The following is a 72089-nucleotide window of genomic DNA, read 5'->3' as shown; positions in this document are numbered from 1 at the left end:
TCTCTCAGGAGAGATCTACATCCAGCTCCTGTCTACCTGCACTTCTTTGCTTCATCCATCTTGTCTAATTGGGTGGCTGTATCTGTATAGGCCACATGTGGGGCAGGCTCTGAATGGGTGTTCCTGCTGTGTCTTTTTTAATCTTTGCCTCTCTATTCCCTGCCAAGGGTATTCTTGTTCCCCTTTTAAAGAAGGAGTGAAGCATTCACATTTTGGTCATCCTTCTTGAGTTTCATGTGTTCTATGCATCTAGGGTAATTCAATAAATTGGGCTAATATCCACTTATCAATGAGTGCATACCATGTTTGTCTTTCTGTGATTGGGTAGCTCACTCAGGATGATATTTTCCAGTTCCAACCATTTGCCTACGAATTTCATAAACTCGTTGTTTTTGATAGCTGAGTAATATTCCATTGTGTAGATGTACTACTTTTTCTGTATCCATTCCTCTGTTGAAGGGCATCTGGGTTCTTTCCAGCTTCTGGCTATTATAAATAAGGCTGCGATGAACATAGTGGAGCATGTGTCTTTTTTATATGTTGGGGCATCTTTTGGGTATATGCCCAAGAGAGGTATAGCTGGATCTTCAGGCAGTTCAATGTCCAATTTTCTGAGGAACCTCCAGAATGATTTCCAGAATGGTTGTACCAGTCTGCAATCCCACCAACAATGGAGGAGTGTTCCTCTTTCTCCACATCCTTGCCAGCATTTGCTGTCACCTGAGTTTTTGATATTAGCCATTCTCACTGGTGTGAGGTGAAATCTCAGGATTGTTTTGATTTGCATTTCCCTTATGACTAAAGATGTTGAACATTTCTTTAGGTGTTTCTCAGCCATTCGGCATTCCTAGCTGTGAATTCTTTGTTTAGCTCTGAACCCCATTTTTAAATAGGGTTATTTGTCTCCCTGCGGCCTAACTTCTTAAGTTCTTTGTATATTTAATCATCATCATTTTAAAACTGCCAATATAAATTAAAACTTTACTGTTTTTGTAAGTTTTGATTGACTATTCTGTACTATTTAAAAAGGCCAGTTTGGGTGATACAAATTTTGAACCAATATCAGATAATTATATAGTTTTAAAAACATTGAAAATATTTGAAATTTTATTCAATGTCATAAAAATATTCAAGTAGTAATTAAATATATTTCAACATCATAATAATTTTATTTTCAAGGATTTTTTTGTTGCTGTTGCATAGATAGTTGATTTAGATTGTTATTTTGGTTTATTTTTAATGTTTGCTTCTTTTTTAATAATTTTATTTTTCTTGGATATTTTTGTATTTACGTTTCAAGTGTTATCCCCTTTCCCTCTCTCCCTTATGCCACCCCTGTCTCCCTGGTTCAGTGAGGATACTCCCATTCCCACCCACCCACTCCCACCTCAAAGCCCTGGCATTATCCTACATTGGGGAAACAAGCCTTCACGGGTCCAAGGGCTTCTTCTCCCATTGATGCTGAACAATGCCATCCTCTGCCACACATGTGGCTGGAGCCATGGGTCCCTGCATGTGTACATTTGTTAGTGGTTTAGTCCCTGGGAACTCTGGTGGGGTCTGGTTGGTTGATATTGTTGTCTTCCTATGGTGTTACAAACCACTTTAGCTCCTTCAGTCTTTTCCCTAACTCCTCCATTGGGGTGCTCTTGTTCAGTCCAATGGTTAAGTGCAACCATCCTCATCTGTATTAGTAGGGAGGCTCTAAGGAGACACCAATATCTGTCTCCTGTCATCAAGCACTTTTTGGCATCAGCAATAGTGACTGGAGTTGGTGGCTGCATATGGGATCCCCAGGTGGGGCAGTCTCTGGATGACATTTTCTTCAGTTGAAGGCGCTTTGACCTCCTTTTGTTGTCTAATTACTCTGGCTAGGACTTCAAGTACCATATAGAATAACTAACAAGAGAGTGGGCAGCCATGTCTAGTCCCTGATTTTAGTGGGATTTCTTCAAGTTTCTCTCCATTTAGTTTAATGTTAGCTACTGGTTTGCTGGATATGGCTTTTACTATGTATAGGTATGGACCTTGAGTTCCTGATCTTTCCAAGACTTTTAACATGAAGGGCTATCGAATTTTGTTAAATGCCTTCTCATTATCTAATGAGATGATCATGGGGGTTTTATTTGAATTTGTTTATATAGTGGATTTTGTTGTTGAATTTCTGTATATTCAACCCTCCCTGCATGCCTCAAAACATGCCTACTTGAACATGATGAATGATCATTTTGATGTGTTCTTGGGTTAGATTTGCAAGGATTTTATTGAGTATTTTTGCATTGATGTTCATAAGGGAGATTGATCTGAAGTACTCTTTCCTTGTTGGGTCTTTGTGTGATTTAAGTATAAGAGTAATTGTGCCATCTTAGAACAAATTGGGTAATGTTCCTTCTGTTTCTATTTTTGTGGAATACTTTGGACAGTATTAGTATAAGGACTTCTTTGAAAGTCTGATAGAATTGTGCACTAATCCCATCTGGTCCTGGGCTCTTTTTGGTTGGGAGACTTTAATAACTGATTCTATTTCTTTAGGGGTTATGGGACTGTTTAGATGGTTTGATCCTGATTAAACTTGGTACCTAGTATCTCTCTAGAAAATTGTCTATTTCCTCCAGATTTTCTCGTTTTGTTGGGTATACATTTTTGTAGTAAGATATGATAATTTTTTTAATTTTCCCAGTTTCTGTTGTTATGCCTCCCTTTTCATTTCTGATTTTTTTAAATTTGGATACTGTGTCTCTGTGCTCACTGGTTTGTCTAGCTAAGGATTTATCTATCTTTTTGATTTTCTCAAAGAACCAGCTCCTGGTTTTGTTGATTTTTTGTATACTTATTTTGTTTCTGCCTGGATGATTTCAGTTGTGAGTTTGATAATTTCCTGCTGTCTATTCCTCTTAGGTGTATTTCCTTCTTTTTGTTTTAGAGCTCTCAGGTGTGCTGTCAAGCTGCTAGAGTATGCTCTATCCAGTTTCTTTTTGAAGGCACTCAGAGCTATGAGTTTTCCTCTTACCACTGCTTTCATTGTGACTCATACATTTGAGTATGTTGTGCATTCATTTACATTAAATTCTAAAAGTCTTTAATTTCTTAATTTATTTTTCCCTTGATCAAGTTATTAAGTAGAGCATTGTTCAGCTTCCATGTATATGTGGCCTTTCTGTTGTTATTGTTGTTATTGAAGCCCAGCCATAGTCCGTGGTGATCTGATGAATGCATGGGATTATTTCAGTCTTCTGGCGTCTGTTGAGGCCTGTTTTGTGACCGATAATATGGTCAATTTTGGAGAAGATACCATGAATTGCTGAGAAGCTATATTCTTTAGTTTTAGGATGAAATGCCCTATAAATTCTGTCAAATTCATTTGGTTCATAACTTCTGTTAGTTTCACACTCTGCTTCCATGATCTGTCCATTGATGAGAGTGGGGTGGTGAAGTCTCCCACTATTATTTTGTGTGGGGCAATGTATACTTTGAACTTTAGTAAGGTTTCTTTTATGAATGTAGGTGCCCTTGTATTTGGAGCATAGATATTCAGAATTGACAGTTCATCTTGGTAGAATTTTATTTTTGATGAGTATGAAGTGCCCTTCCTTATCCTTTTTGATATCTCTTGGTTGAAAGTCAATTTTATTCTATATTAGAATGGTTACTCATGTTTGGTTTTTTGAGCCATTTGCTTGGAAAATTTATACCAGCCTTTTACTCTGAGGTAGTGTCTGTCTTTGTCGCTGAGATGCATTTCCTGTAATAAGCAAAATGCTGGTTCTTATTTATGTATTCATTCTGTTAATCTATGTATTTTTATTGGGCAATTGAGTCCAATGATGTTAAGAGATATTAAATAGTAGTGCTTGTTGTTTCCTGCTATTTTTGTTGTTAGAGGCAGAATTATGGTTGTGTGGCTATCTTCTTCTGGGTTTGTTGCAAGAAGGTTGCTTTCTTGCTTTTTCTGGGGTGTAGTTTCTCTCCTTGTGTTGGGGATTTCCATCTGTTATCCTTCGTAGAGCTGGATTTGTGGAAAGATATATTTGTTTTTGTCATGGAATATTTTGGTTTCTCCATCTATGGTAATTGAGAGTTTTGCTGGATATAGTAGCCTGGGATGGCATTTGTGTTCTCTTAGGGTCTGAATGGCATCTTCCATCTATAGGAATTTGATTTCACAAAGGTTTATAGAGAGATGCTGGTTTCAATGGAAACACTATGTGTGAGAGAAGAATGTGGAAAGTTTTCTGAACAAAGCTACAATGAATTCAAGCATGAGTTCAATGAAGTATTTTATATTATAAAATATCTACGCAATATAATTATACTTTCACCATAAAATATGGTAAATGATCTAGGTGTGAGATATATTGACCTCGGTTTGAACTTACACCAATGCTCATATAAATCATTGTACCCCTCATTATATATACTATGATGAAATATAGTAAAAACATAAAAGAAATCTCCAATTAAATTTAATTTCATGCTATAAAAGATCCTTAACACAATGATACACCCAGATAGATGCTGTAAATACACATGGGGATTGAACAATTTTCTTTTAAATGATTACAAAAAATCAAACAATGTATAAAACTGAAAGTTCTCAGAATTGAACCTATCAGAACACAGGATTTAAAACAAAGGCAGTTATAAAAAAATTATAGGAATGAATGCCTACAACATCCAATCTGGGATTAATATCAAAGATAACCAAAAACTCCAGAGAGTGAGAAAGACAGACAGACAGACACACACACACACACACACACACACACACACACACACACACACACAGAGAGAGAGAGAGAGAGAGAGAGAGAGAGAGAGCCTGCCTGTACCTCCATCTCCAGACCATCTGATACCCTCTTCTGGGACATCAAGCATTGCCTAACCCACTCACAGACACATATAGATACACATAATTGATGGAATAAAGTGGAGATGGCTCCAGTGGGAGAAGTGGTAGGGAGGACAATACAGAAACAAGAGAGACAAAAGACAAATAATAATAAGGTGATTTGAAAACACCCCAAAGAATCATATTACTTTGTATTTATATAAGATTTACTGAATTTAATTTATCCTACACTAAGGACACAGGACTCACATAATCCAGCTGGTATTTCACTGAACATCTGTTCCTTGCAGTCTACCTTTCATGGCTACAGAAAATATTATATAATATGCCAATAGAGGGAATCAGTTAAACAGTTCCATATACCTATATATCCTAGGAACCACAAAAATCACAGGCATGGTAATATTCTATGTGGAATTCATATGTTGGGGACAATTGATGACTGTCCAATTTGATGTAGTTTTCACTCAAGAGAAATGGATACATAGCTGATGTTAAAAATTAGCCAGCATCTGGGGCTTATGGGGTAATTTTTAAAAGGAAAACAGATTATGGGGAGGCCAGGCACAGTGATATAAACACACTCCAACTCCTGCATCTGTAACTCAGAAAATGTTCTTGACAAGAACAAGAATATTGGGGAGGGGATGTAAAACTGTCTCTCATGGAAATGGATGCATACACAAGCCCTGAACAACAGCAGCATCAAAGGCATATTGCAGAAGCAAGTTGGAAAATCACATAGAGTTCGTCTTTTAGAAAAGTATGGGAAAGTAATGACTCTACCAAAAGGACATTGACCTCACCCATAGATGAGCTGGCTGTCTTGTTGGTTGTTCAGTATAACATGGTCAGCCTTAAAACCAAAGGACTCAGGAAGTTGCATATGTATGTGTATATTGTATATATGTATGTGTATTATATTTGTACACACACATGTGTGTGCACACAACAATTAGCAATAAGAAAGGGAGATTAGTAATTTGAATGTGTAGAACACATGGGAAGTATACAAGCGAACTTAGGTAGAAGGGCCTAGAAGGAATAAAGATGGAGCTAAAGTTATGTGTTTGTTTCAATTAAAAACATAATTTAAAATTTAAAATATAATTTAAAAATTAAAATTAAAGCTGAGAAGTGGCTACATACACATTTGTTAATTGGGAAACTTTATTTTATAAAATGAACACTTTATAATATAAATTTAATAAGCCAATGAAAAACATGGCACCATGTAGTTTGTGAATGAATTATAACAGGTTAATTCACTTAAGAAATCTTTTTAAAGACCTTTTTAATTTATTTTTTATTATGTGTATTATTAGCTTGGCTTTCTGGTTTTTGTTATTGTCTTGGTTTGTTTGCTTTCCTGCGAGTAGTTCATCTGTAATTTTTCTATTAATTAGTGTATTTATTCACTTTACATCCTAATTGCTGCCTCCCCTCCTCACAATGCACCCCTGACACAATTCATCCCCTATACCCCTTCTCCTCTGAAAACGTAGAGGCTACCTGGTTCTCCTCCCATCCTGGAACATCAAGTTTCTGCAATGGTAGGGTTAGCATTGAAAGGAAGAAAGAAAGAAAGAAAGAAAGAAAGAAAGAAAGAAAGAAAGAAAGAAAGAGAGGAAGGAAGGAAGAAAGAAAGAAAGAAAGAGAGGAAGGAAGGAAGGAAGAAAGAAAGAAAGAAAGAAAGAAAGAAAGAAAGAAATAAAGAAGCAAGGAAAGAAGCAAAGAAACAAGGCTGAACAAGTTATCAATAAAAAAAAACAACCCAAACAAAAATAGAAGCTACAAACATGAAACAAAAATTTCCAAGGGAAAAAATATTATTGCCTGAGGAGGGTTTCTAACAATGTTTAACATTGTTACTCACAGAGGAAATGCAAATCTAAATTTGAATTCCATCTCACTTTAATGAGAACAGGTACCATGAAGAAATCAAATGACTCTATCCAGCAGCTGTCTAAAACAGATGCAGACACCCACAGCCAAACATTGGACAGAGGTTAGGGACTCTAAGGGAAGATTGGGGAAAGGATATAAGGCTCCAAATAGGATACAAACTCCACAGGAAGAAGAACAGAGTCAACTAACCTAGACCTCTGGGAGGTTTCAGAAACTGAACCGCCAATCAAAGAATACACAGGGTTGGAAGGAGGCCCCCAGCACTTATGTAGCACTTATGTAGCATATGTGCAGGTCAATCTCCATGTGGGACCCCTAATAACTAAAGCAGAGGCTTTCTTTAAAGCTGTAGCCTGACTATGGTATCCTTTTCCCAGCACAGCTGCCACGTCTGGCCTCAGTGGGAGAGGATATGTCTAATCTTGTAAAGACATGATGCACCAGGGTTAGGGGGATAGCCAGGGGATGTCCCACTTTCTCAGAGAAGGGGGAGAGTCTCAGTGAGGGGGAACTGGGAAGGCACAGCTCTTGGGATGTAAATCAATTAACTAAGTTAAAAATAAATAAAATGGCAAGTGCTAGTAAAGAAGATGAGAAAATAACAAACTCTTACTCATTATTGATAGGAGTGAAAAGTGGTGAAGTCACGATGAATATCGATGTTGACACCTCAAAAAGCTAGAAATAGAATTATTCTGATGTAGCCATTCCACTCCAGAGCATAGGCCCAAAGCCATATTCTCCCAGATATTTGACAGTTCTGTTCACAATTACTATACTATAGAATCAACCTGTTTCCCATCATCTAATAAATTCCACAATAGAATTTTTATTCAGCGTAAGCAAAATGTAACTATGAAATTAGCAGGTAAATGGATGAAACTAAAAACACAACAAAAACAAAAACAAAACAACAAACAAAGAAAAAACTAAAACAATAAAAAGCAAAACCCAAATTGTAGTAAGAAAGCTGGGCATAAAGAAGCAACTGCCCAAAGTTTTCTTTTATACATGTGCCTTGGCCTCTAATAATTAATTGTATTCATTTAGTTTAGAATTCCTGGAAAGGTCAGAAGTCTGAAAAGTGACTATTGGGAAGTGGTTGCATGAAGAGGAGGAGAGGTAAATAGTAGAACACAGAAAATATGAAATGAGATATATGGAATAACTGGGATGATATGTTTGAATAGAGGAAGACATCTTGCATATTGGTTGCTTAATATAAGAAATCAGGATAGAGATGTGTTAGAAGCCTCCTCCATATCAATTAACTTTCATAGTGCTAGAAGATGCTACTTATGCTGAGTGAAAAGGCATCAATGCTCTTACCTAACTGTACCCCAGAAATTTTGGTATCACCCTACCAGTCAAGATAAACCCACTTCAGCAACAGTACCACGACTGCTGTGACACTAAACCAATCACTTTATGATTAGCCTAGAAACCCTTTCCATCATATATACACTCACTTGGTATTGTAAAGACACTCAAAAGTTCATGGGACGAGAAGACATATGATTGAGAGGAACTTAAGTTCTTAATTCTCCTGTTAGTGAATTAAAATAATATGAAGACAACTTCTGAATATACATTCTATTAGTTGTTATTCGGATTATATGATAAAAAACAACTTTGAGGAGGACATGATAATTTTGTCTTTCGGTTTGAGAAGGGATGTGGTCCAGCCTGGTGGGGAAGATATTGTAAAAAGATGGTGACTAGACTAGCATAAGAGGCCAAGAAATGATATTTCATTAATACAGGACGATAGGAAGTTGGGACAGGTTAAAAATCTCAAAATTTCATATTTGAATACACTATGTTTTTTAATGACATGTGCAGTCATTGCCTGGAAAGTGTTTTCTTTGCTTGTTTGTTTGTTTGTTTGTTTTTTCCTTCTTTATTAACTTGAGTATTTATTTACATTTCAATTGTTATTCCCCTTCCTGGTTTCCAGGCCAATATCCCCCTAACCCCCCCTCCCCTTCTCTATGGGTGTTCCCTTCTCCATCCTCCCTGAATTACCGCCCTCCCCGCAACAATCACATTTACTGGGGGTTCAGTCTTGGCAGTACCAAGGACTTCCCCTTCCACTGGTGCTCTTACTAGGATATTCATTGCTACCTATGAGGTTGGAACCGAGGGTCAATCCATGTATAGTCTTTAGGAAGTGGCTTAGTCCCTGGAAGCTCTAGTTGCTTGGCATTGTTGTTCATATGGGGTCTCGAACCCCTTTAAGCTCTTCCAGGCCTTTCTCTGATTCCTTCAACGGGGGTCCCGTTTTCAGTTCAGTGATTTGCTGCTGGCATTCGGCTATGAATTTGCTGTATTCTGCTTGTGTCTCTCAGGAGAGATCTACATCCGGATCCTGTCGGCCCGCACTTCTTTGCATCATCCATCTTGTCTAATTGAGAAGCTGTATATGTGTGGGCCACATGAAGGACAGGCTCTGAATGGGTTTTCCTTCAGTCTCTGTTTTAATCTTTGCCTCTCCCTTCCCTGCCAAGGGTATTCTTTTTCTTCATTTAAAGAAGGAGTGAAGCATTCACATTTTGATAATCCGTCTTGAGTTTCGTTTGTTCTAGGGATCTAGGGTAATTCAAGCATTTGGACTAATAGCCACTTATCAATGAGTGCATACCATGTATGTCTTTCTGTGATTGGGTTAGCTCACTCAGGATGATATTTTCCAGTTCCAACCATTTGCCTACGAATTTCATAAACTCGTTGTTTTTGATAGCTGAGTAATATTCCATTGTGTAGAAGTACCATATTTTCTGTATCCATTCCTCTGTTGAAGGGCATCTGGGTTATTTCCAGTTTCTGCCTATTATAAATAAAGCTGCAATGAACATAGTGGAGCATGTGTCTCTTTTATATGTTGGGGCATCTTTTGGGTATATGCCCAAGAGAGGTATAGCTGGATCCTCAGGCAGTTCAATGTCCAATTTTCTGAGGAACCTCCAGACTAATTTCCAGAATGGTTGTACCCGTCTGCAATCCCACCAACAATGGAGGAGTGTTCCTCTTTCTCCACATCCTCGCCAGCATCTGCTGTCACCTGAGTTTTTGATCTTAGCCATTCTCACTAGTGTGAGGTGAAATCTGAGGGTTGTTTTGATTTGCATTTCCCTTATGACTAAAGATGTTACACATTTCTTTAGGTGTTTCTCAGCCATTCGGCATTCCTCAGCTGTGAATTCTATGTTTAGCTCTGAACCCCATTTTTTAATAGGGTTTTTTGTCTCCCTGCGGTCTACCTTCTTGAGTTCTTTGTATATTTTGGATATAAGGCCTCTATCTGTTGTAGGATTGGTAAAGATCTTTTCCCAATGTGTTGGTTGCCATTTTGTCCTAACAACAGTGTCCTTTGCCTTACAGAAGCTTTGCAGTTTTATGAGATCCCATTTGTCGACTCTTGTTCTTAGAGCATAAGCCATTGATGTTTTGTTCAGGAAATTTTCTCCAGTGCCCATTTGTTCGAGATTCTTCCCCATTTTTTCTTCTACTAGTTTGAGTGTATCTAGTTTGATGTGGAGGTTCTTGATCCATGTGGACTTAAGCTTTGTACAAGGTGATAAGAATGGATCAATCTGCATTCTTCTACATGCTGACCTCCAGTTGAACCAGCACCATTTGCTGAAAATGCTATCTTTTTTCCATTGGATGGGTTTGGTTCCTTTGTCAAAAATCAAGTGACCATATGTGTGTGGGTTCCTTTCTGGGTTTTCAATTCTATTCTACTGGTCTATCTGTCTGTCTGTGTACCAACACCATGCAGTTTTTATCACTATTTCTCTGTAATACTGCTTGAGTTCAGGGATAGTGATTCCCCGGAAATCCTTTTATTGTTGAGGATAGTTTTAGCTATCCTGGGTTTTTTGTTATTCCAGATGAATTTGCAAATTGTTCTGTCTAACTCTTTGAAGAATTGGCTTGGTATTTTGATGGGGATTGCATTGAACCTGTAGATCGCTTTTGGTAAAATGGCCATTTTTACTATATTAATCCTGCCAATCCCTGAGCAAGGGAGCTCTTTCCATCTTCTGAGATTTTCAATTTCTTTCTTCAGAGGCTTGAAGTTCTTATCCTACAGATCTTTCACTTGTTTGGTTAAGGTCTCACTGAGGTATTTTATATTATTTGGGTCTATTATGAAGGGTGTCATTTCCCTAATTTCTTTCTCGGCTTGTTTCTCTTTTCTGTAGATGAAGGCTACTGATGTATTTGAGTTAATTTTATACCCAGCCACTTTGCTGAAGGTGTTTATCAGGTTTAGTAGTTCTCTTATGGATCGTTTGGGATCACTTAAATATACTATCATATCCTCTGCAAACAGTGATACTTTGACTTCTTCTTTTCCAATCTATATCCTTTTGATCTCCATTTGTTATCTGATTGCTCTAACTAGAACTTCAAGAACTATATTGAATAAGTATGGAGAGAGTGGGCAGCCTTGTCTAGTCCCTGATTTTAGTGGGATTGCTTCAAGTTTCTCTCCATTTAGTTTAATATTAGCTTCTGGTTTGCTGTATATGGCTTTTACTATGTTTAGGTATGGGCCTTGAATTCCTATTCTTTCCAGGACTTTTATCATGAAGGTGTGTTGAATCTTGTTAAATGCTTTCTCAGCATCTAATGAAATGATCATATGGATTTTATCTTTCAGTTTGTTTATATAGTGGATTACATTGATGGTTTTCCGTGTATTAAATCATCCCTGCATGCCTGGGATGAAACCTACTTGATCATGATGGATGATTGTTTTGATGTGCTCTTGGATTTGGTTTGCAAGAATTTTATTGGGTATTTTTGCGTCGATCTTCATAAGGGAAATTGGTCTGAAGTACACTTTCTTTGTTTGTTCTTTGTATGGTTTAGGTATAAGAGTAATTGTGGCTTCATAGAAGGAAGTCAGTAGTGCTCCATCTGTTTCAATTTTGTGGAATAATTTGGATAGTATTGGTAGGAGGTCTCCTATGAAGGTCTGATAGAATTCTGCACTAAACCCATCTGGACCTGGGCTCTTTTTTGTTGGTAGACTGTTAATGACTGCTTCTATTTCTTTAGGAATTATGGGGTTGTTTAAATGGTTTACCTGTTCCTGATTTAACTTTGGTAACTGGTATCTGTCTAGGAAATTGTCCATTTCCTGCAGATTTTCAAGTTTTGTTGAATATAGGCTTTTTGTAGTAGAATCTGATGATTTTTTGAATTTCCTCTGATTCTGTAGTTATGTCTCCCTTTTCTGTTCTGATTTTCTTAATTTGGACACACTCTCTGTGTCCTCTTGTTAGTCTGGCTAAGGGCTTATCTATTTTGTTCATTTTCTCAAAGAACCAGGTTTTGGTTCTGTTGATTTAATGATATCTGTTCTAACAATTCTGAGATAGAATCTCAAATTTATCTACTAATTTTTTAATTGTTTATCTACATTTCACATGTTATCCACTTCCTTGTTTCCCCTCTGAAAACTCCCCATTTCATGCCCTCCCCAGCCCCTACCTCCTTGGTGGTGCTCTCCCACCCATCCAATCATTCCTGCCCCACTCACTTAGTATTCTCCTATGCTGGGGCATCAAGCCTTCACAGGACTAAGGGCTTCCCCTTCCATTGATACCAGACAAAGATATCCTCTGCTACATATGTAGCTGGAGCCATGGGTCCCTCCATGTGTACTCTTTAGTTTGTGGTTTAGTCCCTGGGAGCTCTAGGGGTTCTAGTTGGTTGATATTGTTGTTCCTCCTATGGGGTTGCAAATCCCTTCAGCTCCTCAGTCCTTCCCATAACTCCTCTATTGGGTTCCCCATGTTTGTTCTAATGGATGGCTGCAACCTCAAATTTAGATTTGCATTTTCTTTATGGGTAATGTTGTTGAACACTGTTAGAAATCTTATCATACATCAATATTTATTCCTTTGGAAATTCTCATTTTATATTTGTAGGTATTTTTGATTATTGTAGATATTATTGTAGGTGTTTTGTTGATATTTGATTAGTTTTATTTATTATTTATTTATTAAGTTTTTTTGAGACAGAATTCCTCTGTATAATCTGTGTAGTACCTACTGTCCTTGAACTTGCTCTGTAGATCAGGATGGTGTGTGTGCATGTGTTAACCACCTAAATTTCTGCTACTGTCATGACAAGCAGTCTTGTGATTAGCTTCAAATGTGAGTTCAAATATATATCTGAAATATGTCATTTGACATGCAGTCCTGAAGAATGTCATGATAAGACCAAAAACAATTAGTATCCACTAAAAAAGGCATATACTATTTTCCAATATTCAGAAAAAAATATTGTCAGGAAGGAGACATGAATTGACTCTAGGCACAGGGTTTTCATACATGAAGCTAAAACCACAAATTTTTTTAAATACTTTTTTCAGTCTATAGGCAAATTATATTAAAAAAAGAAGTGAGCAAAGGCAACAGAGACTATTAATAAGCTAAAGTAGAACAAATAAAATACATAATTCAGGACATATGAGAGTTGTAACAGAGGAAAAAATAACATTGGCTACAATCACAAAAGAGCACATAGGCAACCAGTTAGATCTTACTGAAACTTAAAACAGGGAAGGACTCAATGAGTCACAGCTCCCAACAGTGATGGTGTCCAGGAACAGGATGTTTCCCATTTTGTAGAGTCCTAGTCAAGCCAGTCATGAGTGCATTTGCATTTTGGTTTGGAAATTTTGGGACCTGCCCACTCTCAGTCATCTCTGCCTCCACTGGGATAGCCAGCCAGTTCTATAAATTGGTCCTTGACTGTATGACTGCAGACTCCTGATAGTCACATCCTAGACTACTTTGGAGAACCTGGTGAGTATCTTTTCTTGAGTTGGTCTATCATTTTGTTCTTTTTATGTGCTGTAGTCAATTTTGACAGAGTAAGTGTCTTGAGTTCAGTTTTGGTTATGGGATGAATGGGACCTACCTAGCAGTAAGAAATTTCACAGTGGATACAACAGTCAACGGTGATACATGGCTTTCCTTTACATATAATAACTTGTAGAACACAGAATATTTCTCTTTTACGTACATCATTTGGTGTTCTTGAAAGGCTATATACCTAAGTACGTATTATAACCTAAGGCTTTCCTCAGCTGTCCTTTACTCTCCAATCCCAGACACCCTGCTGGGTAATACATGTAATGAAGAGGACAGGAAATGATGCTGTTGATTTTCAGGGTATCAGTTCTTGTGACAGCCTGTCTTAAAGGTGTTCTCTTGTGTAAACAGCATTCCTTGTTTCTTTGACAAAATACTCTATCTTGAGAGAAGGAATGAAACTTAGGCTCATTTTGCAAGGTTGCTGCAAACGAGTGCTGACAAGAAAGAGAAAAGCCAGAAAGTCCTAAAATAGGAGTTGGGAAATGATGTTGATGTTCAGAGAGACAAGTTCAGTTGATACTTCATAGCTCCATCTCTCTTCTCTGAATTGATCACCTCTGAACACTCTCATGTAATCTCTTTCAGATCCTGAGACTCCAGCACTATGTCTTACCAACAGCAGCAGTGCAAGCAGCCTTGCCAGCCTCCTCCTGTGTGCCCACCTCCAAAGTGCCCTGAGCCATGTCCTCCTCCAAAGTGCCCAGAGCCTTGTCCTCCTCCAAAGTGCCCTGAGCCATGTCCTCCTCCAAAGTGCCCAGAGCCTTGTCCTCCTCCAAAGTGCACAGAGCCTTGTCCTCCTCCCTCATACCAACAGAAATGCCCTCCTGTGCAACCGCCTCCAACCTGCCAGCAGAAATGTCCACCAAAGAGCAAGTAAGGACTTCAGTACTCATCAGGACAAGGGGGAGAGAAGAGAATCTGTCTCACGTACTTGCAAAGGAACACCTTCCTCTTCCCTCCAAAGTCTTTCATGAATAAACAGGAATCTTCTAAACTTTTCCCTCTCCATGTGCCTGTGATGACCCCTTACACAGAAGACTTCCTGCTTTTGGTATCAAGAACCTGCTGAAAATGATCTTTCCTAAGTGATTAAGTGTTCCAGATACTCAGTGGGAAATATCGCTCTTATCTACCCTGTGCACTCAGAAAATGTTTCTCAAGATGTCAGTCACCTTAATTGTAGTGCTGCCACTGTGATTCCTGAATAAAGCACAATCTGTTGAATGGTATTAATGGATCCTCTTTTTCTTTTTTCTTTTTTCTTTTCTTTTTCATTAGATAGGTTTTATTTTTACTTCAAATGTTATCACCTTTCCAGGTTTCCTAGTCATGAGTCCCCCTATTCCATCCCCCTCCCCTACTTCTGTAAGGGTGTTCACCCTCCACACACATCCCCATTCCATTCGCACCCTCCTAACATTGCCCTGCAATTTGAGGCCCCACCTTGGCAGGACCAAGGGCTTCTCCTCCCATTGGTACCCAAGAAGGCCCTCCTCTGTTACATATGCCGCTAGAGCCATGGGTCTGTCCATGTGTTGGCTATGGGTAGTGGTTCAGTCTTTTGGAGCTCTGGTTGTTTGATATTGTTGTTCTTATGGGATTTTAAGTTCCTTTGACTCCTTCAATCCCTTCTTCCAACAGGGACCCGTTCTCATTTATATATAATCTGTATCTCCATGTAAAGCAAGCTCTCACTGTCCATTCCTTTAGTCTCTACTCCAAACTTTGTCTCCATTCTCCTTCTATGAATATTCTATGAATATTTTTGTTTCCTGTTTTAAGAAGGACTGAAGCATCTGCACTTTGGTCACCCTTTTTCTAGAGCTTCAGGTGGTCTCTGGATTGTATCATGGGTAATTTGAGTTTTAGGGCTAATATTCACTTATCAGTGAGTGCATACCATGTGGGTTATTTTGTGATTAGGTTTTACTCAAGATGATATTTTCTAGTTTCATATATTTGCTTATGATTTTCATGAAGTTATTGTTTTTAATATCTCAGTAGTACTCTATTGAGTAAATGTACCTCATTTTCTGTATCCATTCCTCTGTTGAAGGACGTATGGGTTCTTCCAGCTTCTGTCTATTATAAATAAGGCTGCTATGAACATAGTGGAGCATGTATCTGTGTTGTATGTTGGAGCATCATTTGAGTATATGCACAGGAAAGGTATAGCTGGGAACTCAGGTAGTGAGTTTTTCTGAGGAACCTCCAGACAGATTTCCAGAGTGTTTGTACCAGTTTGCAATTCCACCAACAATGGAGAAGTGTTCCTCTTTCTCCATATCATTGCCAGCATCTGTTGTCACCTGAGTTTTTGATCTTAGCCATTCTCACTGGTGTGAGGTGGGAATCTCAGGGTAGTTTTGATTTGCATTTCTCTGATGACTAAGGATGTTGAAAATTTCTTTAGCTGCTTCTCAGCCATTCAGTATTCCTCACCTGAGATTTCTTTTTTTAGCTCTGTACTCAATTTTTAATAGTGTTGTTTGTTTCTCTCTAGTCTAACTTCTTGAGTTCCTTGTACATATTGCTTACTAGTCCTCTACCTGATGCAGCATTGGTAAAGATCTTTTCCCACTCTGCTGGTTGCCACTTTATCTTAATGACAATTTCCTTTGCCTGAAGAAGTTCTGCTGTTTTATGAAGTCCCATTTGTTGATTCTTGATCTTAGAGCATAAGCCATTGGTGTTTTGATCAGGAAAATTTCCTAGGTTCCCAATGCGTTTGAGTCTGTTCTGTAATTTTAGTTCTATTAGTTTGAGTGTATCTGGTTTTATGTGGAGGTCTTTGATTCACTTGGATTAAGCTTCGTACAGAGTGATTAGAATGGGTCAATTTGCATTCTTCTGCATGTTGCCCTTCAGTTGAACTGTAACCATCTGTTGAAAATGCTATCTTTTTTTCCACTGGATGGTATTAGCTCTTTTGATAAAGATCAAGTGACCATAGGTGTGTGGGTTCATTTCTGGATCTTCAATTTTATTCTATTTATCTACCTGCCTGTCTCTGTAGCAATGCCATACACATTTTACCACTATTGCTCTGTTATACTGCATGATATCAGTCATGGTGCTTCCCCCAGAAGTTCATTTATTGTTGAGGATACTTTTCACTATCCTGGGTTTTTTGTTATTCCAAATGAATTTGTAAATTCCTTTTTCTAACTCTATGAAGAATGGAGTTGGAATTTTGATGGGGATTGCATTGAATCTTTAGGTTGCTTTTGGTAAAAGGCCATTTTTATTATATTCATCCTGCCAATCAAATCATTGAGCATGGGAGGTCTTTCCATCTTCTGAGATCTTCTTCAATTTCTTTTGTCAGAGACTTGAAGTTCTTTTCATACAGATCTTTCAGTTTCTTGATTAGAGTCACATTGAGATATTTTATGTTATTTGTGACTATTGCATCGGGTGTCATTTCCTTAATTTCTTTCTCAGGCTGTTTTTCCTTTGTGGAAGGAAACCTTTGAGGAAGGTTACTGATTTGTTTGGGTTAATGATATACCCAGACACTTTGCTGAAGTTGTTTATCAGGCTTAGTAGTTCTCTGGTGGAACGTTTGGGGTCACATAAGGATACTATCATATCGTCTACAAATAGTGATATTTTGACTTCTTCCTTTCCAATTTGTACACCTTAGACCTCCTTTTGTTTTCTGATATCTCTGGCTAGGGCTTCGAGTACTGTATTGAAAAAGAGGAGAGAGTGCACTACCTTGTCTAGTCCCTGATTTTTTAGTGGGATTACTTCAAGTTTCTGTTCATTTAGTTTAATGTTAGCTACAGGATTGCAGTATATGATTTTTACTACATTTAGTGCCTTGGATTCTTCACCTTTCCAGGACTTTTATCAAGAAGGGGTGTTGAATTTTGTCAAATGCTTTCTCTGCATATAATGAAATGATCATGTAATTTTTTCTTTAAATTTGTTTACATTCTGTTGATGGATTTCCATATATTGAACCATCCCTGCATAACTGGGATAATGCTTGCTTGACTATGATGGATGATCGTTTTGATGTGTGCAGGAGAATTCTTTTGAGTATTTTTGTGTCAATATTCATAAGGGAAATTGGCCTGAAGTTCTCGTTCTTTGTTGGATCTTTGTGTGGTTTAGCTATGTGCATAATTGTGGATTCATAGAAATAATTGGCCACTGTTCCTTTTGTTTCTATACTGTGAAATAGTTTGGACAGTGTTGGTAAGACATCTTCTATGAAGTTCTGATAGGATTCTGCAATAAACTTATCTGGTCCTGGCCTTTTTTGGTTGGAAGGTTTTAATAACTGTTTCTATTTCATTAGGATTTATGAGATCATTTAGATGGTTTATCTGATCCTGATTTAACATTGATACCTGATATCTGTCTGAAAATTGTCCATATCATACAAATTTTCCATTGAATAGAGATTTTTATTGAATACAGGCTTTTGCAGTAGGATCTTACGATTTTTTGAATTCCCTCTGATTCTGTTGTTATGTCCCCTTTTTCACTTCTGATTTTGTTACTTTGGATACACTCTCTTTGCCCTCTGGTTATTCGGGCTAAGGGTTTATCTATCTTGCTTATTTTCTCAAAGAAGCAGCTCCTGGTTTGGTTGATTCTTTGTATAGTCCTTTTCGTTTCTACTTGGTTTGTTTTAGCCCTGGTTTTGATTATTTTCTGCCTTCTACTCATCTTGGGTGTATTTGATTCTTTTTCTTTTAGAGATTTAAGTGGGCTGTCAAGCTGCTAGTGTATGCTCTCCTGTTTCCTTTTGCAGGTACTCAAAGCTATGGGTTTTCCATTTAGCACTGCTTTCATTGTGTCCTGTAAGTTTGCATATGTTGTGCTTTCATTTTCATTAAATTCTAAAAAGTCATTAATTTCTTTCTTTATTTCTTCCTTGATCCAAATTGTCCTTGAGTAAAGTGTTGTTCAACTTCCATTTATTTGTGGACTTTCTGTAATTATTGTTGCTTTTGATGACCAGTCTTTGTCAATGGTGATGTAATAGTATGCATGAGATTATTTCTCTCTTCCAGCATCTTTTGAGGCCTGTTCTGTCACCGACTATATGGTTTGGTTTTGGAGAAGGTACCATGAGGTGCTGAGAAGAAGGTATATTCTTTTGTTTTAGGATGAAGTGTTCTATAAATATCTATTAAATACATTTGGTTCATGATTTCTGTTAGTTTCTCTATATATCTTTTTAGTTTCTGTGTCCATGATCTGTCCATTGATGAGAGTGGGGTGTTGAAATCTCCTACTATTATTATGTGAGGTGCAATGTGTGCTTTGAGCTTTAGTAAGGTTTCTTTTATGAATGTAGGAGCTCTTGCATTTGGAGCATACATATTTAGGATTGAGAGTTCATTTTGGTGGATTTTTCTTTGACGAATATGAAGTGTCCTTCCTTATCCTTTTTAATGACTTTTGGTTTAAAGTCACTTTTATTCGATATTAGAATAGCTGCCCTAGATTATTTCTTCAGAACGTTTGCCTGGAAAGTTGTTTTCCAGCCTCTTACTCTGTGGTAGTTTCTGTCTTTGTTACTGAGTTGTTTTTCCCTTATGCAGCAAAATGCTGGGTCCTCTATACATATCCAATCTTTTAGTTTGTGTATTTTTATTAGGGACTTGAGTCGAGTGATGTTGAGAGATATAAAGAAGAGTGATTGTTGTTTCCTGTAATTTTTGTTCTTAGAGGTAGAATTATGTTTGTGTGGCTACCTTCTTTTGGTTTCACTGCAAGGAGATTACTTCTTGCTTTTTATAGGGTGTAGTTTTTCTTCTTATGTTGGACTTTTCCATCTATTATTCTTTGTAGGGCTGGATTTGTAGAAAGATATTGTGTACATTTGGTTTTGTCATGGAATATCTTGGTTTCTCCATCTATGTTAATTGAGAGTTTTGCTGGATACAGTAACTTGGGCTGTCATTTGTTTTCTCTTAGGGTCTGTATGACATCTATCCAGGATCTTCTGGCTTTCATAGTCTCTGGTGAGGAGTCTGGTGTGATTCTGATAGGTCTGCATTTATATGTTTCTTGACCTTTTTCCCTTACTGCTTTAATATTCTTTCTTTATTTTGTACATTTGGTGTTTTGACTATTATGTGATGGGAGGAGTTTCTTTTCTGGTCCAATGTATTTAGAATTCTGTAGGCTTCTTGTATGTTTATGGGCATCTCTTTCTTTAGGTTAGGGAAGTTTTCTTCTATGATTTTGTTGAAGATATTTACTGGTCCTTTGAGCCGGGAGTCTTCACTCTCTTCTATATCTATTATGCTTAGGTTTGATCTTCTCATTGAGTCCTGGATTTCCTGTATGTTTGGACCAGTAGCTTTTTCTGTTTTACATTATTTTGACAGTTGTGTCAATGATTTCTATGGAATCTTCTGCTCCTGAGATTCTCTCTTCTATCTCTTGTATTCTGTTGGTGATGGTTTTATCTATGCCTCCTTGTCTCTTCCTTTGGTTTTCTATATCCAGGGTTGTTTCCCTGTGTTCTTTCTTTATTGCTTCTATTTCCATTTTTAATTCCTTGAACTGTTTGATTGTGTTTTCCTGGAATTCTTTCAGGGATTTTTGTGATTCCTCTCTATACGCTTCTACTTGTTTACTTATGTTTTTTTGTTTACTTATGGTTTCTCTAAGGGAGTTCTTCATGTCTTTCTTGAAGTCCTCCAAAATCATGATTAAATATGATTTTAAATCTAGATCTTGCTTTTCTGGTGTGTTTGGGTATTCAATGTTTGTTTTGGTGGGAGAATTGGGCTCTGATGATGCCATGTAGTCTTGGTTTCTGTGGCTTGGGTTCCTTTGCTTGCCTCTCGCCATCAGGTTGTCTCTGGTGTTACTATGTTCTGCTATTTTTGACATTTGCTAGACAGTCCTCTACGCCTGTGTGTCAGGAGTGCTGTAGACCTGTTTTCCTGTTTTCTTTCAGCCAGTTATGGGAACAGAGTGTTCTGCTTTTGGGCATGTAGTCTTTCCGACTGGTCTTCAGCTGTTCCTGTGGACCTGTGTTCTGAGTTCACCAGGCAGGTTGCCTGGAGCAGAAAAGTTCGTCTTACCTGTGGTCCCGTGGCTCAAGTTTGCTCATGTGGTGTTGCTTTTGAGCTCTCCGTGAGGGCAGCAAACAGGAGGGACTGTGCCGCCTTTTCTGGGAGTCCCTGTGCACCAGGGTCCCAGATGGCATTAGGTGTTTTCCTCTGGAGTCAGAAATGTGGGCAGAGTGTAGTCTCTTCAGGCTTCCCAGGCGTGTCTGCCTCTCTGAAGGTTTAGTTCTTTCTCCCAGGTGATTTGGGAGCAGAGAACTATTGATCCAGTCCCTTCAGGTCCTGGCGGTGTCTGGAGCTCAAGGGACCTGCAGCTCCAGTGCCCCTATCTTCGGGTTCCCAGAGGCCATATACAGTTTCCTCTTGGGCCAGGGATATGGGCAGGTGTGGGCAGTATTGGTGGGCTCTCCCGCTCTGCAGTCTCAGGAGTGCCCACCTGTCTGGGCGGTGAGCACTCTCTCCCAAGGGGTTTTGGAGCAGTGAGCTCAGCATCTACTTTTCTATGCAGTACAAATTTCTTTGATGTTACTATTATCGATTTCTATATTTTAGATATAATGAACTGTTGTTTATATTAACCAAACGTCAGGATATAATGGTTATAATTTGTTCCACATATTAAAGTCTATTATTATTTCATGCCTGGTACTTTAAAATGTTTTTTCCTGTTTCCTTTCTTTCTTTTTTTTTCCTTTCTTTCTTCCTTCCTTTTTTCCTACTTAATTTCCATTCTCTCTCTCTCTCTCTCTCTCTCTCTCTCTCTCTCTCTGTCTCTCTCTCTCTTCTCTTTCTCTCTCTTTTGTCTCTTGTAAAAATTAGTATTCATTAAATATTTTATTTCTTTACATTCCTAATGTTTCCACTTCCCAGTCCCTCCACTGTGGTATTCATTCACCAATTGCCCTTTCCTGCTAAACACTGATGTGTTTTCCCCTCCCTAGCATGCCCTCTCCTTAGGGCACTAAGTCTCTACAGGACTAACAACATCAGTCAGTTGCTGGTAGAGCCTCTCTGAGGACAGCCATGCTTGTCTCCCATCTGCAAGCATAACATAACGTCAGTAATAGTGTCAGTGTTTGGTGCCTGTCAGTGGGATGGACGACAAGTTGGGCAGGTCATTGGTGAGCCTCTGCTCCATCCTTGTCCCTGCTCCTCTTCCAGATGTGAACACACTTGGAACAGAACTTTTACACTCGGGTTAGAGTCCCCAATCCTCCACTAGGAGGCCTCTAAAAATTGGAGTTGTTCTCTTCATACTCTACATCCCAACTCTCAGGCATCTATGCCAGGTTCACATACTTGTCCATCCTATTACTATAACATTTAGACTCTTGTGCTTGTTGAAGTCATTATGCTTCTAAGCACAACAGGATTGGTGAACATATGAACTTTCAGAGAATGTGATAGTAGTCACAGGATGAGGACAGGCCTAGGCCTGAATGCGTTTCAGTACTGAGAGTCAAACAGACACCCAGAAACTTAATCTACAAAATATCTTCAGCTGACAATCATTTGCAAATGAACAATACATTTTTTCCAAGCGTCTTAGTAGGTATACAAACTATTCAAGTCTATGACACATGACCAGCTGGAGCTGTTTAACAGAAAGGGAATTCATTAGAATTTTGTGATTTTTTCCTGTTATCCTGTTTGCTTGTTTACTATGGTTACACATTTGTATTTTTTTTCCTTTTAAAATGAAATTTCTGTGTTTGCCAACCTGTGTGTCTCTATATTTCTGAGTGTTTCCTGTAGTTCTTCATTGGTTCTTGAGGTTTTGACTTGTGACAATGACAACCAGGGAGACAGACTGAAACCAGAGACACTCAGGCACAGCACTGTTCTCAGTAGTAAGCAGTGTTTACAGTTTTGGGTTCACCCCGACATGTGAAGGCCATTTATGATATCTTTATGCATATATTTCCATTCATTCATTTTTATGGATCCTATGTCATACATGTATGTTCAAGTGCTGAATTGCATCCCCTACTTAGTAGAATAGAGAGTATTTTCTGAAACCGTAAAAGGTGGACTGCAGAGAAGTATGCCAATCCATCTGGAATCATATAAGCACCTGTGTTCCTAGTTTATAATAAATGAAATTTAGTAAATTTTATATAAATATAAATCAATATGATTTCTTTAGTTTTTATTAAATCATTTTGATGACATTTGTACCATTACTCTCTTCTGTTTTGTATTGAACTCTCTACCACTTTTTCCACAGGAATTACCTCCTCTTTATTCTATTACGTGTACATGTATGCGTTTGTGTATGTTTTAATGCACATGAATACAATGTTTAGGATGTCAGATGGTGGTACCGGGTTCTATGGGGGTGGAAGTATAGGGATTTGTGATCTGATAGACATTCATGTTGGCAAGAGAACTTGGGTCCCTTGCGAGAAGTTAAATGTTCTTAACCCTTGAACCATCTCTCTTGCCACTTCTCTTTCTCTCTCTCTCTCTCTCTCTCTCTCTCTCTCTCTCTCTCTCTCTCTCTTCTTTCCCTATTTGTTCTGCTTTTCTTTTTCTGTCTTTTTTCCTTCCTTTATTTCTTACTTCTTTTTGTCTGTCTTCCTGTCTTTCATATTTTTCTTTCTTTTTCTTTCTCTTTCTCCACACCACCCCTCTCTTTATTTTTCTGGCTCCTCTCCTTTAGTTTGAGTTACCTGTGGATTTTCGATATTAGTCCTGCATGGGATGTTGTAGGTATTTGTCAAGGGGGGGGATACATATAATACAGCACAACACTTTAGAACTCAAGGAAACTATCCACTGGTTAGCACAACCATGATGGATATGCCTAGGAGAAGGGGAGACCTGAAGACTAAGTGTCCTAAGGACTACATTCGTTGTAGAGTTTTCCTCTGTTTGTTGCTCTCAAGGCCACCATACTCCTCCTAATCAATGAGTTATATGAATTCTTTAGGAGGTTTTTAGTCCCTCAGTGTGCAGTGTGACTGATACAATATTAGTGATGGATCTTTTTCAAGCAATGATACTGGAGCAGATTTATGAATTAACTACCACCCTTAGAATGTAGAAGGGTGAAGAAAATTATCACAGGTGGCAAAGGGAGAAAGGGGGAGGAAAAAAGGCCAAGACCATGTATAGAAGGAGATAGGAGAGAGAAGTACAGAGGGTCAGGAAATTTAATGAAGGTATGTAACAGTGGGGGTTGGGGAACTGGGGGAAGGTATGAGAAAGACACAGATGCCAGAAAGTCAAGAGAGTCCCAGGACCCAAGAGGGATGGTATTAGGTGAAATACCTAAGAAAGGGGAGAGAGAACTTGTAGCGACCATATCCATAAGTTAGGTACAGCCCCCAGTTGAGGAACAGGGTCACCCACACATCTTAAAAATATTAGCACAAAATTGTTCCTGTTTAAAGGAAATGCACAGAGTGAAGCAGAAACTGAAGGAAAGACTATCTAGAGGCTAACACACCAAGGGATCCATCTCATCTGCAGATACCAAAACCATTCAAGATTCTTAATGCCAAAATTGTTTGCCGAGAGGATCCTGGTATGGCTGTCCTCTGAGAGGCTCTTCCAGAGCCTGACCAATACAAATATGAATGTTGTAGCAAACCACTGGACTAAATATTGGACAACAATGGAGGAGTTATGGGAAAGACTGAAAAAGCTGAAAGGATTTACAACCTTATAGAAAGAGCCCCATTATCAATGAACCATGTGCCCCAGAGCTCACATGAACTAAATCACCAACCAAAGAGTACACATGGACAGACTCATGGCTCCAGCTGCTTAAGTAACAGAGGTTTCCCTTATTCGGTATCAATGGGAGGGGAGGCCCTTCATCCTGTGGATACTCAATGATCCAAGGTAGGGGAAGGCTAGGGGAGAGAGGCAGGATTGGTTAGGGGAATGGTTGAGATCTCTTATAGAGGCAGGGAAGAAGGGGAGAAGGAGAATGTGATAGGGGTTTGTGGAGGGGAAAACAGGTAGGCAGATAAAATTTGAAATGCAAACAAATAAAATAACCAATAAAAAAGAGAAAGAATTTACATATGTGGATTTTTAGCAAAAGTTGGTTAAGATGTTTTTCTTAATGACTTTGACATAGAAAATACTGGAGAACCATTTAATGTTCAAAAAGCAAACTCCTAATAATTGAAGGAGTTTTCTTAGGTCATGGAACAAGAACAATGGCAGTCCAACAAATACTAGTTGATTTGTGTTTTGTTTAGGCTGAGCTTGTGATCCAGGTGATGGATAAATTCTTGTACCAAATTTTGCTGTCAGCTTTCGGGTAGCATTTACTAAAAAGTTGTTTTTGAGTCGGTGTGGCTTTGAAGATTTAAAGTAGAAGATAGTGTTGGCTTTTTATATACAAATGTTTACATTTTTGATGCTTTGAAGGGTTTTTATGATTTTGCTTTAAGACTAAAAATAAGATGAATGGTTTCTTCTTTGTAACTGAAATTTCAGCCTGTCAGTAAGAAAGAGTGGCTGTGAAAAAATATTCTAGCTTATGTTTTTTTAATTTATAGTAAGTTGCTTAGGTATGGTTAAAAGTGTACTCTTGGAACTAATGTGTCTTTTACTGTATTACATAAAATGTTCAATCATGTAATGTTATTAGGGAAAATGGTACTTTTTAACTCATGGTAATTATTCATATAAATAAAAATAGAATATAATCACATTGAAATTTTTATGTTGCTTGAAAGATTTCTTGGGATACATAAACTTGAAGAAGAAATAAAGTTTTTTGAGCTTGTGGAACCAAACTACATACATGGGATGTGTGTGTGTGTGTGTGTGTGTGTGTGTGTGTGTGTGTGTGTGTGTGTGTTCTCTGTGTGCCTATATTCCCTTTCCCTTTTCTCTGTCCTGAGAGAGTTTACCTCTGGGAAACAACGCATTAAAGTTTATTTCTTCAGAAAGAAGTCTACCCAGTGAATAATTGCCTACTCCATACCTCCTGAAATTAACCCGACCTATTGAAACTGTCTTAAACAGGCATTTATACTTAAAAACTTGTTATAACACATGTCCCCAAAGCTGTTGCCAGTAAGTTGGATTTGTTCTTGTACCTGGGATGACTTTTCTGTCCTCAGTGGGAGAGGAAGTGCCTAGCCTCACAGACTTGAAGTGCCAGGATGTGGGTGGGGGATAACCAATTGAGCCCCTCCCTTCCAGGGAAAATTGGAGGTTGTTGGGGTAAGGATTGTCTGAGGGAGTGGTCACAAGGAAGGCAGTGAGTAGGATGTAAAGTGAAAGAATAAAATAAATAAAATGCAAAATAAAATAAAATGGAAAGCCTGTTTTTCTTAACAATGTGCTACCCATTCATATATTTCTATAATTAGTTTCTATTCTTGGTCATGATTTGTGCACAATTTCAGTATCTGATTTATTGGAAGCCATGACATCAAAGTTATATTAGCTTCATTTAAGGAGAAGCATTTTCAACTGCTATTCATAAAAATATTGTACAATATACAAATATTTCATTCTTAAATGAAAATGTAAATTTCCTAGTTAAATTAAATTTAAAAGTAACTTGATATAACTGCTTTTGCTGCACATCCAGTGTCCTAATAGGTTCAAGTCTAAAGATTTAAAGCTTTAAACATTGCTTTGGTTTTCTAATAATTCAAAAGGAAATTGTTCAATCTCCGTGTATTTCTACAACTTTCAAGTATACTTCTTCCTGTTTCTATTTTTCCGCAGGGCAGTATCAGTTTTTCATTTTGTTATGATTACCTTCTGTCATAAACCTTGGTGTATCACAGAGGACTTATCTCCATATAAGACAGTGCATTTCACAATGTCATGTAGTTCAGCCTGTAGGGTTTGGCTTGAGAATGAGATATATTTCACATTTTGAATATGAAGAATTTTTTGTTGGAGCTTTTTTGTGTGTTTTTGGGAAGATTATCTGTGGCTGGCAGTGGTATACATATGAGGGTTATTCCTTTTTCTCCCTGATGAATATCTCTATTCGTGTCTATCAGTGATTAATTATTAAAATTTTGCGAACTTGGCTTATATATATAAAGCTGCAGTTTCTCAGTTGATTGTTTCCTTTTTTCCATGTAGTGGTACTTTTTCATTCCTCTGCTTGGCTTTAAAGTTTCTGTTGCAGATGATGAACACCAATTCATGGAAGCCTAATCATTCTACTTTTTTGGAGAATGACTTTTTTCACATGTTCACTTCTATCTTTGTACAGCATTGTGTTAATGGTCTTTAGAAAGTAACACAACAAAAACCTGAAGGCTTTTTTTAATTGGATATTTCCATTTTATTTTTAATGGAGTTTCATTATAGTGCACGCAGTGAGTGGTACCATGACTCAAGCAAACATTGCTGACAGTTCAAACCAAGGTCCGTATATTCCACACTTACAATGTTTACCATTGATTATGGTGAAAACAATCCTGTGATGTAGAAATTTGACAATACAAAAAGGTTCACTGAACTTATGTTTGCATTGATTGTAGCTTAGATAATTTTCGAAAACTTTTCATATTCTTCTGTCACCTACACTGAACTCATGGAAACCAATGTCATCCTGTAAGACTCTGTGATTTGAAATTTGAGAGAAATCACACAGTATTTGTTTTCCACTTCTTGAGTAACTTCAGTTAACATGCCTGAGTTTTGTTCATAGTTATTGCATACTATGCTCTTTCTTTTACATGCCCATTCGATATTATTTTCATTATATGTATATATATATATATGATGTTTGTTTTTTGTCTATGTCATCTGTCACTAGGATATGGATTGTATTTAGGACAGAAACTAAAGCCAGAAGAAACATTTAGAAAATTAACGTGTACAATTCCTATTCTTTTAGCAATATATTATACATTAAAATATGCACGTTGCTGAAATAAGTTCAATTAATATTGGAAAACGTTGATGGTAATGTATAAAAATTCATACATTTCAACAATGTCTTCAAAAACATATATGTTTATCTAATATTGATTCAATAATTTGTATAATCAAAAATGGCTTTTTCTAATAGAATTAAATAAATGAATTAAAATTACTAAAAATAACATTTTAATTAATTTTGTCAGATTTAATATGACCGTAATTTAAGTAAAGGGATAGGAAATTAGAAAGTCGTACTTGTAACTACATGGGAGGGAGGTTAAAGTGTAAGACTTATGGTCTTTCTGTGTATGTGTTTCCGTTTCTCTGTTTGAGTCTTTGTGTGCCTCAGCTCCTGTCTGCCCCGTACCCCATATGTTTGTTATGTCTTACCAACAGTGTCAGTGTAAGCAGCCTTGCTAGTCTCCTGCTGTGTGCCCACCTCCGATGTACCCCAAGCGTTGTCCTCCTCCAAAGTGCCCTGAACACCTAAGAAAGAACATGGAACTTTAGTTTTGGTACAGTCTTGTGTTCATATTTAGAAGGGAGTTCAAATATATACCCCAAAAGTGTCCTTTGACATGCTGTCCCAAAAAACATCAAGACCCAAGACCAGGTAGGGGTATATCATTCAAAATGCAAATAAATAAAGTAACCAATAAAAAAAGAGAAAGAATTTAAAGATGTAGATTTTAAGCAAAAGTTGGTTAAGATATTTTTCTTAGTGACTTTGACATAGAAAATATTGGAGAACAATTTAATGTTCAAAATACACACTCTTGACAATTGAAAAAGGAGTTTTTCAGGTAATGGAACAAGAACAATGGCAGCCCAACAACTACTAGTTGATGTATGTTTTTTGCTAAGGCTGGGCTGGTAATCAGGTGATGACAAAAATCTTGTACTAAGTTTTGCTTCAGCTTTCTGATATGATGTACCAAAAGGTTGTTTGTGATTTGGTGTGGTCTTTGAAGATTTAAAGTAGAAGATGCTGATGGTTTTTACATATAAAAGTTTATACTTGTGACTCTGAAGGGTTTTTATGGCATTGCTTTAAGACTAATAATAAAATGAATGATTCTTCCTTGGTGACTATAAAGTTCAGACTGTCAGTAAGAGAGTCTGACTGTGAAAAAAATATATTGCTAGCTTATATTTGTTAATTTATAATAATTTGCTTAGTTATGGTTATAAATAGGTTCTTGGAAATAATGTGTCTTTAACTTGTATTACATAAAATGTTCAATCATGTAATGGCATTGGGGAAATGGAAATTTTATTTCATGGTAATTATTTACATAAATAAGAGTAGAATATAATCACATTGGCATATTTATATTGCTTGAAAGATTTCATTGTGATATATAAACTATTGAAGAAGGAAAATGTTTTTGGAGCTTGTGGAACCTTGCTTCACACATGGTGTGTGGTGTGTGTGTGTGTGTGTGTGTGTGTGTGTGTGTGTGTGTATGTGTGTGTGTGTGTTTTCAGTGTTTGTATATTTCCTTTTCCTTTTCTCTGTCCCTAGAGAGTTTATCTCTGTGAAACAAAGAATTAAATTTTATTCCTTCAGAAAAATTTTGTTGTGCAAATAATTGCCTATTTCATACCCTCCTTAAATTAACCTGACCTGTTGAAACTGTCTTCAATAGGCATTTATATTTAAAAAAATGTATAACACGTGTCCCCAAAGTTGTTGCCTCTAGGTGGGATTTGTTCTTCTACCTGAGATGCCTTTTCTATCCTCAGTCATAAAGGAAGTGGCGAGCCTCACAAACTTGAAGTGCCAGGGTTGGTGTGGAAGATAAGCAGAGGAGCCCCTCCCTTCCAGGGAATAGTGGAGATTATTGGGATAAGGATTGTGGGAGTAAAGTGGTCAGGAGGGAGGCAATGACAATGAGCAGGTTGTAAAGGGAAAAAATAAAATAAAATATAGTAATATAAAATAGAAGATAGAAAAGTAGTGTTCCATCACGATGTGCTATCCAGTCATATATTTCTATAATTAGTTTCTATTCTTGATCAAGATTTGTGCACAATTTCAGTATTTTATTTATGGGAGGCAGTGGCATCGAAGTTATGTTAGCTTCATGAAGAGAGAAGAACTTTCATATGCTATGGTGGAAAATATTGTATAATATAGAAATATTTCATAATTAAATAAAATGTAAATTTCCAGTTAAATTAAATTTAAAAATACCTTGATACAACTGCCTTTTCTGTATATCCACCGTTCTAATAGGTTCAAGCCTAGAGACTTAAAGCTTTAAACATTACTTTGATTTTCTAATAATTTAAAGAAAATTGTTCATTCTCCATGAATTTGTACTTCTTCCTGTTTCTATTTTTCCATTATTTGATCAAACAGAGGGAAGTATCGCTTTTTAAGTTTGTTAAGATTACTTTCTGTGTAAACTTTGATGTATCACAGAGAAATTATTTCCAGATAAGACTGTGCATTTTACAATGTTGTATAGCTCAGCCTGTAGTATTTTTTATGAGAATGAGATATATTTTATATTTTAAATCTAAAGAATATTTGTTTTAGCTTTTTTGTTCATCTGTAGAGAAGATTATCTATGGCTGATAGAGGCATAAATAGGAGAATTATACTTTTTTCCTTGATGAATATCTCCCTTCCTGTCTACCAGTGATTAATTAATAAAATTTTGCAAACTTGACTTGTATATGTAAAGCTGCAGTTTCTCATTTGATTGTTTCCTTTTTTGACATGTACTGGTACTCTTCATTCCTCTGCTTGGCTTTTAGATTCTGTTGCAGATGATGGTCACTAATTCAGGGAAGCCTAATGATTCTATTTTCTTGGAGTATCATTTTTTTTCACGTGTTCACTTCGATCTGTGTACAGCATTCTGTTAATGGTTTTTTTCGAAATATCAAAATAAACACCTGAAGTCTTTTAATTGGATATTTCCTTTCCATTTTTAATGTAATTTCATCATAGTGCATGTAATGAGTGGTATCATGATTAAATCAAACATTCCTGACAGCTCCAAACTAGGACAGTGTATTCCACAATTTCAAAGTTTATCATCGAATATGGTGAAAACAATCATATAGTGTAGAAATTTGACAATACAAAAAACTTTACTGAACTTACGTTTATATTCATTGTAGCTTAGATAACTTTCAGAAGACTTTTCATATTCTTCTCTTACCTATACAGTTCTCATGGAAACTAAAATCATCCTGTAAGACAGTGTGATCTGAAATTTAAGAGAAATTGCAGAGTATTTGTTTTCCTCTACCTGAGTAACTTCAGTTAATATGTCTGGGTTTTGTCCATAATTATTATAGATTATACTCATTCTTTTACATGCCAATACAGTATTATGTGGTATGAATTTTCATCATATTTATATATATGATATATTTTCATCAATTTACATATGTACATATAATATATATATATATACAAATGTTTGTTATTTTTATGTAGGTCATTTTTCACTTCGGCATGGACTGTATTTAGGACAGAAAATAGACATGAAAAGAAATATTTAGAAAATTATTGTGTACATTTCCTATTCTTTTCGCAATAACTATACAATAAAATATGCAGGATGCTATAATAAATTCAATTAGTACTTGAAATTTTTGATGATATTATATAAAAATTCATACATTTCAACAATGTCTTCAAAACCACGTATGGTTATCTAATATCGTTTCAATAATTTGTATAATAAGAAATGGCTTTTTCTAACAGTATTCAATAAATGAATTAAAATTACAGAAAAATAACATGTTAATTCATTTTGTCAGTTTTAAAAAGACAGTAATTTTGGTAAAGCCATAGAAAATAAGAGAGGGATACTTGTAACTACATGGGAGGGATGTTAAACTGTAAGACTGATGTCTTTCTGTGTATGTGCCTCTGTTTCTCTCTTTGAGTCTTTGTCTGCCTCAGCTCTTACCTGCCTCTTGGGCCATGTATTTGTTATGTCTTACCAACAGCAGCAGTGCAGGCAGCCTTGCCAGTCTCCTCCTGTGTGGCCACCTCTGAAGTGTCCCAATCTTTGTCCTCCTCCAAAGTGCCCTGAACACCTAAGAAAGAACATGGAATTTTAGTTCTAGTACTGTCATGATAAACAGTTTTGTGTACATATTTAGAGGGGAGTTCAAATACATATGCCCACAGTGTCTTTTGACATGCTGTCCTGAAGAATGGCAAGAACAAAGAACTTAAGTGTCTGTTATGAAGGGCATATCATATTTTCCAACATTCAGAAAAATCAGGATTCTCAGGAGGGCGACATGACTAACTCTAGGCATAGAGTTGTCATAGATAAGAAGAAACCATGGTTAAAATCTTTATTACCATCTTTCTTTCAGTCTACAGGGAAATTATCCTTAGAAAACAGGAATTTAATGAGCTAAGGCATTAAAGAATGTTAATAAGCTGAAGTGAACATATAAAACATGTAATTTAGGACTAAAATTGTTGTAACAAAGAAATAAAGTATTGGCTACAATCACAAAATAGAACTTAGGTGGCTAGTAAGGTCAGAAACTGTAAAGAGGGAAATGTCCAGTGAGTCACAGTGATGATGTTCAGGAACAAAAATGGATTTCCAATTTTGTAGAGTCCCAGTCAAGCCTGTCATGCATGGATTTGCATTTTGGTTGGGAAATTTTTGGAACTGCCCACTCTCAGTCACCTCGGCTCCCATTGGGCTGGCCAGCTATTTCTATAAATTGATCCTTGACAGCGTGACTGCAGACTCCTGGTACTCAAGTAAAGAGACTGAGTACCTGGTGAGGGTCTTTTATTTATTTGGTCTGTCTTGTTCTTCCTGTTTACAGTCTTTGGAGGATTAAAGTGTCTTGAGTTCAGTTTTGATTATGAGGTGATCAAAACTTAGTAGTCAGAAACAGAAGAGGATAAAATAATCAAGAGTGATAAGTGACTTTTCCTATACATTTAATAACTTGTAGAACACAGTTTATTTTTTCATACACATTTTTTAAAGTTTTTTGAAAGGCTATACACCTAAGTATCTTTTAGAACCTGAGTCTTCCCTTAGCTGTGCTTTATTCTCGAGCCCAAAACAACCTGCTGGGATGACACACGTAATGAAGAGGACAGGAACTGGTAATATTATTTCTCAGGGCACCAATACTTGTGACAGCTTGTCTTGAAGGTGTTTCCTTATATCAAAAACATTACTTTTTTCCTTGGATCAAAATACTTTCTCTTGAGAAAAGAACTGAAATGCAGAAGGATTTCCCTAGTCTGTTGGGACAGAGTCCTCACAGGAACAGAAAACTGCAACAAACTCTAAAATAGGAGTTGGGAAATAACGATGTTCAGAGAGACAAATGGACTTGATGGTCCATATCTCAACCTGTCTTCTCTGAAGTAATCATTCCTGAACACCCTCATGTAATCTCTTTCAGATCCTGAGACTCCAGCAGTATGTCATACCAACAGCAGCAGTGCAAGCAGCCTTGCCAGCCTCCTCCTGTGTACCCAACCCTGATGTGCCCAGAGCTTTGTCCTCCTCCGAAATGCCAAAAACCTTGTCTTCATCCAAAATGCACTGAACCTTTTGCTGAGCCATGTCCCCATCCCTCATGCCAGCAGTAATGCCCTCCTGTGCAACCTCCTCCCCCATGCCAGCAGAAGTGTCCACCCAGTAGCAAGTGAGACATGAGGACAAGGGAAATAGAACAGGATCTGTCTCATGTACTTGCAAAGGATACTTTCCTCTTCCTTAAAAGGCTGTCATGAATGTAGAGGAATCTTCTACACTTTTTCCCTCTCCATGTACCTGTGCTGACTCCTTACATAGTGGTTTTACTGCTTTTGCTATCAAGAGTCTGCTGAGAATAATGTGTCCTCAGTGATTTGGTGTCCCAGTGGAAAGTGTGGCTGTTATCTATCCTGTGCACTCAGAAGATGTTTCTCAAGCTGTCAAAACCTTAGTTGTAGTGCTGTAATTGTGATTACATTTCCTGAATAAAGTATAATCTGATGAATGATATCCATGTGGTCTTTTCTTCTAATATGTACTCTATTACGATTTTTGTAGGGATTTGCAATTTGGCTTCAAAATTTTGGGACCTGACCACTTTCATTCAGCTCTGCTCCAAATGGGCTTGCCACCTGGTCCTATAAATTGGTCCTTGAACCCATGATTGCAGACTTTTGGTACTCAGGTCATGGAATACATTGAAGAACTTCATCCATTTTCTTTTTCTTGAATTGGTCTTACTTTTTGTGCTTCCTATATCCTATAGTTCTTTAGTTTTATTCATTGACTACCAAGTCATTCAGAATGGCTGTAATCTGTTTTTGACTGACATTTTTGCCATAATCAAGATTATTTTGTGTTGGTTTTCTCAACAGACACATTACTTGACTGTGCATAACTGTGGTGTCTCCTTTGTGACATGCTAATTCACAAGGACTATCTAATCTTCAGACATGAAAGTTCTATTTAGGACACACTCATGTATTCACCTAATACCAACAAGTCTTTTGTTTCTCTTCACTCCTTCCATAGGCATTTTACCTCAACTATTTTGTTTTTGTACTTTTAATTGAAATAACTCTGCCAACTTTCGATTTTAAAAGGTCTGTACTGTTTTAATAAAATTATAGGCCGTTTCCATGACCATTCTCAGAATTGTATGACATCATTATTCATTATCATTGACTATTACTCCTTTATATATGTGTGTTATATTTTCTTAATTTGTCCATTCTGTTCTAAGCAGGTGGGTTGTTGATTTTGAATATTAGGAGTAGTGCTGGAACATAGATGGTTTTCTATGAATTTGAATTGTATGTAGTATAGAATTTTTTTCAATATAATGAATGCAAGTGATGCTGCACAATCATATGAGAGTTTTTCTTCAGTGTTATTTCTTTGGAAGACCCCAAAATTATTTCCATATTTGTTTGATTAATGTACTCCTCTATAATTTCAACTTGTGTTCCTTTTATTCCACTGTTCTGCCAGTTCCTGTTATTGTGTCAATGATACTCATTCTTACACAGGTAAAATTGTTCTGGTGCAATTTTGGGTTTTCTTTCTTTAATAACTGGAAATATTGAACATTTTCTTGTTACTGTTATTTGTGGAAACTGTTAATTATACCCCAAACTTATCTTTAGTAAAAATTGAACTATTTCATGCCTTTTCATTTGCACAGACTACAGAATCTAATTAGTTGTATGTAAGTGAAAATTTTAGAAACTGCTGTAAACATTGTGTGCACCACCCTTACTACCACCTCATTTCCATCTGCGAGATGACCATCTTCATTACCAATTGCACGATTATTATCATAAATGTACAGGCTATCACACTATCCAGTGTTACCTACCTTCCCTATCATTGCCATCCTCACTCTTCTCATCCCTATAAAGCGCATCATATCCATGTCCATCACTATTTACATGCCTATTGACTCCAGGAAGGAAAATATCACTTATACTACCACCTCAATAGCACAATGACAACAGTACAATTGGTCCATTAAAGATGTGGTTTGCACATAATTAGCATAGGTATTGTGTTCCAACACATGTTATATTTCATCTTCCCTTTATTTTCTTATGTGTATTTCATCAATAATATTGAAGATAATAGATGGATGTAATCAGGTTATCATGTTTGTTTATCAGGAGGGGTTTTATGTATGAAGTGAAACATTTTCATATTTTTAATTTTGCTCTCCTACTTATTATCATTATTATTTACATATTAATTTTATATCCTATTCTCAGCCCCTGGTCCTATTCAACTTTTCCCATATTCTCTTCCACATCCTCCCTCACTTTTTCCTAAGAGCAGGTGGGTTCCCCTTTAGGGTATTGCCACCCTCATACATCAATTCGCTGTGAGGCTAAGGGAATCTTCTCCAATGAAGCCAGAGACAAGGCAGCCAAGTTAGAAGGAAGGAGGAATGAATTGACTCTAAGCACAGGGTTGTCATACATGAAGCTAAAACCATAATTAAAATTTTAATACTTTCTTTCAGTCTATTGGAAAATTATATTTAAAAAATAGAACAATAAGTGAGCAAAGGCAACAGAGAATATTAATAAGATAAATAGAACAAATAAAATACATCCTGAAGGACATATGAGAGTTGTAACAGAGGAAAAAAAAAACATTGGTTACAATCACAAAAGAGCACATAGGTAACCACTTAGACCTTACTGAAACTTAAAACAGGGAAGTACTCACTGAGTCACAGCTCTCAACAATGACAATGTCCAGGAACAGGATGTTTCCCATTTTGTAGAGTCCCATTCAAGCCAGTCATGCATGGATTTGCATTTTGGTTTGGAAATTTTCGGACCTGCCTACACTCAGTCACCTCTGTTCCCACTGGGATAACCAGCCAATTCTATAAATTGGTCCTTGACTGGATGACTGCAGACTCCTGACAGTCACATCCTAGACTACTTTGGAGAACCTGGTGAGTATCTTTTCTTGAGTTGGATTGTCATTTTGCTCTTTCTATGTGCTGTAGTCAATTTTGACCGAGTAAGTGTCTTGAGTTCAGTTTTGGTTATGGGATGAATAGGACCTACCTAGAAGTAAGAAAATTCACAGTGGATACAACAGTGAAGAGTAATACATGGATTTCCTTTACATATAATAACATATAGAACACAGGATATTTCCCTTTCATATGCATCATTTGGTCTTCTTTGAAAGGCTATATACCTAAGTAGGTATTACAACCTGAGACTTTCCTCAGCAGTCCTTTGCTCTCCAATCCCAGATACCCTGCTGGGGTAATACATGTAATGAAGAGGACAGGAACTGGTGCTGTTATTTTTCAGGGCACCAGTACTTGTGATAGCCTGTCTTAAAGGTGTTCTCTTGTGTAAACAGCATTACTTGTTCCTTTGACAAAATACTTTCTCTTGAGAGAAGGACTGAAATACAGGATCATTTCGCAAGGCTGCTGCAAACAAGTGCTGACAGGAAAGAGAAAAGCCAGCAATTCCTAAAATAGGAGTTGGGAAATGATGCTGATGTTCAGAGAGACAAGTTCAGTTGATATTTCATAGCACCGTTCTCTTCTCTGAACTGATCACCTCTGAACACTCTCATGTAATCTCTTTCAGATCCTGAGACTCCAGCACTATGTCTTACCAACAGCAGCAGTGCAAGCAGCCTTGCCAGCCTCCTCCTGTGTGCCCACCTCCAAAGTGCCCTGAGCCATGTCCTCCTCCAAAGTGCCCAGAGCCTTGTCCTCCTCCAAAGTGCCCAGAGCCTTGTCCTCCTCCAAAGTGTCCAGAACCTTGTCCTCCTCCCTCATACCAACAGAAATGCCCTCCTGTGCAAGCTCCTCCAACCTGCCAGCTGAAGTGTCCACCAAAGAGCAAGTGAGGACTTCAGGACTCATCAGGACAAGGGGGAGAGAAGAGAATCTGTCTCATATACTTGCAAAGGAACACCTTCCTCTTCCCTCCATAGTCTTTCATGAATGCACAGGAATCTTCTAATCTTTTCCCTCTCCATGTGCCTGTGATGACCCCTTACACAGAAGATTTCCAGCTTTTGGTATCAGGAACCTGCTGAAAATGATCTATCCTAAGTGATTCAGTGTTCCAGATGCTCAGTGAGAATCGTTGCTCTTATCTACCCTGTGCACTCAGAATATGTTTCTCAAGATGTCAGTCACCTTAGTTGTAGTGCTGCCACTGTGATTCCTGAATAAAGCACAATCTGTTGAATGGTATTATTGGGTCCTTTTTTCTTTTTTCTTTTTTTTTATTAGACAGTTTTTATTTTCACTTCTAATCTTATCCCCTTCCAGGTTTCTCAGTCATGACTCCCCTATCCCATCCCCTCCCCTACTTCTATAAGGGTGTTCACCCTCTCCCCCCATTCCATTCACACCCTCCTATCAATCCCCTGCAATTCCCAGCCTTGTCAGGTCCAAGAGCTTCTCCTCCCATTGGTACCCAAGAAGGCTCTAATCTGTTACATATGCAACTGGAGCTATGGGTCTGTCCATGTGTAGGCTTTGGGTAGTGGTTTAGTCCTTTGGAGCTCTTGTTGTTTGGTATTGTTATTCTTATGGTGTTGCAAGCCCCTTCAGCTCGTTCAATTCCTACTCTAATTCCTCCAACAGGGATCCTGTTCTCATATATATATATATATATATATATATATATATATTGTATCTCCATGTAAAGCAGGCTCTAAATGGCCATTCCTTCAGTCTCTATTCTAAACTTTGTCTCCATATCATCTTCTATGAATATTTTTGTTTTCCATTTTAAGAAGGACTGAAGCATCTGCCCTTTGGTCACCCTTTGCTAGAGTTTCATGTGGTCTCTGGATTGTATCATGGGTAATTCGAGTTTTAGGGCTAATATTCACTTATCAGTGAGTGCATACCATGTGTGTTATTTTGTAATTAGGTTTTACTCAGGATGATATTTTCTAGTTTCATACATTTGCTTATGATTTTCATGAAGTTATTGTTTTTAATATCTGAGTAGTGCTCCATTGAGTAAATGTACCTCATTTTCTGTATCCATTCCAAGGACATTTGGGTTCTTCCAGCTTCTGGCTATTATAAAAAATGCTGCTATGAACATAGTGGAGCATGTATCTGTGTTGTATCTTGGAGCATCATTTGAGTATATGCACAGGAATGGTATAGCTGGGACCTCAGGTAGTGCAATGTTCAATTTTTTGAGGAACCTCCAGACAGATTTCCAGAGTGTTTGTACCAGTTTGCAATTCCACCAACAATGGAGGAGTGATAATCTTTCTCCACATCATTGCCAGCTACTGTTGTCACCTGAGTTTTTGATGTTAGCCTTTCTCACTGGTGTGAAGTGGAATCTCAGGGTAGTTTTGATTTTCACTTCCCTGATAACTAAGGATGTCAAATGCGTTCTCTGCATCTAATGAAATGATCATGTATTTTTTTTCTTTGAATTTGTTTACATATTGGATTGTGTTGATGGATTTCCATATATTGAACCATCCCTGCATAACTGGGATAATGCTTGCTTGATTATGATGGATGATTGTTTTGATGTGTTCTTGGATTCTGTGCAGGAGACTTCTTTTGAGTATTTTCGTGTCAATATTCATAAGGGAAATTGGCCTGAAGTTCTCATTCTTTGTTGGATCTTTGTGTGGTTTAGGTATGTGCATAATTGTGGATTCATAGAAAAAATTGGCCACTGTTCCTTTTGTTTCTATATTGTGGAATAGTTTGGACAGTTTTGGTATGAGGTCTTCTATGAAGTTCTAATAGGATTCTGTAATAAACTTATCTGGTTCTGGCCTTTTTTGGTTGGAAGACTTTTAATAACTGCTTCTATTTTCATTAGGATGTATGAGATCATTTAGATGGTTTATCTGATCCTGATTTAACTTTGATACCTGATATCTGTCTAGAAAATTGTCCATACCATCCACATTTTCCTGTTTTATTGAACACAGGCTTTTGCAGTAGTATCTTACGATTTTTTGAATTCCCTCTGATTCTGTTGTTATGTCCCCTTTTTCACTTCTGATTTTGTTACTTTGGATACACTCTCTTTGCCCTCTGGTTATTCAGGCTAAGGATTTATCTATCTTGCTTATATTCTCAAAGAAGCAGCTCCTGGTTTGGTTGTTTCTTTGTATAGTCCTTTTCGTTTCTACTTGGTTTGTTTTAGCCCTGATTTTGATTATTTTCTGCCTTCTACTCATCTTGGGTGTATTTGTTTCTTTTTCTTTTAGAGATTTTAGGTGTGCTGTCAAGCTGCTAGTGTATGCTCTCTCCCGTTTCCTTTTGCAGGTACTCAAAGCTATGGGTTTTCCATTTAGCACTGCTTTCATTGTGTCCTGTAAGTTTGCGTATGTTGTGCCTTCATTGTCATTAAATTCTAAAAAGTCGTTAATTTCTTTCTTTGTTTCTTCCTTGATCAAAATTGTACTTGAGTAAAGTGTTGTTCAACTTCCATTTATTTGTGGACTTTCTGTAATTATTGTTGCTATTGATGACCAGTCTTTGTCAATGGTGATGTAATAGTATGCATGAGATTATTTCTCTCTTCCAGCATCTTTTGAGGCCTGTTCTGTCACCGACTATATGGTTTGGTTTTGGAGAAGGTATCATGAGGTGCTGAGAAGAAGGTATATTCTTTTGTTTTAGGATGAGTGTTCTATAAATATCTATTAAATACATTTGGTTCATGATTTCTGTTACTTTCTCTATATGTCTTTTTAGTTTCTGTGTCCATGATCTGTCCATTGATGAGAGTGGGGTGTTGAAATCTCCTACTATTATTATGTGAGGTGCAATGTGTGCTTTGAGCTTTAGTAAGGTTTCTTTTATGAATATAGGAGCTCTTGCATTTGGAGCATACATATTTAGGATTGAGAGTTCATTTTGGTGGATTTTTCTTTGACGAATACGAAGTGTCCTTCCTTATCCTTTTTAATGACTTTTGGTTTAAAGTCACTTTTATTTGATATTAGAATAGCTGCCCTAGATTATTTCTTCAGAACGTTTGCCTGGAAAGTTGTTTTCCAGCCTCTTACTCTGTGGTAGTTTCTGTCTTTGTTACTGAGTTGTTTTTCCCTTATGCAGCAAAATGCTGGGTCCTCTATACATATCCAATCTTTTAGTTTGTGTATTTTTATTAGTGACTTGAGTCGAGTGATGTTGAGAGATATAAAGAAGAGTGATTGTTGTTTCCTGTTATTTTTGTTGTTAGAGGTAGAATTATGTTTGTGTGGCTACCTTCTTTTGGTTTCATTGCAAGGAGATTACTTCTTGCTTTTTATAGGGTGTAGTTTTTCTTCTTATGTTGGAGATTTCCATCTATTATTCTTTGTAGGGCTGGATTTGTAGAAAGATATTGTGTACATTTGGTTTTGTCATGGAAAATCTTGGTTTCTCCATCTATGTTAATTGAGAGTTTTGCTGGATACAGTAACTTGGGCTGGCATTTGTGTTCTCTTAGGGTCTCTATGATATGGTTCCAGGATCTTCTGGCTTTCATAGTCTCTGGTGAGGAGTCTGGTGTAATTCTTATAGGTCTGCCTTTATATGTTACTTGACCTTTTCCCCTTACTGCTTTTAATATCCTTTCTTTGTTTTGTGCATTTGGTGTTTTGACTATTATGTGATAGGAGGAATTTCATTTCTGGTCCAATCTATTCAGTGTTCTGTAGGCTTCTTGCATATTTAAGGCATCTATTTAGGTTAAAGAAGTTTTCTGCTATAATTTTGTTGGAGATATTTACTGGCCCTATAGTTGGGAGTCTTAGCTCACTTCTATACCTATTATCCTTAGGTTTGATCTTCTCATTGTGTCGTGGATTTCCTGGATATTTTTTGTTAGGAGCTTTTTGCAATTTACATTATCTCTGATGGTTGTTTCAATGTTTTTTATGTTATCTTCGGCCCCTGAAATTCTCTCTTCTATTTCTTGTATTCTGTTTGTGATACTTGTGTCTATGCATTCCTGATCTCCTTCCTAGGTTTTCTTTCTCCAGGTTTGCCTTTCTTTTTGCTTCTTCATTGTTTCTATTTCCATTTTTAAATCCTGTATGAATTTGTTCAATTCCTTCACTATTTGGTTTTGTTTTCCTGTAATTTTTTAAGGGATTTTTGTGTTTACTCTTGAAGTGCTTCTATTTGTTTACCTGTGTTGTCCTGTAGTTTTTTAAGGGAATTATTTATGTTTTCCTTAAAGTCTTCTACCATCATCATCAGATGTGGTTTTTAAATCCAAATCTTGCTTTTCTGGAGTGTTTGGATATAAAATATTTTTCTTTAATGGGAGAACTGAGGTCTGATGATGAAAGTAGTCCTGATTTTTGTTGCTTAGGTAACCGTGCTTGCCCCTTGCCATCAGGTTGTTTCTGCTGTTACCTTGTCTTGCTGTCTCTGACAGCTGTTTGACCCTCCTGTAGGCCTGTGTGTCAGTCCTCCTTTAGACCTGTTTTCTTTCAACAGGCTCTGGGAACAGAGAGCTGCTCCTGGGTTTGTGTCCCAAAACCTCCAGGCAGGTCACTCTGAGCAGAATAATTGTCCTTACCTCTGCTCTCAAGTGTGTCAACACTCCAGGCAAATGGCTTTCAGGTCTGGGCTCAGGCAGAAATGTGAAGGGTCCTGAGCCTGTTTGCCCCTATGTTCTCTTATTCAGAGGCACTAGGCAGGTTCTTCTTGGGCCAGGAATGTGAGCAGAAGTGTCAGTTTTCCCTGAGCTATCAGGATTGTCTGCACTTCTAGGAGGCCAGCTCTCCCCTAACCCCTTTTTCTAATATGTACACTATTACAAGTTATACAAGGACTTGTATTTTGGTTTCAAAATTTTGGGACCTGACCACTTTCAGTCAGCTCTGCTCCTACTAGGCTGACCAGCTACTTCTAAAAATTTGTCATTGATGGCATGATTGCAGACTTTTTATATTCAGGTGCTGGAATACATTGGAGAACATGGCAAGTTTTTTTTTCTTAAGTTGGTCTTACTCCTTGTGCTTCCTATGTCCTATAGTTCTTTAGTTTTATCCCAAGTCATTTGGCTGTAACCAGGCTTTGAATGACGTTTTGTCATAACAAAGATTATTTTGTGTCGGTTTCCTTACGAGACACATTGATTTACTCTGCTTAACCACAATGTCTCCTTTAGCACATGCAAATTCAGGAAGACTATTTCATCTTAAGATATGAAGGTGTCATTAGGACACACTCCTATATTCCACTGATACCACCATGTATTTTGCTCTCCCTTGACTCCTTTCATGGACCAAATAGTAACACATTTACATCAACTATCATAGTTATATTTTTGTACGTTAATAATTGAAACAGCTATTCCAACTTTAGATTTTAAAAGACCTGTACTCTTTCTTAATATAATTATGTACAGTTTCAATCACACTTCTCAAAATTTATCATTATTCATTATCAGTCACTATATCCAGTATATCTGTGTGTCATATTTTCTTAATTCATTCATTCTCTGGTAAGCAGCTATGTTGATTAATTTCAATATTAGGAGTAGTGCTAAAACATAGATGGTTATGCAGGCATTTCTATTGTATGTCCTATTTGATTTTTTTTTAAATATAATGAATGCAAGTGGTGGTGTTGAATCATATGATAGTTTTGCTTTAGTGTTATTTCTTTGGAAGAACCCACAGTGATTTCTATATTTGTTTGGTTAACTTGCTCTGTTACCATTTGAATATTTGTGTTCCTATTACTGCACTGCTGTGCCAGGCCCTTTTATTATGTCAATGGTACTCATCCTTACACAGCTAAAATGGTTCTGTTATAATGTTCATTTTTGTTTCTTTAATAACTAGAAATATTGAACATTTAATAACTAGAAATATTGAAATACGTTACTGTTACTTGTGAAAACTCTTAATCATACTATTACTTTTCTTTAGTAACAATTGAACTATGTCAGGCCTTTTGATTCCCATAGTCTATGGCACCTAATTAATTGTATGTAACTAATAATTTTAGAAGGTGCTGATCCACATTGTTTCCACTAATCTTACCACCACCCCATTTCCATCTGCAAGATCACCATCTTCATCACCAATTCCACCATTATCACAAACAATTCAAGCTCTTACACTGTCCACTACTGCCTACATTTACTATCATTACCATCCTCACTACTCTCACCCCTGCTAAGATCACCATATTCAGGCTCATCACTAGTTACATGCTCATTGACTCCAGCAACAACATCACTTGTACTACCACTATCAGTAGCACAATCGCTATAATATAGTTGGTCTATTAAGGATGTGGCTTGCAGTAATTTGCATAGGAAATCATACTCCAAAATATGTTATGTTTCATCTTCCCTTTATTTCCTTCTTATATTTATTTTATCCATAATATTACAGATAAAGATAGATGCAATTGCATATTATCCTTGTTTCTCAAGAGAAGTTTTATGTATGAAGCAAAAATATTTTCATGTTTCTATTATAGTTCTTCTACTTATTATTATCACTATTATTTTACATATAAATTTTATATACCATTCACTGCCCCTGTTCCTGGTCAACACCTCCCATAGTCTCTTCCCCATCCTCCCTCACTTTTCCTAAGAGGTGGTAGACTTCACTCCTGGGTATCCCCCACTCTGGTACATCAATTCTCTGTGAGTTTAGGTGAATCTTCTCTAACAAAGCCACAGACAAGGCAGCTCAGCTACAGCATATTCCACATACTCCACAGCTCCAATTGTTAGGGTACAGACAACACAGTTTAACAGATGGATATTGCATAAAGTTAACAATGTGTCTAAAAGGTTCAAATTGTCTTTTCTTCTCTTTTGCTATCAACTTCCTTTTACACACCATAAAATTAAAGAAGCATCCTCTCATGGAGTCGCATTTTTACAGATACTTTAAATGTTAATCTGGAGGCTGGAGACATGGCTCAGAGGTAAAGAGCAGTGAGCACTGTTCAGAGATTCTGAATTCAATTCACAGCAACCACTTGGTGGCTCACAATCATTTATAATTGCATCTGATGCCCTCTTCTGGTGTGTTTGAAGATGGCTACAGTATACACACATAAATAAATAGATAAAAAATAAATGTAAAACACAATTAAATAATTTCCTCATTTACATATGCAGATACAGTTGTGATTTCCCTGTTAATTTAGAATAGGAAATTACTGCAGATTTGCAGCATTTCTTTTTAAGAACTGAACACACTGGTTAGTTAAGGTTATACCAAGTCCTGAATCCTTTATGTACACTAGACAGTAAAATTAATGTCTACTATCTTTTAATAAGTGAAGTTTAATCCACATTTCCCCTGAATCCATTACAATTTTCTATCCAATTACAAGTTCCTTGAGTAAAGGTATGGGTCTCCACAATTATTAGAAGTTTTGTTGGTTTATTCCCTCAAAGAATAGTCAGTTTCTTCAAGGTGAATTTCCAAAAGATAATTTTGAGTGAAAGATTTACAGGGAAAACTAAAACCCGATAGTTCTCTTTCTTTCTCTAATGATGCCTTAGAAACCTTCCAGCGTATCTGTCTGAAATAGCATGTAGTGGATGCCAGGAGTTTTACCAACATAGAAAAACATTCAGAATACTGAAGTAAGAAGAAGCCATCCACTCTCCCATGTTCCTCCTTGAGACAAAAATATTGTAGGGAATTGAAAAGCTGCATGTCCACTTCTTTATCAAAGTATAGACTTAGATAAAGTACAGAGAAGCCTCTCTGGAGAAAGCTGTTTTAGAAGTTTGGATCATGTTTCTCGAGGCATGGGTTGGTCAAAAACGTCTTCAGAAAGTGTGCAAACTTACTTCTAGGTTATCAGTATGCGTTTTCTGTACTTTATTTTTGTTTAATATTGTCTATTTTTTATTTTAAATAATGGATTCCTTATAAAATATTTGATTAAAATATTTGAAACCATTCTTGTTTAATCAAAATATTACTATTACTTTTTTTTCATCTTTCTTAACTTGAGTATTTCTTATGTAAATTTCGATTGTTATTCCCCTTCCGGGTTTCCAGGTCAACAACACCCTAAACCCTCCAGCTTCCTTCTCTATGGGTGTTCCCTTCCCCATCCTTCTCCCATTACTGCCCTCCCCACACCAGTCATGTTCACTGGGGATTCAGTCTTGGCAGGACCAGGGGCTTCCCCTTCCACTGGTGCCCTTACTTGTCTATTCATTGCTAACTATGCCATTGGAGCCAGGGTCAGTCCATGTATAGTCTTTGGGTAGTGGCTTAGTCCCTGGAAGCTCTGGTTGGTTGGCATTGTTCATATGGCATCTCAAGCCCCTTCAAGCTCTTTCAGTCCTTTCTAAGATTCCTTCAACAGGGGTCCCGTTCTACTTCAGAGTTTAATGATGGCATTCGATTACATATTTGCTGTATTCTGGCTGTGTTTCTCAGGAGAGATCTTCATCTGGTTCCTGTGGGCCTGCACTTCTTTGCTCCATCCATCTTATCCAGTTTGGTGGCTGTACATATATGTGGGACAGGCTCTGAATGGGTGTTCCTTAGACCTCTGTACTAAACTTTGCTTCCCTATTCTCTCCCTAAGGTATTCCTGTTCCCCTTGTAAACAAGGAGTGAAGCATTCAAATTTTAGTCATCCTTCTTGAATTTCATGTGTTTTGTGCATCTAGGGTAATTCAAGCAGTTGGGCTAATATCTACTTATCAGTGAGTACATACCATGTGTGTTTTTCTGTGATTGGGTTACCTCACTCGGGATGATATTTTCCAGTTCCATCCTTTTCCTGCGAATTTTATAAAGTCATGGTATTTGATAGCTTAGTAATATTCCATTGTGTAGATTTACCACACTCTCTGTATCAGTTCCTCTGTTAAAGGGCATCTGGGTTCTTTCCAGCTTCTAGCTACTATGAATAAGTCTGCTATGAACATAGTAGAGCTTGTGTCTTTGTTATTTCCTGGGGCATGTTTGGTGTATATGCCCAAGAGAGGTATAGCTGGGTCCACAGGTAGTTAAATGTCCAATTTTTGAGGAACCTCCAGACTGATTTCCAGAATGGTTTTATGAGTCTGCAATCCCACCAAAAATGGAGCAGTGTTCCTCATTCTCCACATCCTCACCATCATTTGCTGTCACCTGAGTTTTTGATCTTAGCCATTCTCACTGGTGTGAGGTGAAACAATCTCAGGGTTGTTTTGATTTGCATTTCCCTCATGACTAAAGATGTTGAACTTTTCTTTAGGTGTTTTCAGACATTTGGTATTCCTGAGCATTGAATTCTTTGTTTGGCTCTGAACCGAATTTTTAATAGGGATATATGTCTCCCTGCAGTCTAACTTCTTGAGGTCTTTGTATATTTTGGATAAGCCCTCTATCAGTTGTAGGATTGGTAAAGATCTTTTCCAAATCTGTTGGTTGCCATTTTGTCTTAACAACAGTGTCCTTTGCCTTACAGAAGCTTTGCAGTTTTATGAGATCCCATTTGTCGATTGTAGATCTTAGAGCATAAGCCATTGGTGTTTTGTTCAGGAAATTTTCTCCAGTGCCCATGTGTTCCAGATGCTTCCCTAGTTTTTCTTCTATTAGTTTGAGTGTGTCTGGTTTGATGTGGAGGTCCTTGATCCACTTGGACTTAAGCTTTGTACAGGGTGATAAGCATGGATTGATCTGCATTCTTCTACATGCTGACCTCCAGTTGAACCAGCACCATTTGCTGAAAATGCTATCTTTTTTCCATTGGATGGTTCTGGCTCCTTTGTCAAAAATCAAGTGACCATAGGTGTGTGGTTTCATTTCTGGGTCTTCAATTCTATTCCACTGGTCTATCTGTCTGTCTGTGTACCAACACCATGCAGTTTTTATCACTATTGCTCTGTAATACTGCTTGAGTTCAGGGAGAGTGATTGCACAGAAGTCCTTTTATAGTTGACGATGGTTTTATCTATCATGGGTTTTTTTGTTATTCCAGATGAATTTGCAAATTGTTCTGTCTAACTCTCTTAAAAATTGGATTGGTATTTTGATGGTGATTGCATTGAATTTGTAGATAGCTTTTGGTAAAATGGCCATTTTTACTATATTAATCCTGCCAATCCATGAGCATGGGAGATCTTTCCATCTTCTAAGATCTTCTTCAATTTCTTTCTTCCTAGGCTTCAAATTCTTATCCTTCAGATCTTTCACTTGCTTGATTAAATTCACACCGAGGTGTTTTATATTATTTGGGAATATTACAAAGGGTGTCGTTTCCCTAATTTCTTTCTCTACCTGTTTCTCTTTTGTGTAGACAAAGGCTACAGATTTATTTGAGTTAATTTTATACGCAGCCACTTTGCTGAAGTTGTTTATCAAGTTTAGTAGTTCTCTCTTGGGACTTTTGTACCTTAATAATTGAAACAGCTATGCCAACTTTGTATTTTAAAAGATCTGTACTTTTCTTAATATAATTATGTACAGTTTCATTCACACTTCTCATAATATATCATTATTCATTATCATTTACTATATCCAATATATCTGTGTGTCATATTTTCTTAATTCATTCATTCTCTGGTAAGCAGCTATGTTGATTAATTTCAATATTAGGAGTAGTGCTAAAACATAGGTGGTTATGCAGGCATTTCTATTGTATGTCCTATTTGATATTTTTTAAAATATAATGAATGCAAATGGTGGTGTTGAATCATATGATAGTTTTGCTTTAGTGTAATTTCTTTGGAAGGACCCACAGTGATTTCTATATTTGTTTGGTTAACTTGCTCTGTTACAATTTGAATATTTGTGTTCCTATTATTCCACTGCTGTGCCAGGCCCTTTTATTATGTCAATGGTACTCATCCTTACACAGCTAAAATGGTTCTGTTATAATGTTCATTTTTGTTTCTTTAATAACTAGAAATATTGAACATTTAATAACTGGAAATATTGAAATATGTTACTGTTACTTGTGAAAACTCTTAATCGTACTATAACTTGTCTTTAGTAACAATTGAACTATGTCAGGCCTTTTGATTCCCATAGTCTATGGCACCTAATTAATTGTATGTAACTGATAATTTTAGAAGGTGCTGATCCACATTGTTTCCACTACCCTTACCACCACCCCATTTCCATCTGCAAGATCACCATCTTCATCACCAACTCCACCATTATCACAAACAATTCAAGCTCTCACACTGTCCCCTACTGCCTACCTTTACTATCATTACCATCCTCACTACTCTCACCCCTGCTAAGATCACCATATTCAGGCTCATCACTAGTTACATGCTCATTGACTCCAGCAACAACATCACTTGTACTACAACTATCAGTAGCACAATCGCTATAGTATAGTTGGTCTATTAAGGAGATGGCTTGCAGTAATTTGCATTGGCAATCATGCTCCAAAATGTGTTATGTTTCATCTTCCCTTTATTTCCTTCTTATGTTTATTTTATCCATAACATTACAGATAAAGGTAGATGCAATTGCATATTATCCTTGTTTCTCAAGAGAACTTTTATATGGCCTCTGAGTTCCCGTTGGGGAGGGCCCAGGAGTGGCAGGACCCCTGCGCCTGAGACACCGCTGGAACCTGAAGGGACATACCTGATAAACAGTTCTCTGCACCCAAATCCCGTGGGAGGGAGAGCTAAACCTACAGAGAGGCAGACACGCCTGGGAAGACATGCCTGCACACATCTCTGATGCCAGAGGAAAACACCAAACACCATCTGGAACCCTGGTGCACGGAGGCTCCCAGAAACAGCGGCGCAGACCTTCCTGGTTGCTGCCGCCGCGGAGAGCTCGTAGGCAGCACCCCACGAGCAAATTTGAGCCTCGGGACCACAGGTAAGACCAACTTTTCTGCTGCAAGTGACCTGCCTGGTGAACACCAGACACAGGCACACAGGAACAGCTGAAAGCCGGTAGATAGGAAAAACTACACGCCCGAAAGCAGAACACTTTGTCCCCATAACTGGCTGAAAGAAAACAGGAAAACAGGTCTACAGCACTCCTGACACACAGGCTTTTAGGACAGTCTAGCCACTGTCAGAAATAGCAGAACAAAGTAACACTAGAGATAATCTGATGGCGAGAGGCAATCACAGGAACCCAAGCAACAGAAAACAAGACTACATGGCATCATCGGAGCCCAATTCTCCCACCAAAGCAAACACGGAATATCCAAACATACCAGAAAAGCAAGATCTAGTTTCAAAATCATATTTGATCATGATGCTGGAGGACTTCAAGAAAGACGTGAAGAACTCCCTTAGAGAACAAGCAGAAGCCTACAGAGAGGAAGCGCAAAAATCCCTGAAAGAATCCCAGGAAATCATAAATAAACAAGTAGAAGCACATAGAGAGGAGTCACGAAAATCCCTGAAAGAATTCCAAGAAAACACAATCAAACAGTTGAAGAAATTAAAAATGGAAATAGAAGCAATCAAGAAAGAACACATGGAAACAACCCTGGACATAGAAAACCAAAAGAAGAGACAAGGAGATGTAGATACGAACTTCACCAACAGAATACAAGAGATGGAAGAGAGAATCTCAGGAGCAGAAGATTCCATAGAAATCATTGACTCAACTGTCAAAGATAATATAAAGCGGAAAAAGCTACTGGTCCAAAACATACAGGAAATCCAGGACTCAATGAGAAGATCAAACCTAAGGATAATAGGTATAGAAGAGAGTGAAGACTCCCAGCTCAAAGAACCAGTAAATATCTTCAACAAAATCATAGAAGAAAACTTCCCTAACCTAAAAATAGAGATACCCATAGGCATACAAGAAGCCTACAGAACTCCAAATAGATTGGACCAGAAAAGAAACACCTCCCGTCACATAATAGTCAAAAGACCAAACGCACAAAATAAAGAAAGAATATTAAAAGCAGTAAGGGAAAAAGGTCAAGTAACATATAAAGGCAGACCTATCAGAATCACACCAGTCTTTTCGCCAGAAACTATGAAGGCCAGAAGATCCTGGACAGATGTCATACAGACCCTAAGAGAACACAAATGCCAGCCCAGGTTACTGTATCCGGCAAAACTCTCAATAACATAGATGGAGAAACCAAGATATTCCATGACAAAACCAAATTTACACAATATCTTTCTACAAATCCAGCACTACAAAGGATAATAAATGGTAAAACCCAACATAAAGAGGCAATCTATACCCTAGAAGAAACAAGAAACTAATCGTCTTGGCAACAAAACAAAGAGAAGAAAAGCACACAAACATAACCTCACATCCAAATATGAATATAACAGGAAGCAATAATCACTATTCCTTAATATCTCTCAGCATCAATGGCCTCAACTCCCCAATAAAAAGACATAGATTAACAAACTGGATACGCCACGAGGACCCTGCATTCTGCTGCCTATAGGAAACACACCTCAGAGAAAGAGACAGACACTACCTCAGAGTGAAAGGCTGGAAAACAACTTTCCAAGCAAATGGTCAGAAGAAGCAAGCTGGAGTAGCCATTCTAATAGCAAATAAAATCAATTTTCAACTAACATTCATCAAAAAAGTTAAGGAAGTACACTTCATATTCATCAAAGGAAAAATCCACCAAGATGAACTCTCAATCCTAAATATCTATGCCCCAAATACAAGGGCACCTACATACGTAAAAGAAACCTTACTAAAGCTCAAAACACACATTGCACCTCACACAATAATAGTAGGAGACTTCAACACCCCACTCTCATCAATGGACAGATCATGGAAAAAGAAATTAAACAGAGACGTAGACAGACTAAGAGAAGTCATGAGCCAAATGGACTTAACAGATAATCTACCCTAAAGCAAAAGGATATACATTCTTCTCAGGTCCTCATGGTACTTTCTCCAAAATTGACCATATAATTGGTCAAAAAACGGGCCTCAACAGGTACAGAAAGATAGAAATAATCCCATGTGTGCTATTGGTCCACCACGGCCTAAAACTGGTCTTCAATAAAAATAAGGGAAGAATGCCCACATATACGTGGAAATTGAACAATGCTCTACTCAATGATAACCCAGTCAAGGAAGAAATAAAGAAAGAAATTAAAGATTATTTAGAATTTAATGAAAATGAAGGTACAACATACCAAACTTATGGGACACAATGAAAGCTGTGCTAAGAGGAAAACTCATAGCGCTGAGTGCCTGCAGAAAGAAACAGGAAAGAGCATATGTCACCAGCTTGACAGCACACCTAAAATCCCTAGAACAAAAAGAAGCAAATACACCCAAGAGGTGTAGAAGGCAGGAAATAATCAAACTCAGATTCTGAAATCAACCAAGTAGAAACAAAAAGGATCATAGAAAGAATCAACAGAACCAAAAGTTGGTTCTTTGACAAAATCAACAAGATAGATAAACCCTTAGCCAGACTAATGAGAGGACACAGAGAGTGTATCAAAATTAACAAAATCAGAAATGAAAAGGGAGACATAACTACAGATTCAGAGGAAATTCAAAAAATCATCAGATCTTACTATAAAAGCCTATCTTCAACAAAACTTGAAAATCTGCAGGAAATGGACAAATTCCTAGACTGATACCAGGTACCGAAGTTAAATCAGGAACAGATAAACCAGTTAAACAACCCCATAACTCCTAAGGAAATAGAAGCAATCATTAAAGGTCTCCCAACCAAAAAGAGCCCAGGCCCAGACAGGTTTAGTGCAGAATTCTATCACACCGTCATAGAAGACCTCATACCAATATTATCCAAACTATTCCAGAAAATTGAAGCAGATGGAGCACTACTGAACTCCGTCTATGAAGCCACAATTACTCTTATACCTAAACCACACAAAGACACAACAAAGAAAGAGAACTTCAGACCAATTTCCCTTATGAATATCGACGCAAAAATACTCAATAAAATTCTGGCAAACTGAATCCAAGAGCACATCAAAACAATCATCCACCATGATCAAATAGGCTTCATCCCAGGCATGCAGGGATGGTGTAATATATGGAAAACCATCAACGTGTTCCATTATATAAACAAACTGAAAGAACAAAACCACATGATCATTTCATTAGATGCTGAGAAAGCATTTGACAAACTTCAACACCCCTTCATGGTAAAAGTCCTGGAAAGAAAAGGAATTCAAGGCCCATACATAAACATAGTAAAGGCCATATACAGCAAACCAGTTGCTAACATTAAACGAAATGGAGAGAAACTTGAAGCAATCCCACTAAAATCAGGGACTAGACAAGGCTGCCCACTCTCTCCCTACTTATTCAATATAGTTCTTGAAGTTCTAGCCAGAGCAATCAGACAACAAAAGGAGGTCAAGGGGATACAGATCGGAAAAGAAGAAGTCAAAATATCACATTTTGCAGATGATATGATAGTATATTTAAGTGATCCCAAAAGTTCCACCAGAGAACTACTAAAGCTGATAGACAACTTCAGCAAAGTGGCTGGGTATAAAGTTAACTCGAATAAATCAGTAGCCTTCCTCTACACAAAAGAGAAACAAGCCGAGAAAGAAATTAGAGAAACGACACCCTTCATAATAAACCCAAATAATATAAAGTACCTCGGTGTGAATTTAACCAACCAAGTAAAATATCTGTACAATAAGAACTTCAAGACACTGAAGAAAGAAATTGAAGAAGTCCTCAGAAGATGGAAAGATCTCCCATGCTCATGGATTGGCAGGATTAATATAGTAAAAATGGCCATTTTACCAAAAGCGATCTACAGATTCAATGCAATCCCCATCAAAATACCAATTCACTTCTTCAAAGAGGTAGACAGAACACTTTGCAAATTCATCTGGAATAGCAAAAAACCCAGGATAGCTAAAACTATCCTCAACAATAAAAGGACTTCAGGGGGAATCACTATCCCTGAACTCAAGCAGTATTACAGAGCAATAGTGATAAAAACTGCATGGTATTGGTACAGAGACAGACAGATAGACAAATGGAACATAATTGAAGACCCAGAAATGAACCCACACACCTATGGGCACTTGATTTTTGACAAAGGAGCCAAAACCATCAAATGGAAAAAAGATAGCATTTTCAGCAAATGGTACTGGTTCAACTGGAGGTCAACATGTAGAAGAATGCAGATCGATCCATGCTTATCACACTGTACAAAGCTTAAGTCCTACTAGATCAAGGACCTCCACATCAAACCAGATACACTCAAACTAATAGAAGAAAAACTAGGGAAGCATCTGGAACACATGGGCACTGGAAAAAATTTCCTGAACAAAACACCAATGGCTTATGCTCTAAGATCAAGAATCGACAAGTGGGATCTCATAAAACGGCAAAGCTTCTATAAGGCAAAGGACACTGTGGTTAGGACAAAACGGCAACCAACAGATTGGGAATAGATCTTTACCAATCCTACAACTGATAGAGGCCTTATATCCAAAATATACAAGAACTCAAGAAGTTAGACAGCAGGGAGACAAATAACCCTATTACAAAATGGGGTTCAGAGCTAAACAAAGAATTTACAGCTGAGGAATGCCGAATGGCTGAGAAACACCTAAAGAAATGTTCAACATCTTTAGTCATAAGGGAAATGCAAATCAAAACAACCCTGAGATTCCACCTCACACCAGTCAGAATGCCTAAGATCAGAAACTCAGGTGACAGCAGATGCTGGCAAGGATGCGGAGAAAGAGGAACACTCCTCCATTGTTGGTGGGATTGCAGACTGGTACAACCATTCTGGAAATCTGTCTGGAGGTTCCTCAGAAAATTGGACATTGAACTGCCTGAGGATCCAGCTATACCTCTCTTGCGCATATACCCAAAAGATGCCCCAACATATAAAAAAGACACATGCTCCACTATGTTCATCGCAGCCTTATTTATAGTAGCCAGAAGCTGGAAAGAACCCAGATGCCCTTCAACAGAGGAATGGATACAGAAAATATGGTACATCTACACAATGGAATATTACTCAGCTATCAAAATAACGACTTTATGAAATTCGTAGGCAAATGGTTGGAACTGGAAACTATCATCCTGAGTGAGCTAACCCAATCACAGAAAGACAAACATGGTATGCACTCATTGATAAGTGGCTATTAGCCCAAATGCTTGAATTACCCTAGATGCCTAGAACAAATGAAACTCAAGACGGATGATCAAAATGTGAATGCTTCACTCCTTCTTTAAAAGGGGAACAAGAATACCCTTGGCAGGGAATAGAGAGGCAAAGATTAAAACAGAGACTGAAGGAACACCTTCAGATCCTGCCCATCATGTGGCCCATACATATACAGCCACCCAAATAGACAAGATGGATGAAGCAAAGAAGTGCAGGCTGACAGGAACAGGATGTAGATCGCTCCCGAGAGACACATCCAGAATACAGCAAATACCGAGCCAAATGCCAGCAGCAAACCACTGAACTGAGAATAGGACCTCTGTTGAAGGAATCAGAGAAAGAACTGGAAGAGCTTGAAGGGGCTCGAGACCCCAAAAGTACAACAATGCCAAGCAACCAGAGCTTCCAGGGACTAAGCCACTACCTAAAGACTATACATGGACTGACCCTGGACTCTGACCTCATAGGTAGCAATGAGTATCCTAGTAAGAGCACCAGTGGAAGGGGAAGCCCTGGGTCCTGCTAAGGCTGAACCCCCAGTGAACTAGACTGGTGGGGGGAGGGCGGCAATGGGGGGAGGGTTGGGAGGGGAACACCCATAAGGAAGGGGAGGGGGGAGGGGGATGTTTGCCCGGATACCGGGAAAGGGAATAACACTCGAAATGTATATAAGAAATACTCAAGTTAATAAAAAAAAAGAGAGAGAGAGAAGTTTTATGTATGAAGCAAAAATATTTTAATGTTTCTATTATAGTTCTACTTATTATTATCATTATTATTTTACATATTAATTTTATATCCCATTCACTGCCCCTGTTCCTGGTCAACTCCTCCCATAGCCTCCCCATCCTCCCTCACTTTTCCGAAGAGGTGGTAGTCTTCACTCCTGGGTATCCCCCACTCTGGTACATCAATTCTCTGTGAGGTTAGGTGAATCTTCTCTAACAAAGCCACAGACAAGGCAGCTCAGCTACAGCATATTCCACATACTCCACAGCTCCAATTGTTAGGGTACAGACAACACAGTTTAACAGATGGATATTGCATAAAGTTAACAATGTGTCTAAAAGGTTCAAATTGTCTTTTCTTCTCTTTTGCTATCAACTTCCTTTTACACACCATAAAATTAAAGAAGCATCCTCTCATGGAGTCGCATTTTTACAGATACTTTAAATGTTAATCTGGAGGCTGGAGACATGGCTCAGAGGTAAAGAGCAGTGAGCACTGTTCAGAGGTCCTGAATTCAGTTCACAGCAACCACATAGTGGCTCACAGTCATTTATAATTGCATCTGATGCCCTCTTCTGGTGTGTTTGAAGATGGCTACAGTATACACACATAAATAAATAGTTAAAAAATAAATGTAAAACACAATTAAATAATTTCCTCATTTACATATGCAGATACAGTTGTGATTTCCCTGTTAATTTAGAATAGGAAATTACTGCAGATTTGCAGCATTTCTTTTTAAGAACTGAACACACTGGTTAGTTGAGGTTATACCAAGTACTGAAATTAATGTCTACTATCTTTTAATAAGTGAAGTTTAATCCACATTTCCCCTGAATCCATTACAATTTTCTATCCAATTACTAGTCCCTTGAGTAAAGGTGTGGGTCTCCACGATTATTAGAAGTTTTTGTTGGTTTATTCCCTCAAAGAACAGTCAGTTTCTTCAATGTGAATTTCCAAAAGATAATTTTGAGTGAAAGATTTACGGGGAAAACTAAAACCCGATAGTTCTCTTTCTTTCTCTAATGATGCCTTAGAAACCTTCCAGCGTATCTGTCTGAAATAGCATGTAGTGGATGCCAGGAGTCTTAGAAAAACATTCAGAATACTGAACTGAGAAAAAGCCATCCACTCTCCCATGTTCCTCCTTGAGACAAAAATATTGTAGGGAATTGAAAAGCTGCATGTCCACTTCTTTATCAAAGTATAGACTTAGATAAAGTACAGAGAAGCCTCTCTGGAGAAAGCTGTTATTAGAAGTTTGGATCATGTTTCTCAAGGCATGGGATGATCAAAAACGTCTTCAGAAAGTGTGCAAACTTACTTCTAGGTTACCAGTATGCGTTTTCTGTACTTTATTTTTGTTTAATATTGTCTATTTTTTATTTTAAATAATGGATTCCTTATGAAATATTTGATTAAAATGTTTTAAAACCTTGTTTAATCAAAATATTACTATTACTTTTTTTTCATCTTTCTTATCTTGAGTATTTCTTATTTACATTTCGATTGTTATTCCCCTTCCCGGTTTCCAGGTCAACATCACCCTAAACCCTCCTGCTTCCTTCTCTATGGGTGTTCCCTTCCCCATCCTTCTCCCATTACCGCCCTCCACACACCAGTCACTTTTACTGGGGATTCAGGCTTGGCAGGACCAGGGGCTTCCCCTTCCACTGGTGCCCTTACTAGTCTATTCATTGCTAACTATGCCATTGGAGCCCAGGGTCAATCCATGTATAGTCTTTGTATAGTGGCTTAGTCCCTGGAAGCTCTGGTTGGTTGGCATTGTTCATATGGTGTCTAAAGCCCCTTCAAGCTCTTTCAGTCCTTTCTAAGATTCCTTCAACAGGGGTCCCATTCTACTTCAGAGTTTAATGATGGCATTCGATTACATATTTGCTGTATTCTGGCTGTGTTTGTCAGGAGAGATATACATCCGGTTCCTGTGGGCCTGCACTTCTTTGCTTCATCCATCTTACCTAGTTTGGTGGCTGTATATGTATGGGCCACATGTTGGGCAGGCTCTGAATGGGTGTTCCTTAGACCTCTGTACTAAACTTTGCTTCCCTATTCTCTCCCAAGGGTATTCCTGTTTTCCTTAAAACAAAGAGTGAAGCATTCAAATTTTGGTCACCCTTCTTGAATTTCATGTGTTCCGTGCATCTAGGGTAATTCAAGCATTTGGGCTAATATCTACTTATCAATGAGAACATACCATGTGTGTTTTTCTGTGATTGGGTTACCTCACTCAGGATGATATTTTCCAGTTCCATCCTTTTCCCTGCAAATTTTATAGTCATTGTATTTGATAGCTTAGTAATATTCCATTGTGTAGATTTACCACACTCTCTGTATCAGTTCTTCTGTTGAAGGGCATCTGTGTTCTTTCCAGCTTCTAGCTACTATGAATAAGGCTGCTATGAACATAGTGGAGCATGTGCTTTCTAATTTCCTGGGCATGTTTGGTGTATATGCCCAAGAGAGGTATAGCTGGGTCCACAGGTAGTTCAATGTCCAATTTTTGGAGGAACCTCCAGACTGATTTCCAGAATGGTTTTATGAGTCTGCAATCCCACCAACAATGGAGCAGTGTTCCTCATTCTCCACATCCTCACCAGCATTTGCTGTCACCTGAGTTTTTTTTCTTATTTTTTTTCCTTTTTCTTTTTTTCGGAGCTCGGGACTGAACCCAGGACCTTGCCTTTGCTAGGCAAGCGCTCTACCACTGAGCTAAATCCCCAACCCCCTTACCTGAATTTTTGACCTTAGCCATTTTCACTGGTGTGATTTGAAATCTCAGGGTTCATTTGATTTGCATTTCCCTTATGACTAAAGATGTTGAACAATTCTTAGGTGTTTTCAGACATTTGGTATTCCTGAGCTGTGAATTCTTTGTTTAGCTCTGAACCGCATTTTTAATAGGGATATTTGTCTCCCTGCAGTCTAATATCTTGAGGTCTTTGTATATTTTGGATAAAAGCCCTCTATCAGTTTTAGGATTGGTAAAGATCTTTTTCCAATATGTTGGTTGTCATTTTGTCCTAACAACAGTGTCCTTTGCCTTACAGAAGCTTTGCAGTTTTATGAGATCCCATTTGTCGATTCTTGATCTTAGAGCATAAGCCATTGGTGTTTTGTTCAGGAAATTTTCTCCAGTGCCCATGTGTTCCAGATGCTTCCCTAGTTTTTCTTCTATTAGTTTGAGTGTATCTGGTTTGTTGTGGATGTACTTGATCCACTTGGACTTAAGCTTTGTACTGGGTGATAAGCATGGATCGATCTGCATTCTTCTACTTGCTGACCTCCAGTTGAACCAGCACCATTTGCTGAAAATGCTCTTTTTCCATTGGTTTTGCCTCCTTTGTCAAAAATCAAGTGACCAAAGGTGTGTGAGTTCATTTCTGTGTCTTCAATTCTATTCCACTGGTCTATCTCTCTGTCTCTGTACCAATACCATGCAGTTTTTATCACTATTGCTCTGTAATACTGCTTGAGTTCAGGGATAGTGATTACCCCAAGAAGTCCTTTCATTGTTGAGGATAGCTTTAGCTATCCTGGGTTCCATGTTATTCCAGATGAATTTGCAAATTGTTCTGTCTAACTCTCTGAAGAATTGGATTCGTATTTTGATGGGGATTGCATTGAATCTGTAGATTTCTGTTTTATAAAATGGCCATTTTTACTATATTAATCCTGCCAATCCATGAGCTTGGGAGATCTTTCCATCTTCTGAGGTCTTCTTCAATTTCGTTCTTCAGAGGCTTGAAGTCCTTATCATACAGATCTTTCACTTGCATGGTTAAAGTCACAACAAGGTATTTTATATTATTTGGGACTATTATGAAGGGTGTCGTTTCCCTAATTTCTTCTCAGCTTGTTTCTCTTTAGTGTAGAGGAAGGCTACTAATTTATTTGAGTTAATTTTATACCCATCCACTTTGCTGAGGGTGTTTATCAAGTTTAGTAGTTCTTTGGTGGAACTTTTGGGATCACTTAAATATACTATCATATCATGTGCAAATAGTGATATTTTGACTTCTTCCTTTCCAATCTGTATCCCTTTGATCTCCTTTTGTTGTCTGATTGCTCTGGCTAGAACTTCAAGAACTATATTGAATAAGTAGGGAGAGAGTGGGCAGCCTTGTCTAGTCCCTGATATTAGTGGAATTGCTTCAAGTTTCTCTCTATTTAGTTTAATGTTTTTTGCAGAATGTAACATTTCTGGGTTTCTTTGTAATTTGAGTCCATATTATTTTTGAATTTTCAATACAATCTTACCATTTACCCTTTCCTATTTTTCTGTCCAATCCCTTCTATCTACCCCTTCTTGCTCTTTTTCAAATTTATGGCCTATTTTTCATTAATACTTGTTACATGCATATAAGTATGTAGTCCTTAATATAACTTACTTATTACACATAAAGTAATTTGTATGTATTTTTCAGAGCTGACCATTTGTTATTGGATAGGCAACTGCTCTGCTCCTCCCTGGGGAAGAGTTTTTTTTACCAGTCTCAGTGTTGCTTTGTTCTTTGTAGTTCTCTGTATAGCATGGAGGCCTCATTATCTTTCTCCCATCCTCTATGGTATTATTGTTTTTTAAGATACCATCCAAGCTTGTCAAGGAAGGAAATAACCAACAGTCTTAACCAGTTATGACTCTAGTAAACCACAACAACCAGTATGGTCCAATAATCTTCAGGGTGCAGTAGTGGCAAGCATCTTTTACAATAACCAGGAAGTATTGAATTGAACACAAGATCAAGAGGGAAACAATACCTTGTATCTGAAATCTAGGTAAGTACCCAAGACAGATGAGATACTGGATATTGGAAATAGAACATACTACTTAATGAAACATGCAACCCATCAGGTGCTGATGGCACCTACTGTCTGCCTCTGCTGATGGCAGCAGGCAATTAAAGCCAGAGATGATGGCTTCTGGCATAACCTGGGTACTGGTGGTATGCAATATTACCCTCTGCTGATGGCAGCAGGCAATATTAACTTCTATTTCTCACCCTCTTTAACCACACACTCCCTGGCCAAGGGGTTTGCAAGACCCAGTTGAGAGTTCAATCTGTATTGACTTACATTCTTCAAAGTCCCTGTTCCAAGGCACCAATTAAGATGCCAAGACCCTTCTGGCCTAGAGAAGGTTGGAATGAGACACATAGTAGGACCCTTGCGTGCTTTAAAGATTGAGGGTCTCCACATATTCTTGCTCTCTAATAACACTGAATACTGGTAAGTTCTATAAAAAAGTCTTAAAAACTTTCCTGCTCATTCTGAGGGTTAAAATCTGCTGGCTTGAGTGATTAATACTTGTAGCTTAATAGCAGAGGATTAAGTAAAGGATTAATTGCTTCAACCTTTTTCCTTTTTTCTAGATGCTTCTCACTTGTCAGGCTGGGGGAAGTTTCAGGCAGTCAACTTCTATTGAACCAGGAAAAAAAATAGATGCACTGGATATGCATAAACTGTCAAATTCCGATTCGTGCATGCACATTTAAACATTTCCATTTATAACCAGTTGAGCCCAGTTTTCATATATTCTCAAAATTGCACACACACACACACACACACACACACACACACACACACACACACACACATTCTTACATATGCATTTGGAGCAAAAGACCAGGCACCAGTGCAGAAAGAACTCACTCATTCTGGATTAAAAATGAGCTGCAATCTTTATTATATAGAGAAAGAAAGAGCTTCCATCATTTTATTGTGAAATGAATTAAACCCAAGTCTGTAAGAAGAAAGCTTTGTTCTCATTAGTAAGAGTAAACCTGCTTTGCTATTAAGAACAGACCCAAACCAGTTGCCAACATTAAACTAAATGGAGAGAAACTTGAAGCAATCCCACTAAAATCAGGGACTAGACAAGGCTGCCAACTCTCTCTCTACTTTTTCAATATAGTTCTTGAAGTTCTACCAGAGCAATCAGACAACAAAAGGAGGTCAAGGGGATAGAGATCAGAAAAGAAGAAGTCAAAATATCACATTTTGCAGATGATATGATAGTATATTTAAGTGATCCCAAAAGTTCCACCAGAGAACTACTAAAGCTGATAGACAACTTCAGCAAAGTGGCTGAGTATAAAATTAACTCAAATAAATCAGTAGCCTTCCTCTACACAAAAAAGAAACAAGCTGAGAAAGAAATTAGGGAAACGACACCCTTCATAATAGACCCAAATAATATAAAGTACCTCGGTGTGAATTTAACCAAGCAAGTAAAAGATCTGTACAATAAGAAATTCAAGACTCTGAAGAAAGAAATTGAAGAAGACCTCAGAACATGGAAAGATCTCCCATGCTCATGGATTGGCAGGATTAATATAGTAAAATGGCCATTTTACCAAAAGCGATCTACAGATTCAATGCAATCCCCATCAAAATACCAATTCAATTCTTCAAAGAGTTAGACAGAACAATTTGCAAATTCATCTGGAATAGCAAAAAACCCAGGATAGCTAAAGCTATCCTCAACAATAAAAGGACTTCAGGGGAATCACTATCCCTGAACTCAAGCAGTATTACAGAGCAATAGTGATAAAAACTGCATGGTATTGGTACAGAGACAAACAGATAGACAAATGGAACATAATTGAAGACCCAGAAATAAACCCACACACCTATGGGCACTTGATTTTTGACAAAGGAGCCAAAACCATCAAATGGAAAAAAGATAGCATTTTCAGCAAATGGTGCTGGTTCAACTGGAGGTCAGCAAGTAGAAGAATGCAGATCGATCCATGCTTATCACCCTGTACAAAGCTTGAGTCCAAGTGGATCAAGGACCTCCACATCAAACCAGACACACTCAAACTAATAGAAGAAAAACTAGGGAAGCATCTGGAACACATGGGCACTGGAGAAAATTTCCTGAACAAAACACCAATGGCTTATGCTCTAAGATCAAGAATCGACAAATGGGATCTCATAAAACTGCAAAGCTTCTGTAAGGCAAAGGACACTGTTGTTAGGACAAAATGACAACCAACATATTGGAAAAAGATCTTTACCAATCCTAAAACTGATAGAGGGCTTTTATCCAAAATATACAAAGACCTCAAGATATTAGACTGCAGGGAGACAAATATCCCTATTAAAAATGCGGTTCAGAGCTAAACAAAGAATTCACAGCTCAGGAATACCAAATGTCTGAAAACACCTAAGAATTGTTCAACATCTTTAGTCATAAGGGAAATGCAAATCAAATGAACCCTGAGATTTCACCTCACACCAGTGAGAATGGCTAAGATCAAAAACTCAGGTGACAGCAGATGCTGGAGAGGATGTGGAGAAAGAGGAACACTCCTCCATTGTTGGTGGGGTTGCAGACTGGTACAACCATTCTGAAAATAAGTCTGGAGGTTCCTCAGAAAATTGGACATTGAACTGCCTGAGGATCCAGCTATACCTCTCTTGGGCATATACCCAAAAGATGCCCCAACATACAAAAAGACGTGTGCTCCACTGTGTTCATAGCAGCCTTATTTATAATAGCCAGAAGCTGGAAAGAACCCAGATGCCCTTCAACAGAGGAATGGATACAGAAAATGTGGTACATCTACACAATGGAATATTACTCAGCTATCAAAAACAATGACTTTATGAAATTCGTAGGCAAATGGTTGGAAAATATCATCCTGAGTGAGGTAACCCAATCACAGAGAAACACAAATGGTTTGCACTCATTGATAAGTGGCTATTAGCTCAAATGCTTGAATTATCCTAGATGCCTAGTACACATGAAACTTAAGACGGATGATCAAAATGTGAATGCTTCACTCCTTCTTTAAAAGGGGAACAAGAATACCCTTGGCAGGGAGTAGAGAGGCAAAGATTAAAACAGAGACAGAGGGAACACCCATTCAGAGACTGCCCCACATGTGGCCCATACATATACAGCCACCCAATTACACAAGATGGATGAAGCAAAGAAGTGCAGGCAGACAGGAGCCGGATGTAGATCTCTCTTGAGAGACACAGCAAGAATACAACAAATACAGACGTGAATCCCATCAGCAAACCACTGAACTGATAACAGGACCCCCGTTGAAGGAATCAGAGAAAGAACTGGAAGAGCTTGAAGGGGCTCGAGACCCCATATGAACAACAATGCCAAGCAACCAGAGCTTCCAGGGACTAAGCCACTACCTAAAGACTATACATGGACTGACCCTGGACTCTGACCTCACAGGTAGCATTGAATATCCTAGTAAGATCATCAGTGTAAGGGGAAGCCCTGGGTCCTGCTAAGACTGAACGTGATTGTTGGGGGGAGGGAGGCAATGGGGGAAGGATGGCAATGGGGGGAGGATGACAATGGGGGGAGGATGGGGAGGGGAACACCCATAAAGAAAGGGAGGGGGAGGGATTAGGGGGATGTTGGCCCGTAAATCGGGAAAGGGAATAACACTCGAAATGTAAATAAGAAATACTCAAGTTAAAAAAAAAATAAAATAAATACATTTTAAAAAAAAGAACAGACCTGTCCCATAGTAAGGAAAAGCCTGCCCGCTCCTTCTGTTGCATTCTTCTCCTAACCTTGCTCTATTCTGCTCTGATATCACAATAATGCCCTTGCTCTCAGTGCCTTTCCTTCCAATGCTGGTCTTTTCCTTCTAAGTTCCTCTTGCTTCTCTTCTATCTAAAATGTTCTCCTTAATTCAGTTCTGTCTCTTCTCTTCGTCCTCAGCGCTTTTACATCTTTCAGAATATATGATCACATGGTAGACATTTCATCATAAATTTATACATAAATTTCAAATCATAAATTAAATAAGAAGTTTACAATAGTGAATGTCTACCTGCATATCCATTAGGAGCAATTATCTGGCTAAACATTCATCATCTGTCACAGCTCTACAGGTTTGCAGAGAGTTAAAAAACATAATTAATTATTAATAAAGTTTTAAATAGATAAGTCCAGTAAATATTTTACCTTCTGTCCTAGCACCTATAATAAATCATTAGTCCCCTTTGTATGACCTTTGGTTAATAGTTTTATAATGTCTTGGAATCTGAGTAGTAGAATGCTTGCTTACAATCTAAAAGGCAATTAACAGGTGACACATGGGAGCCTGGCAGAGTTCTCATTGCAGTTTTTACTATCAGAAAGGACCTAATAACAGTCCCTCTGTAAAAGAGCTTAATAAATACTGATATAATCTTAGACATTCTTATAGGGTCATAATAAATAGTTAAGAAGGCATCCATTTGTTTATATAGCATCACTACAACACAGTACATCTTTTCAAAAGTGTAGGCTAATACCTAGTGATTGTCACATATATTTAATATTAACAGGAAAAGCATATTCATAGCAGGAATCTTTCCTAAAATGATTTTCTCCTGGGTGGTGCCTTTAGAGTTCCATCATGGATTTTAATCTAAGTTGAAGTCTTATAAGGAAGATCACCTGCTAGTTACTAGCTTGTCCTATGATGACTCCTGATACACAACCTCATTCAGAGTAGAATTAAAAAAACAGGATGAAATAGCTAGACAATCAAAAACACATGAATTAAAGAACTTTATACCATGAAATTTTATAACAGTAAATAAAAATGGAAATGAAGTAGAAAATGGAAAAGGAACCATCTCATACTCAAGGACTGGCAGAAATAGTACTAAGTGGCACTGTTAACAAAAGTGATAAACTCAGTGCCATCTATGAATATGTAAAAATTCTGAGAACAATCTTCTCATATGTTAAAAGAAGAGTATCAGTAGTGTGTAAGACTTGGTCTTAAAAGATGGAGTTGGGAATTTAGCTCAGGGGTGGAGGGCTTGTCTTGCAAGCCCAAGACCCTGGGTTCAGTCCTCAGCTCTGAGAAAGAAAGAAAGAAAGAAAGAAAGAAAGAAAGAAAGAAAGAAAGAAAGAAAGAAAGAAAGAAAGAAAGAAAGACAAATAACAAGAGATACAGAGGTAAGACTTCATCATACGAAATAATTAACATAGCCGTATAATAAAAAGTTTACTTATCTGAGTCTAAGTTACTATGCTACTGTAGCTGGCCTTCCTTCTGTATTCCTCTGAGGCCAGAAACTGCAGTCTCTGTCACTTAGCACCTCTTACTAAAACAGCAAAGGATTAAGTAAATAGCCTTTGTACTATCTCAGCGCCTCTGTTGGTAAGAAATTGCAGGAAGAAAAAGGTACTCTTTTTTTTTTATTATTATTAACTTGAGTATTTCTTATATACATTTCGAGTGTTATTCCCTTTCCCGGTTTCCGGGCAAACATCCCCCTGCCCCCCTCCCCTTCCTCATGGGTGTTCCCCTCCCCATCCTCCCCCCATTGCCACCCTCCTCCCAACAATCTAGTTCACTGGGGGTCTTAGCTGGACCCAGGGCTTCCCCTTCCACTGGTGCCCTTACTAGGATATTCATCGCTACCTATGAGGTCAGAGTCCAGGGTCAGTCCATGTATAGTCTTTAGGTAGTGGCTTAGTCCCTGGAAGCTTTGGTTGCTTGGCATTGTTGTACATATGGGGTCTCAAGCCCCTTCAAGCTCTTCCAGTTCTTTCTCTGATTCCTTCAACGGGGGTCCTATTCTCAGTTCAGTGGTTTGCTGTTGGCATTCGCCTCTGTGTTTGCTGTATTCTGGCTGTGTCTCTCAAGAGAGATCTACATCCGGCTCCTGTCAGCCTGCACTTCTTTACTTCATCCATCTTGTCTAATTGGATGGCCGTATATGTATGGGCCACATGTGGGGCAGACTCTGAATGGGTGTTCCTTCTGTGTCTGTTTTAATCTTTGCCTCTCTATTCCCTGCCAAGGGTATTCTTATTCCCCTTTTAAAGAAGGAGTGAAGCATTCACATTTTGATCATCCGTCTTGAGTTTCATTTGTTCTAGGCATCTAGGGTAATTCAAGCATTTGGGCTATTAGCCACTTATCAATGAATGCATACCATGTGTGTTTTACTGTGATTGTGTTACCTCACTCAGGATGATATTTTCCAGTTCCAACCATTTGCCTACGAATTTCATAAAGTCATTTTTTTGGTTCTTTTTTTCGGAGCTGGGGACCGAACCCAGGGCCTTGCGCTTCCTAGGTAAGCGCTCTACCACTGAGCTAAATCCCCAGCCCCAAGTCATTTTTTGATAGCTGAGTAATATTCCATTGTGTAGATGTACCACATTTTCTGTATCCATTCCTCTGTTGAAGGGCATCTGGGTTCTTTCCAGCTTCTGGCTACTATAAATAAGGCTGCGATGAACATAGTGGAGCATGTGTCTTTTTTTATGTTGGGGCATCTTTTGGGTATATGCCCAAGAGAGGTATAGCTGGATCCTCAGGCAGTTCAATGTCCAATTTTCTGAGGAACCTCCAGAATGATTTCCAGAATGGTTGTACCAGTCTGCAACCCCACCAACAATGGAGGAGTGTTCCTCTTTCTCCACATCCTCTCCAGCATCTGCTGTCACCTGAGTTTTTGATCTTAGCCATTCTCACTGGTGTGAGGTGAAATCTCAGGGTTGTTTTGATTTGCATTTCCCTTATGACTAAAGATGTTGAACATTTCTTTAGGTATTTCTCAGCCATTCGGCATTCCTCAGCTGTGAATTCTTTGTTTAGCTCTGAACCCCATTTTTTAAAAGTGTTATTTGTCTCCCTGCGGTCTAACTTCTTGAGTTCTTTGTATATTTTGGATATAAGGCCTCTATCAGTTGTAGGATTGGTAAAGATCTATTCCCAATCTGTTGGTTGCCGTTTTGTCCTAACCACAGTGTCCTTTGCCTTACAGAAGCTTTGCAGTTTTATGAGATCCCATTTGTCGATTCTTGATCTTAGAGCATAAGCCATTGGTGTTTTGTTCAGGAAATTTTTTCCAGTGCCCATGTGTTCCAGATGTTTCCCTAGTTTTTCTTCTATTAGTTTGAGTGTGTCTGGTTTGATGTGGAGGTCCTTGATCCACTTGGACTTAAGCTTTGTATAGGGTGATAAGCATGGATCGATCTGCATTCTTCTACATGTTGACCTCCAGTTGAACCAGCACCATTTGCTGAAAATGCTATCTTTTTTCCATTTGATGGTTTTGGCTCCTTTGTCAAAAATCAAGTGCCATAGGTGTGTGGGTTCATTTCTGCGTCTTCAATTATGTTCCATTTGTCTATCTGTCTGTCTCTGTACCAATACCATGCCATTTTTATCACTATTGCTCTGTAATACTGCTTGAGTTGAGGGATAGTGAATCCCCCTGAAGTCCTTTTATTGTTGAGGATAGTTTTAGCTATCCTGGGTTTTTTGCTATTCCAGATGAATTTGCAAATTGTTCTGTCTAACTGATGATTTCAGTGTTTATTACTAAGCTGAGGGGGAAAGTGGAAAGACCCTAAGTGGGGAAAGGGAAATTTCTTCTAAGAAGGAAAGGGAAAAAAATTCTTCTCTAAGCAAGGAAAGGCAAAAAAATTCTCGTAAGGGAAAAATTCTTTTCTCCTTCCTTTTTGTTCTCAGTACTTATACATCTTTCAGAATACATAATCACATGCTACAAAGTTCATCACAAGTTCACACAAAAAAATCAAGTCATAAATTGAAATATAAGTTCACAACAGAGAATGTTTACATACATATCCATTAGAAGTAATAATCTAACTAAATAGCCAACACCTGTCCCAGTTCCACAGGTTCAATGAAGGTTTAAAACCATAACTACGTTATTAGTGAAGTTTTGTACAGATAAACCCAGTCAATATTTTATCATCGGTCCTACCACGTATAATAAATTGTTAGGTCCCTTTTATAATCTTTGGTCAATTGTTTTACAACCTCTTGGAATGTGCTCTAAGTAGGAGAAAGTTTGATTACTATCTAAGAGTAATTAACTGGTGACTTTTGAAAGACTGGCAGAGGTCTCATCATAGTTTTGACTATCAGAAAAGGACTTAATAGCCATCCCACTGTACAAGAGATTAATAACTACTGATATAATTTTAGGAATCCTTATAGGATCATGATTAAGATACTTAAGAAGTCATCTATTTGTCTGTCTAGCATCATTACTAGGCAGTACATCTTCATAGATCTTCAGAGATCTGCTCTAAAGGGGTGGGCTATTACTTAATGATTGTTATATATGTTTAATAATAACAGAAAAACCATATTAATAACAGATCTTTCCTAAAATGAATTCCCTTTTGGCCTTGTCATATAAGGGTGAACCTATCATAGATTATATAATAATCTGAAGCAGGCAATCTCAGGAAGATCAACTAATAGTTATTAGCTTGTCCCATTATGGCTCCTGACAGAAGAACAATTCTAAGATTTATATGCAGCAAAAGATGCCAAATAGTCAAATATTTCTCAACAAAAAGAACATTGTTGAGAGTTCCTGATAGCCAGTTCCAAATGACAGTACTGAGTCATTGTAACAGAAGCAACATGGCATTGTTGGAATAGTTAAGATAGAGAAGCAGTCTGGCGCACATTAAAAGACAAAGTAACCATGGCATGTACACACAAAAAGTTTAATTCAGAATGAATAGAGAAGAATTAAATTAGAGAACAATAAAATGATACTGTTTGAATAAAAATAAATGGAACTAAAGACAATCATTTTAAGCAAAAAAGAAAAAAAAAGCTGGACTCAGTGTTGCATATTTTCTTGCAATCCAGACAACCACAGAACCATGAGATGAGGAAGTAAAAGATGAAGGATGAAGTGTTAGGGGCATGGAAATGGATAAGGAAGAGGAGAAAGGAGCAATCTGATGGAGTAATTGAAAGATCCCTATGATCAAAGTCCTTTATGTGAATTATGAAAAGTCGCAGTTAAAAATCATTTCTTAGTATAGTTAGTGTATGGAATTATTTCTTAGGAAAATAAATGCCTACACCTGTACTCAAAATATAAACAATTTTCAAGATAAATAATTGCATATTTGTTGCAAATTTTCTCATAGCTTTACATTTTTTCTAATATTTATTTCGTTCAACTGCAAACAGTAGAAAAGCATGATCAGTTTTATGCCACAGACTGGTGTCTTCCATATCTCTAATTTAAATAGAAGTGTCCGTCAGAAAGGAAATTTTCAGAACAAAGAAAACATTTCAATTAGACCAAGAACCTTCTAGAAGAGACTCCTCAAATTACTTTAAGTCATTCTACTGGTATATGGTATCCCCTTAGTAGTGGCCCATCTATTTCTCCACTCATAGTTCCCACATAAAGACATGTCCAAGTTACAAACCCAAGTAAGGATGCTTTAATCCCACTTAGAAGGGGGAGCAAAATAATCACAGGAGGCAGGAGGAAGGACCTGGGGGAGAAATGGAGAGAGGGGAGTATAGAGGGAGAAAGGGGGAGCAGGATCAGGTGTGAGGGGAGATAGGAGAGAAGGCCAGAGGACTAGGAGAAAAAATGGAAATATGCAGCTACTAGGGATGGAGTAAAGGGGAACCTCTAGAAAGTCACAGATACCTGAGAGATTAGACGCTTCCAGGACCCAGTGAGAATGGAGTAGGGAGATGGAGCATGAAGAGACAACCTCTAACAGATATACAGGACCCCCAGTGGAGGGATGGGGCCACCACCCAGCTTCATAATTCTTCACTCAGAATTATTCATGTCTAAAGGAAATGTAGGGACAGAAATGGAGCAGAGACTGAAAGAAAGGCCAGCCAGTGACTGGCCCAACTGGGATCCATTCCATGTGCAGGCACCAAACTCTAACACTAGTACTGATGCCATCCTGTGCTTGCAGACAGGAGTCTAGCATGGCAGTCTTCTGAAAGGCTCTACTAGCAGCTAACTGAGACAGATGCAGGTATTTACAGGCAACCACTGTTGACTGAGGTCAGGGGCCTATAGGAAAAAGTTAGGGGAAAGATTGAAGAAGCTGAAGAGGAAACTCCTTAGAAAAAACAGTGTCAGCTAACCTTGATTCCTCAGAGCTTCCAGAGACTAAGTCACCAAGCAAAGAGCATACATGGTCTGGTCTGTGGCTCCTAGAACATATGTAGCAGGGGACTGTCTGGTGGAGAGAGAATGTACCTAATCCAGTGGAGATTTGATGCTCCAGGGAAGGGAGATGCTTGGGTGAGGTAGGGGTAGGTAGGTGTGGAAGGGTGTGTGTTGGTGGAAATGGAGCAGCACCCTCTTAGAGGCAAAGGGGAGGGGAGGGGTAAAGAACTCTGGAAGGGGGGACCGGGAAGGGGGGCAACATTTGGGATGTAAATAAACACAATAATTTAATAAAAATGTATATAAAAAAAGAAAAGAAAAAATCTAGCTAATTCCTGAGGAAAATATGGACAGCATGATGGATATGGAATATACAATAAATGAATATTTCTGAGGTCATATTACATATCTCTTTTTACACTTTTTCTTGTTTGAATGATCTTAATATTTAGAAAGCCTATGTTATGCACTAAATAGCTTCTTAGATGGAAGAAATACCAATTTAAATATAACAGTAAATAAACAAATCTCAAGTCAAAAGCATAAAAGCTTAAAATACCAGCCAATTCAGGGATGGGTTTTAAGAGACCTGTGTTTTGTGGCCTGCACAGAAGTCTGTCTGAGTTCCTCAAAAAACATCATTGTGCCAGAGCAGGACACAGCACCTGCCTGGGAGCCTGGTGCTGCTTTTCCTGAGCCTGTTGTTCCTCCCAGCCTATCAGAAGCATCAATGGGAAGGATCCATTCAACCTTTGTGCTGTGGGACAAATTAGAGATGAAGAATTGAGTGACAGCATTTAAGATCCATTTCCAGAATATGCTCTTTTCTAGGGCTCTGCTGAATTTACTGGCATGAGCTTTAGGAAGATGCTCTGTAGACTGACCAACTCAGAGACACAGAATTTGTTTCTTATGTGAAAACAGGTATTCAATGCTTTCTAGTGCAATGTGAGCCAAGACAAAACCTTCCAATTGCCTCTGCCTTGTGTGTTTCATGTCTCTCTGTGTCTTATCATTCTCAGGAGGACACCAGTTCAAGTTTTTTAAAGGTAAGACTTCAACCTGGCTCCTGTCAGTGCTTGAAGCTCAGTTGGATTCTTTTAATGCAATATCAATCATTCGTTGACTTCTGGACTTGGATCAAAGTGTTTCTTTGGGCATCCACAGTAGCTTCTTAATTCTGCTATGTTTTCAGCTAAGAAAGATTCTGCTTTGTACAGCCTGGCTTCCAGAAGGTAAGAATTAGGAAAGTTGTGACATTCAAGATTGTGTGAGATGTCAGAGTAGCAAGAATACACGGGGAGGAGGCAACTTGACCCCTCAAAAAAAACATTTTCTCGCCATTTCTTCAATCAAACCTATACTTAAGGATTGCTATCACCTTATGCAAGGGATTTCATAAGTTCTACAAAGGCCCTTTTCTTTAATATCACATAGGAGGTGGAATAAATTAATACAGAAGAAGGGCAATGGGAAAGAATAATGTAGTTTTATTCTTTCTAAAATAGCTTTTGCTGAGTAGTTATGAGAAAGCCGCACAGTGGTATTGCGATAATGATGGTGAGCTGCTTCTGCTAGTGCATGAGCAAACACTGAACTCTAAAGCATGCATGGGGTCTGACACTGACTACACCATAGGTGACAATTTAAATGTATACTAAAGATGAAAGTTATTAATAGATTTTAGATAAATAGGTGGCTGACAGATGAGTTTTTCACCTTGTATTAAAAAAATAATATTTTAAGAAGTGAAGTAATTTGGTCTTCAAAACAATTAAATCTTAATATGGTCAAAAGCTTAACTATGAAATAAGATTGAATTGGGGGGAGGGATTGGATAGGGAATTTGCAGAGGGGAAACTGGGAAAAGATAATATTTGAAATGTAAATAGATAAATAACCAATTAAAAAAGAAATAAGATTGAATTAGTCTTTGGTGTGTGTGATTGTTTGCATGTGCGTGGCCCAGGGAGTGGCAAGATTAGAAGGTAAGGCCTTGTTGAAGGAAGTGTGTCACTGTGGGGGTTGGCTTGGAGACCTTCCTCCTAGCTGCTGAGGATGCTCAGTCTGTTTTTGGCTTCCTCCAGGTGAAGATGTAGAACTTAGCTCCTCCTGCACTATGCCTATCTGGATGCTGTGATGCTGCCATGCTCCTGCCTTGATAATGGACTGAACCTCTGAACCTGTAAGCCAGCCCCAATTAAATGTTGTCCCTTATAAAATTTGCATTGGTCATGTTGTCTGTTCACAGCAATAAGACCCTAAATAAGACAATGTGACTCCATTTAAAAACATTGA

The 72089-nt window shown here is 37.9% G+C and overlaps 2 protein-coding genes and 1 pseudogene across 2 annotated transcripts; all 3 read left to right on the top strand.

The window, feature by feature from the left end:
* The first annotated feature begins 14260 nt into the window (after positions 1-14260).
* Positions 14261-14533, top strand: LOC102552940 (small proline-rich protein 2H-like). Its single transcript, XM_039103318.1, has one exon. It carries the CDS (start codon positions 14261-14263, stop codon positions 14531-14533), a length of 273 nt encoding a protein of 90 aa, XP_038959246.1.
* Positions 14534-33000: 18467 nt separating this feature from the next.
* LOC134485744 (small proline-rich protein 2D-like) lies at positions 33001-33231 on the top strand (annotated as a pseudogene).
* A 3463-nt stretch (positions 33232-36694) lies between these two features.
* On the top strand, positions 36695-36940 carry LOC102550890 (small proline-rich protein 2D-like). Its single transcript, XM_039103317.1, has one exon. It carries the CDS (start codon positions 36695-36697, stop codon positions 36938-36940), a length of 246 nt encoding a protein of 81 aa, XP_038959245.1.
* The last annotated feature ends 35149 nt before the right edge of the window (positions 36941-72089 follow it).

Source organism: Rattus norvegicus, chromosome 2 (assembly GCF_036323735.1).
Source record: "Rattus norvegicus strain BN/NHsdMcwi chromosome 2, GRCr8, whole genome shotgun sequence".
NCBI classification, from domain to species: Eukaryota; Metazoa; Chordata; class Mammalia; order Rodentia; family Muridae; genus Rattus; species Rattus norvegicus.
This window is presented reverse-complemented; position numbering and strand designations above follow the sequence as displayed.

Coding starts and splice junctions, on each gene's coding strand:
- LOC102552940 (XM_039103318.1), top strand. CDS start 14,261: ATGTCTTACCAACAGCAGCAGTGCAAGCAGCCTTGCCAGCCTCCTCCT.
- LOC102550890 (XM_039103317.1), top strand. CDS start 36,695: ATGTCTTACCAACAGCAGCAGTGCAAGCAGCCTTGCCAGCCTCCTCCT.